This window comes from Cajanus cajan, chromosome 1 (genome assembly GCF_000230855.2).
Source record: "Cajanus cajan strain Asha chromosome 1, NIPB_CcT2T_4, whole genome shotgun sequence".
In the NCBI taxonomy this organism is placed as follows: Eukaryota; Viridiplantae; Streptophyta; class Magnoliopsida; order Fabales; family Fabaceae; genus Cajanus; species Cajanus cajan.
Window position 1 is genome coordinate 554,631 of NC_138517.1, and position 64,721 is coordinate 619,351.

Sequence of the window (64,721 nt, forward strand, 5' to 3'; positions counted from 1 at the left end):
TTATAGTATAATATTATTTTATTTATTATTAATTTGTTTTTAAAATATTAAAATTTAATTATAATAATTATGAGAAATAAAAATTAAATTAGATAAAAAAATTAAAAAATTATTAAAAATTTTCTCATTAAAAAAAATCTTAAAAATACTCTTGTGAAAAAAAAATATACATATTTAATATATAAAAATTAATTATAAATTTTAAATATTCAAATAAAAAACTCATAAATATCTTTAATAAAATTGTATTAACATTTCGATTCATGCAATGAGTTATTTTTTATGTGATTACTTTATAAAGTACATTAGTGAATATATTTTTTATGACAAAATATAAATGTTTTTTTTTAATTACATATTAATATTTTTTGTATATATATATATATATGTGTGTGTTTTTTTGGAATTGCATATTCATATTTTGTATATATTCATTATATTGATGTTCTTGTCACATTTGAGTAATTTTATATTTTTTTATTAACTTAACATGAAATTATAATTATATATTGTAATAACTCGTCATATTCCTTACATTAAACAGTATAAGTACTAATAATAAAAAATAATTAATTTAAGATTATATACTTATAAATACTATAATAGGTACAATATCACATGCATATAAATATGAAACGACTACTCTAATATATACAATATACATATAGTAATCTTGCATATGTAAATATATAACTAAGTTGTCAATCAAACAATTATAACTATATATAGAAATCTACCATTAATAGGTAGTCATAAAAAATATCAAGCTCCAACACCACTATATGACCTCTACTACAACACTCCAACCCTATCCCTACCTACTCACATATCACGTATGATCATCACAATCTAAATCACATGGAAATATGCAAGGATAAGCTAAGAAAACAAGGAAACAACACACACACATATACACACACACAACATAGGAACATCACATCATCATCTCATATTTGACAACATAGCAACGAAGTATTACAACATACAACACAGATCAACATAATCCAACTTTGATTCAACATAGCAACACATCTCATCAATTCAACACAACATATGAACAATGCAATCAACTCAACACATTATATGTTTAACACAACAACTATGTGTGTTGTCACGCATTTCAAATATGATACAACATAAGGTAAGTAGTTTAAGTGATTTGATCCTATCGAACCGATAACACAGGGTAATCTTTTCAGACTTGCTAAATCAACAACAAATTAAATATAAATCCGCAACACAACAACTTAGTTTATCGGATGTCGCCACTTAAACGAGGAAATATAGTACTAATGTTAAGAGACTCAGTTAAGCTACCACAACATTAGCTAGCTTAACTAAATCTCTTATGGGATTAGCCCACCGACTATCCTCCAAATACTACAACTTTTTGATACTCAGTTATGAACTAAGTTTTCGACTTTGTATTTTACTCAGTTGGTCACTTGTAATCAATATATCTTAACTTGACCTATATATTGCGGTCGCTTCATACATGTGTACCTTGACCTTGCTCATACACAATACCAGCAAAGTCCTACAGGAGAAATAATACAATATTCACTTCAAGGGTCAATTTTTCAATAAGTGATTTTAACAAATTAGGTTCTTAAAGCACCACAATACAATATCCACATAATCGAATATGCAACTTTAAAAAATATCTTGAGAAAACAATATCATAAATCAACTTAAACAACTATAACAATTTACAACTTAATTAAATCATTTATTGTGCAATGACAACCTTTACACAACAACGGATAGGAAGTTCTACTACTCCTATCATGTTCATCCTTATCTCATATGAAAGACAATAAGATTTTATACAACTTTATGTAGAACTCAAGTTCTAATTTCATTGTCTAACATGTTAAAAATTGAAAAACTGAAACAATTTGCCTAAATATTAACAGTTTGACCTTTACTCACTAAGAAGGTCATAATTGAAGTTATAGATCTTATTTTTAGATGATTCTAAAGCCATTGGAAAGCTAAGATTCCAGGCTACAACTCAATTTATGGTAACTCAATTTTTCTCTAAGGTTGCAACGCTCAACTCAGTGCTTCAGCTTTGGATTTATACCAACTCAATTTTTCTCATAGCAATAGAACTCAACCACGACTACAACATTGAGTGCAGAAATTTCCTGCATTTTCATGGTTTCCCCTTCGTTCCTCACCTTCACTTCACCAATATTCCTCCTAAACACTATCTACCACTCACTATCTCTACTAGATTCATTCATGCAACCCATAAATCACAATAAATACAACATGCATGTACTAAAACTCAAAGAAATCATCAAGAACATCAAAATTTTAGTTTCAACATGCAACTAACTTTGAATCCATCCCCACAGTTACAAATTTTCAGAAATTCTACTGATTTTAAGTTTTTAATTCATTTAACAACCCAACATTTGAACAAAATCCAAGATTTGCAGTTTTCTTTACCTCGAAATGGAGTCAAACAAAGGAAAGCTCCAAACCACTTCGAGGTGGAAGAAAGGAAGAGAACAAAGGTGGAAATGAGCTCTAAGGTCCAACAATTCGAGATTCGTACCTACTTTACGAGATTCTCAACTCCCAATTGCTTTAAATTATCACCGGTTACAAAGTCTCCGAGCATAAATTTTCTCTTAAGAATCTAAGAAGAGGAAGAAGAAGAAGAAGAAACATTTAGGTTCTTAGAGTTCCTCTCTCTTCTAAGTCATATCTTACATATATTGTTTTAATTATTTATATGATTTTTTTTAAATAACAATATAACACAAATAAAACTTCATAGCTTATATATTTTTAAAAATAGAATTAAATATTTTTTTATCTGACGAGTAAAGTTATGTTTGGTTTTAGTTTTTTAATAAATAAATCGTTTGCCACTATAAGAAAATTTCTATGTAGTGATACACACCCTATAGTAACACTATACATGTCACTAAAAATTACTTTTACTTACACAATAATTACAATATATGTTGGTATATTATTAAAAAGTGTGAGTATAGGTTATAGTAACACACAAAATATGTTGTTAAATCTCATTCAAAATCAACACTAAAATTGTGTATAACTATATGTCAAATAGACATATACCTACATATATTATACCTATAGTGACACTTTTTGTATGTCACTATATGTAACATTTCTTGTAGTGTGCTCTTGATCTTTGTCCTTCACAAAGATGATCATATTTTGGTCTTTTATAAATAAAATAATAAAATAGGAATTACTTATTACACATTTAAATGAAAGGATAATTTATTTTTAGAGATTAAAAGTTATATTATTTATGTGCAGGAAATAAAAATATATTTAACAATATTTTAGTCAAAAAACTTGAAAGAAACGAACAAAAAAAAATTAGCAAGATGATAAGCTAATATCAAAGATGTGTTTGTCATAAAGTTTAAGGAGCATTAAAATATGCATCCTTCTTGGCAAGCTAGTCTATAGAATTATTTTTCTCTTAAAAAATGTGTAGAAAAGAAAGAATCAAATTAACTATAGAATGCTTATTGAATCAAATTTACAAATAATAAATTTATGATCAACTGTTATTTTAAGTGTATTACATGAAAATTTGAAAATAATTAAACATTTAAGTTTGTTGTAAAATTATAATATCCTAAATAGACAGTTATTCATTAATCAAATTATTCCCTAATCATGAAAAGAGTTTTCAATCAATGTTGATCTTAACGATATTTTTCCTGTGAAAAAATTGAAGAACTTTCAAAGATTTATATTGAAAATAAGGTAATTGTTCTTACCTTTGTTTTTGTATGATGAACAATTTTTTGAGTTACAAGTATATTGTCACAAGTCACTCTTATTTAGATGAAACTACTTTGAAATGAACTAATGAAAGTGTTCAAATCATGTCTAATAAGATTCAACAAAACCTTAAAGATAAGCTTGAAATAGTGTTGCACAAACTTGTTGGTTGAAACTCTTTTAGAAAGGATGATTGTGATGTTTTAGAATTGGAACAACAAGGGTTTCATAAGAGAGAATATTATTCTCAATGGAAAAAGTGTTTGCAACAATCTTCCAAACATGTGTACCTACAACCTCCCAATAATTACAAAAGAATACTAGTTGAAATTCATATAAGCTCAAACATTTGTAAGGACTTATGGAGGACACAAGTTTGAATTGCACAATCTTTCTTAATCTTATCCAGTATCACAAGTTTTCAATAAGTAATCACAACCTTAATCTTAGGTTGTTTGAATTGCATGCGAAAATGATATTTGAAAAAAAATTGCACTTCCCACTTTAAATTGAATTTTAAGCACCAAATACCATCAATCAACAAACTAGTAATCTTATTATTCGTTCTTTGAATCATTGTTTAAAGTATAAAGAAATTTATTCTTTATCTAATTCAATTTATGCTTAACCTTTGTAGTGCATTCAAATTGTTGAAACATTTTATCCTGGTATTTAGAATAACATTATTAAGTATGAAAAATTTATTAACTTTTACACTAAGTATTTATATATAGTAAGTATAAAATATATAAAATTTAATTAGTTGGTAATGTATTTTTTTTTTAATAATGTATGGAAACATTAAACCCTTTTAATTTTTTTTAAAAATATATATTTTATATTATAAATAACAAAAAATGATAGTAAATATCCAAATAAAATAATTTCATAAAAGTTTCAATGAAAGTTATTGAATGATACACTTGTAAAATATATTTCATAAAAAATGTAGAATCTATACCGATAATAAATAATAAATTTATATCTAAAATATATAATCTATCATTCAAATTATTATCTTTTTTTATCATTATTTATTTATTTATTTTAATTTTTAAAATTGCTCAAAATGACCTTTATAATTAAAATTATTCGACGACTACTAATCCTCTAACTATTAAACTTTGTTTTCTTATTTTTTATTTTTATTTTAAAAAATACGCGAAATGACTTTTATATACATGATATGCTAAAGCCAATAGATTTTTTTCACACACATTTTATTTCAAAATTTATCTCTAAAATTTATGCTTTATTTCCAAATACAAACAATCACACCTTTCAAATAATTATTTCCTATTCTATTTTTCATTATTTATTTTTTTTACAATGAAAGAGACACACCTTTTAAATAACTACCTTTTTTTTTATAAAAAAAAATGATAAAATACTAAGTTTTTTTTCCACTAATTTTAATAATAAAGTGATATATTTATCTTGGGTCCATATTTTTTTAAGTCATTTTATGTTTATTATTACTTTTAAACCACACTTTTCTCATTATTTTTATTTTTATTTTATTCATTTGACGATAAACTTTACGGTGAAATAAAATCTCTCTCCCTATTATTTTTTATTTTAAAATTTAAAAGCACATAGATGGCTTTCCACTGGTATGTATAAAGAGAGTATTGATTCTGGTTGGTTCAGCTGAGACGGAGACGATGGAAATTACGACTGCGATATGGAAACAAATTGAGGAATCAGAGAGGTAATGGAAACTTTTGATCCATCCATCCATCCATCCGCTATTACTATTACTATTACTATTGCTATTAGGTTTTCATGATATCATGTGTTGCAGCTACCTTGTTTGTGCTATGTACGAAGACGCCGCATCATTAGCTTCCTCTATTTTGGAACGCTTGCGTGATGCCCATGATAGAGGCCTTGAAACTCAAGATATGTTGGAATCATCTGCCATGGTGCTGCTTCAGGCATTCAACCTTCTTGGCAGGTGTTTTTTTTTCATCATTAGCTTCAGGCATTCTTCAATTGTGATAGTTAATAATAACATCATCATTCTTTAATGCCCTAGGACACCCGAGATTCTTAATCAACTCAGACTATACTTCATTTCAGTTAAAGCTATTCCTCCCCTCGTTCTTCTTACTGGGTATGCTTGCTTTCTTTAACATCTGCTTTCGACTTTTAACAGGAGACTCATGCTCTCTTTTTATCTTTTGGTTCAGAGCTTGTTTTCAAATAGCACAAGGTTCTACGCTTGGCGTTCAAGAATTTCTTGAGGAGTTTCTTAATGGATGGAGTCTTGAAGAAGCACAATATTGTGCTGTCATTACCGAGACAAATGTAGAGGGTGCAAGGAGAGATGTAAGGCGCTTTGTTCTTGGAACTGATGAATATTTGCAAGTTGTTGAGGTCTATACTTTCGCGCTTCTTGCAACAGTTTTGAAAGATGTAGATCTTGCAATTTCCTGGGTTGAGAATGCTTCATTGCCCGAGGAAAATCGACAGGTAAGGATCTTCTCTTCGGGTTAAGTTTTCATGTTATAGTATAAATCAAGGTTAATGGTTTTGTAATTAGGCATTTGAACTAGAAATGGAACACAAAGTTATCGTGTGGTTTGGACTGACTGGAATGCACAATTTACTAGTTGACGTGCACCGTGTATCAACTGAATTTTTTCTGTACAAGTATGACATGTATAACTCAAGTGGTTGTTTGGGCGATGTGGTTCAGTGGCAACTGAGCACTAAGTCATCAATATGCACATCCCCAAATTGATCACAGCATATGTGCTGTGATTTTACACTGATTGCAACAACCAGAATCAAGGATTATTTTTCCTCTTTTTATTCTTTGTGCATGTGTTCATGGAAGGAAAATTGCATTCAGTTGATTAACGAAGTTCTTTTGGGGGGCTTGTAAAGCATTGTAACAGATATTACTCTGGGTATGGTTACTGATTCTGACCACTACCATTATATATATATATATATATATTTTTTTTATATGATCTTTTACTTAAATTTGATCAGCTTTTGTTGGATATGATTTCTTCTCTACCTTACCTCTCAAAGCTTGATAGTGTAAGTTCTGCACGTGAGCAATGCCTCATGTATACTTGTGCAATGTGCTTTTTTGTATGTTTATCTTTCTCTATTAACTGTCGTTTTCATTGGAATAAAACAGTTAACTGCATTCTCTGTTGTCTATATTGGTGAAAGGGAATCAGATGTAAGCTTTTTATCTATACCTTGGATTTGTTAGTCTAAGCTGACATTTGGACTTGTCAGTTTTTCCTCTGATTCTCCTTCTTTTTTGATAAATTATACACTCTGTAAAATGTAACTATCATAATGATAAGAATTGTGCTTTTGATTAACATTAATATGCATCAAAGTAGGAATTTATTTATAGATTATAAAACATAAGGTATTATTTTCAAAGTGATTTTTTTTATAAAAAATGTAGTGTTATTTTTTGTTGTTGTCTATATTAGTTATTTCATTGGTAAAACTTGATATCTAGCTGATTAAAAACTCTAAATATGATTGCCATTCTCTGCAACACAATAACACTCTCTAGTCTCTACAACATAATTACCACTCTATCTGGTCCTTAACTGAAAATTTTTTAAAAAAAATCCTATTTGTGTAAGTATTGGCTTGTTTTTCCTTAGGCAGGGTGATTCCCCCCATTCATTCACTGACTGTTTGTATGCCATTGTATTTGTAGGGACTTCTGAGAAGGTTACACTCCATGCATTCTCGTAAAAGTAGCATTTTGTCTCAAATTTCCTCTCCGCATTCACCCACAAATGGCAATGAAGCTTATTCTTTTAAAGAACAAAATGTGTCTGAAGGATTACTGAAATCCTTGAAAAGCAAACATGTAGACAATGAAAAGAATAGGTCCAAAGAACCTGTTCCAAAACTGTCTGAACGAATAAAAGCATGTTTCTGGTGCTTCCGTGCTATCAATTTGAAGATTGGCTCTGCTAAGTTTGTCATAACTAGTGGGAAGATTCTGCTTGGTTGTTTGATCGTGTTCATCTATTATGTTTTCAGAAAGAAGCAAGCTAGATTACAAAGGTACTCATTTAGATTTATAGCTCCATAGTGTAGTATGTATCTCAAGTATTTGTTTTCTGTATCCTCTCATCTCAGAGGATACAATCATTGTTGCACATTAAAATTATCTTTAGTTTAAGTTAATTGTTTTTGTTTTTACCTTTCTGCTTGCTGTTGTTCTTGTTTTCTTATTTGAGGAAAATATAATTTATTTAGGATGTGTATTATTCTTATTTGTATAGCTGTATTTCCTTGTTTCCTTGGTTACTTTATTTCCTCAAGCAGTTTGATAGATTTCCCATCTGAAAGAGCCATTTTTATTCAAATAGAAGAGAGAGTTACGGGCAAAGGGATCTGCTATCCCCCTTTCTCACTAGCCTAGCTCCAAACAACTTCCTCAGAAAAACTAGAAGAAGATCCCCTAACAGACTCCCCTTACCTTTTCAATATTCCCGCTAACAACTTCATGGAATTTAGGATAAAAGAATAATAAAGAATAACAAACTTCCAAGATAATCAGAGACCTAGAATAACACAGTAATAGTTAACAACTTCCTTGATAGATGACAGATTCCTAAATCCGTTTGTTGTTTCTTATTCCACCTATAGTAGACTTTCCAAACCTTGGGCCTGCTACTCTGCCTTACTAGTTGGGCTCTATCACAATCCAGCCATCTTTTGTTTCTCTTAAGAGTTCTTTTCTGAGACAGGGTGAGTTGGGCTTTTCTAAAAATCTATGGGAAATTGATAGATTTCACTAGGTCCCCTATCAGAAATTTAATTTGAATAGGTGTCGAGGGCTAGTGGACTATCTTATATTAAAGTTATCCTTATTGAATTTATACTAATAACTTGATATGTAGTCTGTATTTACAATAGGAATAGGGCAATATTATGAAGTTAGAACTTGAAATGTAGTGTTTTGGCCGGCCTATACCTGGACTGATGGACAAAGATTATGAATGGGTAGCTTCTAATTTGTTGTTATGATGTTTGACTTCAAACACTTGTGATTCCTGGTGTTATTAGTTACATAATTTGTAGGATATTTTGTAACCTTTTCTGAAGAGTCATGTTATTCCAAATGATTTATCGTATTTTATTTGGCACTGGCTTTGATGTAAAGTATTTCCGTTTCATCGAGTTCAAGGCCCCTTATTGCAATTCAAGGATGGCCCTTCATGTGAATTGTTTTTAGTGTGTATGTGTGTGTATATATATATATATATATATATATATATATATATATATATATTCAACTTTAGGTTTAATTCTTATTTTAATAATTTAAGGTCCGTTGTAATTTCTTGTTTATTATCTTACTATGGCTGAGATTTTCCAATAATTTGTATTTAAGTTCCTAAGGAATCTGTTATCATCATGAGCAAAATCTGTTTCACTTTCTGCCGTGTCTAATGGTGAAAGAAAAGAGTAGATTTTATTTATTCAAATAGGTTTGTGAGCAAGACTGGAGTTGAGGCACCCTCGGTTAACTAGTGGGTCTATTATACTGAATAATAAATTAATAATCAGTTACGTTTGCTGTGGCCAAGCCCCGTTGAATGGATTTGTAAGACTTATGGCAAGCTCTACGGTATTTGCTCTGTTTGCGTCAGGGATTATATGGTTCTGATTCTGAATGACTATTCATGGTTTAGGATTGCAAAAAGACAGGTGATCGCCGTGAAGAGGGCTTTGGTAGATTTGTGGCAGCTTGCGTTTTCGTACCAAGTAAATCCTCTGGTTCAACCACTGTCTGCTGCAGCACGTCAAGGTCAGTGATGCCATGATGGAATTGTTGACCAAGCATGTCCTTATTCAGGAGCCTGTCACAACTAATCCTCAGTGTAACACCACCTACCCGTGCAAGCTTTCTTTAATTTCTCATGCTATTGCATGAAGTGTGACAGGGTAGTATTATGCCAGAAAAAATTGAACTACTGTATATAATTTTATTAAATGTCAAGATGTGTTGGTGTAATTTGTCCAAAAATTTTTTAGGTCATGTGAAAGGTGCACATGAATTCATGTATTTTTTTTTTCTGTACTAGGAATGGTTGAGATTGAGATATTGTCATAGAAAATTGTTAAACAGAGATAACATATCCATTGCAGAATGCAATTGTGGTGGTCAACTAGTTATTATTGCAACAGAATACTTTGCCAAGCATAGAAAAGCGATCAATTTAATAAGTTTTCCGTGCCAAGGAGCCGCTGATTAGTACTGTGTTTCAACTTTTGTTCAAGGTTTGTGTATTTTGAGTGAACTTTTTATTTTTTGTTTTCACAAATATTATAAAACTACGCTATTTTTCACTATGTTTTTAAGATTTGTGCACTTTTTTATAACATTTTTTATTCTAAAAGCAAGAGAGACATACGTTTGTAATTATTTTAAAAGTAAATTTCAATAAATTCATATTAATCAAAAGGAAAAAATATATTGTAACAAATAAATATGCAACATATTGAAAGATTCAAGGCGGAAAAAGATTTAACATCGATGGTACATAATAATTTTTCAATGCTTGGTAGAAGAATACAACACTAATTTATAGATGAAATTTATGAGAACAAGTTGGATCTAGTAGTAGAGTTGAAGTAGTATGTCTTGTTTTTGTCATTATAATTCTTATTGGTAAAAAAAAAATGAAATTTATAATATGCATTTTACTTTTTGATAAATGTATGATGATTTAATATTTGAACTAATAGTTTTAATTTAAATATCTTGATTTATATAATTTTTACCCTCTACAGTCAAGCTTTAGATCCGTTCTTCATCGTTGCATATTGAGACGACTGATGATCAAGTGGAGAGGACGTCGCTGCAGGGAACGTAAAATAGCAAAAAGGATTAAGGCTATGTTTCAACAATTTTTTCTATAAGTAATTCTAAAAAAATAAAATATTAAAAAAATAAAATTATTTTTTTCATAAATTAAAAGTAATTTATATTTAAGTTAAAAAAATATTTTAAAGAATTTAATATACGAAAGTTTTTATAAAATTAGTTTATATATAAATTAATTTTAACTTTTGAATAAATTTACTTCATTTTTTTTTCTAATTTTCTTTTCCTAAAAGTGATCATGGAGAAACAGACATTGTTTTTGTTTTGAGGGCGAGAGGCATGGCGATAGCAGCCTGTGAATTCAATTTTTGAAGTTGTTTTAATTCTGTTTATTTTGTTCCTTTCGATTCATTTTGTATTTGTGTTGGAGCCAAATTTTTTGTTTGTTTGTTTGTTTAAGGTTGGAGTTAAACTAAGCCAAAAATCAAGCGTAATTTGGATAAGAAATGGAAATTGATAAATGACTAACAGTTAATAAATGAGTTTAATGGACAGTTTACGGTGTGATTATATATATATATAGAATATATATATATATATATGTTTGAAACAGACAAAAAACTGTTACTGCAACAAAAGGCGATTAGAGTGATTAAAGTTGGTAGAGAAGACGTTGTAATTGAGTGGCACGATGGCGAAGTTAGAGTGGAGTAGCCTACAAAATAGGTGTCGTGTATTGAGAGGCTGTGCATGTATTTCTGATTATCAAGACATACACATTCCCATGCAACACATAAATACACGACTTGGTCAACCTTAACCTCACTCTCTCTAATTATTTTTTTCGTAAACAAAACCTCTCTACTCTCTATTCTTGGCTCTCTCTCCTTCTCTTTCTCCTTTCCCCTTTCAATGCCATCTAAAGTTGTCGACCCTGCATCACCAACCCTTCCCTTCCTCACCATTTCCAAAGCATGCCCTTCTGGAGGGCGTGCGTGTGCCAACCCTGCCCCTTCACTATGGCACTCCTCACTTCCTTAACTTCATTCACATTCACATCTCTTTTATTCATCCTCTCTTCATCATACGCTTCAGACACAGATTCCATCCTCAAATTCAAGGACTCCCTCGAAGACAACAATGCATTATCCTCATGGAATGCATCCACCCCTCCTTGTTCAGATAGTTCTGCCAATTGGCCTTACATTCAGTGCTATAAGGGAAACATATGGGGGTTGAAGCTCGAGAACATGAGGCTCAAGGGGGATATTGACGTCCACTCCCTCGAGGAGTTACCCTTTCTCAGAACATTAAGCCTCATGAACAATGACTTTGAAATCACGTGGCCTGATCTCAACAAGCTAGTGGGTTTGAAGACCCTTTACCTCTCAAATAACAAGTTCTCCGGGGAGGTTCCTTCTCAGGCTTTTCAGGATATGAAATGGTTGAAGAAAATTCATTTGTCCAACAACCAGTTTATAGGTTCTATTCCAACTTCCCTCTCATCCATACCTAGGCTCATGGAGTTGAGGTTGGATGGAAACCAATTCACCGGCACCATTCCTGATTTTCATCATCAATTGAAATCATTTAGCGTAGCTAATAATCAATTAGAGGGAGAAATACCAGCCATCCTAAGTAACATGCCCGTTTCATCTTTCTCTGGTAAGGACAAAACTCTTAGGTAGTATTTTTGATACCGTTCTCCAATCAAACTGATCTATGTTGACATTTTATATAAACCCTATGTTAATTCCTATATAAATAGCCAACTATTTGTTTGTTCCAAATGGAGCATGCAGGTAATGAAGGGCTATGTGGGGCACCGTTAGATAAATGCCCCACCAAAAAGAAATCAATTACGAGTATTGTTGTGGCTGTGGTTCTTGTTATTTTGGCACTGATTGTGATTGGAGCAGTAATATTGCTTGTCCTCCGAAGAAGAAAACAAATGCCAGAAGTGCCTTCAGAGAATCCACCAACATCCGAAAAGAAATCAGGAAGTAGGGAACTGTCGGATGAAGGAAGTCACAGGTCGTGTGTCTCTAGCCGCAGCAGCAGAAAAGTAGACAGCATGAGGTTATCGTTTGTGAGGGATGACAGAGAGCAGTTTGATTTGCAAGAACTGCTTCGAGCCTCTGCTGAGATATTGGGCAGTGGTGTTTACAGCTCTTCCTACAAGGCTGCTCTCTTAAATGGGCCAGTCATGGTGGTCAAGAGATTCAAGCAAATGAACAATGTAGGGAGGCAAGAGTTTCAGGAGCACATGCGACGGATAGGAAGGTTGAATCACCCTAATCTGCTTCCTCTCGTCGCCTTCTACTACAGAAAGGAGGAGAAACTCTTGGTTACCGACTACGTTTACAATGGCAGCTTGGCTGTTCGCCTTCACGGTATATACTTTTATACTATGAGTTTGTTTAGATAAATTTCTTCATAAATACTTATAAGAAAAGAAAATAGAAAGGAAAACAATAAAATTATCTTACAAAGCACTAGTTTAATTACTTGTGTTCTCAACTGCTCATCATTTTATAATATAAGGTACACAAGATGATCTATCTATATATATATATATATATTTTAATTTCTTCGTAGTCTTTACTGTTTATCAGTCAAAAATCATAGTAAATATAATTTTTAAAATAATTATTGTAAAAGTTAATAGACATATCATATATGATATCATTAGTGATTGAATGCTAGTATAAAAGTTGTATCAACGTTTGCTTGGATATAAATATAAAAAAGTTTTTGAGAGTTTCCCTTAAAAAAAGTAAAGAACTTTTTCTAGTAAATAACTTTCAAAAGCAATTCTAGCTAACTTGTATTCAAATAATTAAGTTCTTATTCGTGTATATATGTTACACACACACTTTTATATATATATATAAAATTGAAATATGGATATTGGTGCAAGTGGTTGATTAATTGTATTAGGATATGGTTACTTGTTTCAGGATACCAAGCTCTAGGGCAACCAAGCCTTGATTGGGGAAGCCGGTTGAAGATAGTGAAAGGCGTAGCAAAAGGGCTTGATTATCTGTACAAGGAGATGCCAAGACTAATTGCACCCCATGGACATCTCAAGTCCTCCAACGTTCTTCTGAGTGAATCTTTGGATCCCATCCTCACAGACTACGGGTTGGTACCAGTCATAAACCAGGATCTTGCTCCTGACATCATGGTGATCTACAAATCCCCTGAGTATTTGCAGCATGGCCGTGTTACAAAGAAGACTGATGTGTGGGGTTTTGGAATACTCATTTTGGAGATTCTCACTGGCAACTTCCCTGCTAACTTGCAACAAGGGAGGGGAAGTGAGTTGAGTTTGGCAAATTGGGTGAATTCGGTTGTCCCTGAAGAGTGGAGTAGTGAGGTGTTTGATAGGGACATGGAAGCAACCAAAAGCAGTGAAGGGCAGAAGGTGAAGCTTTTGAAGATTGCATTGGCTTGTTGTGAGACTGATGTGGACAAGAGATGTGACATTAAAGAAGCTGTAGAAAGAACTCTAGAGGTAAAGGAAATAGATAACGAGGAGGAAGATTCATATTCTTCTAATGCTAGTGAAGCTGACAACAAGTCTTCAAAGGCTTCGTCAGGTGAAGTCAGTTTCTCCATAGATGGTTGAATGAGACATCATGGTTGCTGCTTGGATTTCGTTACTCTCTCCCCTCAAACAAATGCTATACGGCACGAAAGAAGGGAATGGAATACATGCATGGCTCGTCCTCCATGCACGTTCCATTATGGGGCTTCTATGTTTTCACCTCAAATTTTCCCACTACTGCAAGGTGCTGCTAATGGAAATTTGAGGGCAACAACAACCTAATGCCAATTATGCATGTGATGAGATGGATTTTGAGGTTGAATCAACTCCTTTTTTAGCTGATTAAAATGTATCTTGGCATTTGCATTGCCATCCATATCTCTATCTAGCTTAGTACTTGATAGCTATCCTAATTTTCAGTGTAATTCCAACTTAACAAGGTCATCGGTTTTGAAGCTTCTAATTTGAAGGTACGTAGGTTCAATATTATCTTTTAATTTTTCTTTTAAAAGAACATGTACATTTAGGAAGGAAAATAGAATAGATTTGTTAAATTTTAGTCAGCCTTTTGTTGCATAGGCTAGGGAGTGCATTAGTTGCCATTATCATATATATGTACAGCGGGTTCACTATGAATGTCATTGTATGTTCAAATATGGATGATTCATTAAAAATGATTCTCAAATAATAATGATAAGTGTTTTAAGTAAACATTGCCAAAATGAACGAGAAAATTGAGCATATTACTTGTACATTAAAAAAGAAATAATATGATAAATTGGCGAAGTGGTTATTTACTATATGTTCACATATTGTAGAAATAATTTATTTAGTAGAAAATTTGTGTTTGATTGTCTGTATGAAAATTTGTTGAGTAAACAACAATTACAATGCCAAGTAACCGGTGTGTTAATTTGGACAAATTGCTAAAAAATAAATAATAATTAATATAAATAATACTGTGAATATAAATATTTGACCTCCTTTCTAAATATAGTAATAATAAAAAAATGGATATGTAAAAACAGTTAAAATTCTGTCGGTATTTATTTCCTAAAAATTTTTAACTCTCTAAATTAAGCTAATTTGCATGACATTGTTACTTTTGTGTCAAAAATAATACGAGGATGATGTTATAGTTAGTTCCTGATTAGGTTTTACTTGAATCACGCTTTCGGTTTCTAAAATTGGATTTCATTTCATATATGTAAAAATAGTTAAATTTAACTATTTAAAAAAATGTGTGTATATATATATATATTTATTTATTTATTTTAAAAATTTAAGAAATAGTATCAATTACTATTTACTGGTAATAATAACAATGGAAAAGGTTATTTTTAAGGGATTACAATTTATAAAAATGAAGATCAATAAAATCAGTTCTAGAAAACTAAAATTAAACTTAATCACATCCATAGCAACTAGAAAAATACACTATACTACAATAATTTAAGTTGTTTAGCAAACATTTCAAATTGAAGTTATATATATATATATATATATATATATATATATATATATATATATATATATATATTTATATATATAAAATCTCGCATAAATGAAGACAGGAGTTGAAACTAAACTTTATTAACAATATCTATTTATAATATAATAATTGAGTTACGAAGCCATACGTTCAACATATTTTTATTTGTCATATCAATTAATTTGCTTATGTATTGATGTTTAAAGAAGTTTATATATCCTATTACATCTTTTTTATTGAACTAATCAACTACACATTAATTATTTAAAGAGTAATTTATACTAAAATTAACCACTTAATATTGACACATATTCCTCCTTACTTCTACCTTTCCACTATTTATTGATATTCAATTTATATATATATATATATTTTGCAATAATTCTCGCGGATATTACTTATTTAGAACAAATCAATATTGCTGATATTTCTTATTTTTATTCTCTTAAAAGACAAAGTTTTATAAGAAAAATAAATAAATTATATATATATATATATATATATATATATATATATATATATATATATGCTTTTCCATCTTTCATTTTATGATTTCACATAAATATATACACGAGATTATCATAGGACCATTTACAAGCAGTTATAATTAGTATTACTCCCCAATATATGCCTAACATTATTCCTAAGAAATTAATAATAACTTGACAGATATTATTCCTATCAATCCAAAAATTAAGCTAATTACATGACAAATTTTACACTTAATTGATAGCGAATCAAAACTGATCAAATCTAACTAATTTCAAATATAATTAATTGATAACTTGATTGTTAATTGATACCCCTCAAGTTTGATACATGGGGATTATGAATGCTCAACTTGCTAAGGCAGTAATCAAATTGTGGTTTACCTAATGTTTTTGTAAAGATGTCTGCAAGCTGTGAACGAGTACAGACTTAGGTTGTTTTAATAGTTCCTTTGACCAACTCAACATGAACAAAATGACAATCTATTTCAATTTGTTTTGTTCTTTCGTGAAAGATGGAGTTCTTGGCAATATGCAAAGTGACTAGACTATCACAGTACAATTGCATAGGTTGAGACTGCATAATCCAAAGATTGGACAAAATACCTTTCAACCATTTTAGCTCACATGTTGTAGCTGCCATAGAATGATACTCTCCAACTGACAAGATCTGGATATAGTGTGTTGCTTCTTAGTTTCCCATGAAATGGGGGAGTTGCCCAAAAATACCAACCACCCTATTAAAAAATGCCTTGTCAATGGACAATTAACCCAATTTGAATCACACCATCCAGTGTCACGGCACAACAAAATCCCTTGACCAAGATTACCCTTTAAGTAATGAACAATTCGTAAGGCAGTTTCCTAATGATCCACTCTAGGTTGTTGCATTAATTGTGAGAGTATGAATATAATAATTAGATAACTTTGGTCTAGTGAAACAGAGGTAAATAAGTCAACCTACCAAGCATTTATATCGTTCAGGTTGGTCAAGCAAAGGACATTGGGCTAAGGCAAGCTTTTGATTCAGCTCCACAGGCACGTGAGCAGGTTTTGCACCTAGAAGCCCAGTCTTAGAAATGATGTCAAGAATATATTTGTGTTGGCAAACAAAGATGCCAGTAGCATTCCTAGCTACTTCGACACCTAAAAAATACTTCAAGATACCCAAGTCCTTCATATGAAAACATGTCCCCAAGTATTAATAGATATTATTTTGATTGAATAATATTTTTAGCAACTAAAACACGAAAAAATAATTAAGGAATATTCTATATAAAATAATAATTAAAAGTATTAATAGAAGATTAAACAAATTAAATACAAGAGCTATGATTACTCCCCAATATATATGCCTAATATTATTCCTAAGAAATAATAACTCGACAGATATTAATCCAAAAATTAAGCTAATTACATGATAGCTTTTACACTCAATTGATAGCAAATCAAAACTGACGTGACATAGTTCTTCTTGGCTTTAAAGGATGCGGTATTGTAGTGGTGCCAATAATAGGATGGTGATCACTCTTGCGACGCATAAGCTCTTACAGGATGGGAGAGTAATTGAGGGTCAAGTCAAATTCTTTCATGGTGAGGTGGCACGCGAAGGCAGTGGTCGTTGAGTAACTAACTTGACATCATAGTCTACATTGTGGATTGTGAGAAACATTCCTCGTTGAGAAAATTGGAGTTTGGATTAGGAGGTGAGGTGAAATATAATAAATATAACAATGGTAAAGTGAAATATAACAAATATAATATGTATTCTATTTATTACGTAGAATTTTTTTTAATTGATAGTAATGAATATTTTTTAAATGATAAAATATTAGGATGAAATAATAACAAAAAAAAATTATAGACTAAAAGTGAAAAAGTGATAAATTATAGGACAAAAATTATATTTAAACTATAAAAAAATATCTAATATTATAATATAAAATCTTAACTTAAAATATTAATTACAGTATTTAATTTGTTTAATCTTCTATCAATACTTTTAATTATTATTTTATATAAAATATTCCTTAATTATTTTTTTGTGTTTTAGTTGCTAAAAATATTATTCAATCAAAATAATATCTAAGGCATCTCTAATGGAAGCAACTCATTTGAGTTGCTTCATGCATTGAAAAATAAAAAAAGTGGTCTCTAGTATGTCATGTCAGCATTAAGCAACTCAAATACAAATTTATTTAAATGGTAAGAAACTTTAAGAAATTTAACTTTTAGAATTTCTTTTCTAATCATTTATGAACCAAATTTAAATTTTTTATTAAAAAGGATAATTGTACTAAAATGAAAGAAAATAAATTACGAGAAAAAATACACAATAAGTAGATATTAAAAATAAAATAGATATTAAAAATAAAATAAAGCAATAGTAAATACATAAACATTATACGAAATTAATTTTTATCATTATTATTTCTAGAACGTTCTCAAATATGTTCAATAAGATCTGCTTGAAATCTGGTAAGAAACGATTTACTTAAGGAAGCAACTCCCTCTCTTCTTTAAGCAACTCATGTTGCCACATCAGAGTCCTTCAATGACAATAAATCGGAACTTGAGTTGCTTCATGAGACAAGCAACTCTCATTAGAGTTGCTTTAAACTTGATAGATTGATAACCACTATATAATTATGGAGAATTTATATAGTAGTCTTAAGATAGATAGAGGAGTAGTCACCTAACTTACTCCAAGTAAAACTAGGATTAAACACTTAAGTGTAAGATTGATGATTATTTTAATTAAAAAATTATATTAATTTGAAGTATATAGTAATTAATCACACAAATTATTTTCTATAGAGTTGTTTAACTTATTTTTAGTTGTGGTAAGTTAATTAGACAAAACTTCAAAATATGAGTGCGTATATATTCTGTCATAGTTTAACCATTTCAAGGAAAAGAAATAATAAAAGGATACTAATTCAAAAACCACTTACAAAAAAGTTATAAATATTTATATCAAAAGCAATCATATTTTTAAAATTAATATCATATAAAGTTACATTTATCATAGTTAACCACTCACTAAAAGCAAATAATCAGTCAACTAATTAAAGGTTATAATATATAACCATTCAAAATCTCCTTATTAACATGATGATTTTAACATGTAACTTTATTTATAGCCATTAGCCTCTCAAACAACTTCCCAAGAGAAGTAATTCGGAATTCTTAAAGTTATTATATTTATATTTATATATATATATATATATATATATATATATATATATGACTTATTTTATAGTATATAATTGTTAATCACTAAATGTGAACAGATTTAATAAAAAATAACAATAACTATTTACTAACTTAATCATATAGTATTTTTGTCTATAGGGGGAAATCGACGATCATAACTATATACCCCTCAATAACTAGCATAAAGAATTTGGTTTTGGTCAGCTATGAGAGAAGACACCCAAGCCAAATTGTATATTCCCAAAATGAGTTACTAGCTACTAGATCTATTGCCAGGCTGGAAAATCACTAATTTTGGAACGCTACAACAAAGTGCAAACTAATCTGCAACAGCATTTACAGTTTCAACAAACTGCTAAAAATGCATGACATGACATGTTATTGTTATATTTATTTAATAAACACAGTACTGTAACATTTGTATCTGGATTCAAGCCACGACAAAACATCCAAAAATTAAGGATGTCGAGGCTGAATTCAGAGAAGAAGTTGGGTGCAGGACGTGTGGTGGCTGTGGCCATTGAGAATAACAAGACAAGCCAACATGCTGCCAAGTGGGCAGTGGACAATCTTCTTCCAAAGGATCAATGTCTTTTACTAATCCATGTTAGACAAAGAGCATGTAATTAATCTCTATCTATTTCCAATATATGCATGCATATTTCACTTTTATGCACGCCATTCAAATATTGAATAGTTCTAGGGCTTATAATTAATTTAGCATATTCTTGCCTTGAATATCATTTTCTCAACTTCCCATATTCCTGACTCGATAATGGCTATAATTGCAGCGGATTCAAGCGAAACTGTGGGCGACAGCGAAACCAAGGAACTTTTTGATTCATTTCGAGTCTTCTGCAACAGAAAAAATGTTAGTTTCTAACGCATTTCCTTTCAACAATATAATTAAGGGTTTAGTAATAATTAAATAAAGGAAACCTTTAATATCTTCAAAATCATACAAAATGCAGTCATGAAACAGGATCCTATCTAAATCTAAAAGTGTTTGTGTTTATTTGGAACAGATACAATGCAGAGAAGTGTTGTTGGACGACATGGATATATCTAAGGCATTAGTAGAAAGCATTTCCACGAATTCCATCGAGCTTCTTGTACTTGGGGCGCCATCAAGGGGTGGCCTTGTTAGGTAAACCACCTTTTTTTCCAAAGTATTATGATAAGATATAATATGCTTAACAATGCATATCTTGTTGACGATAGAATGGTTTCTGACTATGACAGAAGATTTAGGACAACGGATGTTCCTAGCAATGTGTCCAAAGGCGCACCACCATTCTGCACAGTTTATATAATCTCCAAAGGAAAAATCTCAAGTGTGAGATCTGCTACTGCTCCATTGGCTCTTAAACCCTCACCACCACCGCGTAACCCACCACCCCCACAACAACAACCACAACCACAACCACAACCATTCCCTGAAAGATTAATTGACGCTCAACCAACCCGCAATAATTACCCTCCACGACGTATGCATGCATGTCAATTAATTTATCTCTTTAATATATGATCATGTTCATGCCATTCGATCTCATTCTAATTCATTTCCATTACTATATATGTATCATAGCTTCATCAGAGAGGGCCTTTGCGAGTACCGGGACACGCCACATGAAGTTGGATGATGATGATATCATGTAACTTACAAATAACATTTTATTTTGATTTCCATATTTCATGTCTCTTAGTTGTATAAATAACATTTGTCTATGCTATATGGTTACGCAGATCACCATTCACAAGGTTTGGAAGAACATACGAGTCTTCTAAACTTCCGGATTCTGATATATCATTCGTGAGCAGCGGAAGGCCAAGCATTGATCGAATGTTCCCAACATTGTACGATGATCTGGATAGTGCGAGTGCGAGTGGAAGTATTGCCCCGGGTAGGTTTTCTATCGGCTCAGATTACGAAGCCCGAAGCATCGTTTCATCCCTCTCCTCACGAGGAGTCAATAACATGGATGACTTCTCCTTCTCCTCGCAATCAAGGTCATCCGATTGCTCGGTACGTAATCAACATTGCATGCACGCATGTATCAATGTGTAAGGAAATTTATAAGGATACAATAACATGCTTATAATACTATTATCAGAATTGAAGTTTTATCACCATAATACACATTAATATCTAATGAGATTCTTTATGATATATATTACAATGATGAAACTCAAATTCTAATTAAAGAAGAACACCAACAACATTTTTGATTTATAGGATGATGTGGAATGGGAGATGAGGAGGCTGAAGCTAGAACTGAAGCAGACAATGGAAATGTACAGCTCAGCTTGCAAGGAAGCTAAGACGGCAAAGCAGAAGGCAATGGAGCTTCAACGTTGGAAAGCGGAAGAAGAGAAGAAATTATCTGATGAGTCGCGAACAACGGATGAAGTATCAGCCATGGAGGAGGAGCAGGAAAAGATTAGATCAGAAGCACTCGGAAATATTGCGGCGTTGGAAGCACAAAAGAAAATAAGCGCCGAGAGGAAGAAGCCGGGTGATAGCTTTGCCTCTGGCATGTACAGAAGATACAGCATTGAGGAAATTGAAGAGGCAACAAACATGTTTTCGGACAACCTCAAGATCGGCGAAGGAGGCTATGGTCCAGTTTACAGATGTGAATTAGATTGCACCCAGGTTGCAATCAAGGTTTTGAAGCCTGATGCAGCTCAAGGACGCGAGCAGTTTCAGCAGGAAGTAAGATTTCTTCAACACTCTAACACACTAATTTTTATATTATTCTTGATCATTACGTGTCAAATGAAGATTGATGAGCTGACTCCTGAACTGAACCATGTAGTAAGTTTGCATAATGAATATGAGTTTGATTTATGCAGGTTGAAGTGCTGAGTTGCATAAGGCATCCAAACATGGTTCTGCTGCTGGGAGCGTGTCCAGAATATGGTTGCCTAGTGTACGAATACATGGCGAATGGAAGCTTGGATGATTGCTTGTTCAGGAGTGGGTCACGTCCACCTCTTCCATGGCAGCTAAGGTTCCAAATTGCAGCAGAGATAGCCACAGGCCTTCTCTTCCTTCACCAGACAAAGCCAGAGCCACTTGTCCACCGTGACTTGAAACCCGGCAACATTCTCCTCGACAGAAACTACGTGAGCAAGATCAGCGACGTGGGGTTGGCCAGGCTGGTTCCTCCTTCAGTTGCTGACACTGTCACACAGTATCGCATGACTTCCACTGCTGGAACATTCTGCTACATTGACCCCGAGTATCAGCAAACTGGCATGCTTGGAATCAAATCTGATATTTACTCCCTAGGGATCATGCTTCTTCAAATCATCACTGCCAAGCCTCCTATGGGTTTGACTCATCATGTTGGAAGGGCCATTGAGAAAGGAACTTTTTCTGAGATGCTTGACCCTGCTGTTCAGGACTGGCCAATTGAACACGCCTTGCATTTCGCCAAGCTTTCGCTGCAGTGTGCTGAAATGAGGAAAAAAGATAGGCCTGATCTTGGAAAAGTTGTATTACCTGAACTCAATAAGCTTAGGGCGTTTGCAGAACAAAGCATGTCGCCTATGATGATGTTTGGACTTGGAAGCTGTGGAGCTGGTAATGCATATGCTTCCAGAAACAGTAACTCTTCCATAAATTCCACTTTTTCTTCCTCAACTCAAGTGAGTCACTTCTTTTCTTTTCAACTAAACTTGGAAAATGATCATATATTATTCTTTTATCATATTAACCCCATCAAATGAATGTGTGTTGTAGGACACGAGTGAATCTAACTCACTGTCTGGCTTGTCGGGATATGAAAGCCGCTCAAGCACATCATCACTGGGGAGAATGTAAAGTGTGGAGTAATATATTGATCCATCTTTTACCTTTCTGGGAGTGAATATGAGGCGGGGGCAGAAAACTCAACAATGTGATAACATCAGAAGGCCTAATCTAAGTAAAGAGTATCATGCACATCTTTAAAGAAATCAAGAACTCTAATCCTTGAACATTGTATTTCACAACGTCCATAGGGATACCTACTGCGATGAATTTTGTCATTCAAGGCTTAGCTCACAACTTGATGTGCAGAACCAACACAAGAGCTCTGGCACATAACCTTGTATTCGGATGGTCATATGTTTTGACTGAAGGAAATAACAAGATACTACAACTCTCTCTCAATTGTTGATTTCTTGACTTACATGCAAACGCACTAGTACTTTAATACTTTCAGATGCATTAGACTCCGGATACGTGTGTGATGCAGTAGACTTGTGCAGAGAGTAATGCAAATTTAAAAACTAATTATATAAATAACTTCTTGAAACTATGAGTTCCATGCATATATTAAGATTGTATTTGATTTCTATTTTCAAAATCATTTCAAGTTTTCATTAAATAATCATGAAGGATGATGCAAGGTTTAAAGTAAACTAGTTAGAGTGATGTTTTTGTCTGGTTTTTATTAATTTCCGAGTAAATAGATCATGAAGGAAGAGGTGAGAGCTTGAGGGTTTGAGTTTGTAGATAACCAAGGTAATTAATTAGACAAGAGAATATGAACGTCATTTGCTTATTTCTTCCTTTGAAACATGTCTTTTTGTGACCAAAATTGTTTCGTCGCAAATAATTGACCAGCAGTTGATTCAGTAATAGAGATAAAAATTAAAAAATGTTTGATGATAGAATCATTTATATATATCACAAATATCAGTTGTTAAATTTATTTGGAATCAATTTATATTGATGACTGCTAAATAGTCAACTCGATTAACTGTCCTCTTAAACGTTTAACAACCTATATATATTTAAGTAATTAAGAAAAAAATCGTTATTCATATATGATGGATTTATCAATGGCAAATTCAGTCGCAAATAGCGATCAGTAGTTAGCTTCTAATTTCAATAGCTAATTTAGTTTTGATAGTTTCGTAAAAGAGTTTAACAACCGATATATAAACGAGTTAAATTTGATTCGTTAGTGTATAAAATTATAAAAAAAAATGAATAATATTATTCACTGATCACTAACTTCAAATTAAATTATTTATACACAAATATTGTTTTGTTTTTGCCTGTTTATAGAAAGATAGATAATGGCGTAGAAAACACAAATATTTCAGAAATATCGTCTGTCTTAATCGATTCATATATTAACAGGTTTCAGTCAGTAGGTTTGATATTTTTTGAAATATGTAGAGATGTGACAAGGGCAAGTATCATCATCATACATTCAATTTTGAATAATGCTCTCCCACAACAGTTTTATTACACAATAAATGTTAATTATAATTTAATTAAAAGAAAAATATGAAAATTATATATTTTATTATATAAAGCTGATTATAGTATAAAAGTATATGATGAGCCTTTTAGTCTATAGAACAATAACATCGTTATTATATATATATATATATATAATATATATATATCCGAATTCCAAAATTGTGGCAATGGTGTGCATGAGTTAGATTTTTATGAAGAGATATTCCCTCTTCTCTGGAAATCCAAATGCAAATGCTCCTTCCACACATTCTTAATTTCTTTGTGAGAGACTAGCTGGGCAAGAACACATCCAATACTTACATTTCAATGTTATTGAGGATGGAGAATTATAACTCTAATTCAAGGAATAGGATGATTTTGGAGAGAGGTGTCGTTGGGCTTGGAATAGTAGCAGCCATGAGCATGAGCAAGACCAATGTTGTCTCCTCAGCTAAACCTGCTGCTAACTTTCGTGGCATTTTCTATGCTTCCCCTCTCACTCCTCATTTTCTCACTTCCTGCAATCTTTGCGACAAACATCTTCATGGGGTAGACATCTTCATTTACAGGTCAGCTCCTAACACATACATCACTATATATATACATATTTAATTTCTTTTTCTCATCCATCAACTATATATATTCTTTTCTTGCTAACTTATGTCATGTCTCACTTTTGTATAAAATTTTATAATCGTTATTTGAATGAAATCACGGAACCTTATTCGGTTGGAGTTATTAGTGTAAAAGCAAGAATTAGTGATGTGTGTAGAATTATGATAGAGGTGAATTTAGCCTTGGCCCTTGCATGTTGGAAGCTGCAGGAAAAAGTTTAGTCTTTAACCAATTTGTCTAGATCTCCAAAATTAACTTCTTGTTGCCATATTCTTTTCGTTTGGGAATATATCTGCAAAAGTTAATCATATACTTATGATATTTATTCCAAGTTTTTCATCCATTGTGACTAGTTCTTTTGCCCCTGTTGATGTTCACATTTGCAATTACTTTTAGAGAAGCACACTTTCCGTGTGATATCAACAATGATATCTGTACCAACCCTTTTCTTCTATTACACTTTTGATTCTAACAGTAGTTTAGCTGGATAAAATTAATAGTTATTTTCAACAAATGAGTTGAATAAGATTACGTCTACTCGTGATTAATTCTAATTAATAAGTCTTACCAACCACCTTGTGGAAAAAAAGATGAAAAGAGAAATCCTTATTGATGTTGGGTGATAGGCATTGAGTTGTCCTAAGTTGTTGGTAGCAGTTAAAGGTATAAACAGTTGGGTTGCGTGTGATCCAATCCAAGGCCAAGGGTGAGATAGTATGGTCCCCCCTTGCATCGCATGTGGTTCTGTTCCGATCTGACAAAGGAATATTACCCATCTGCATGTGCATCTTCCCTGTTCATTTCAATTACTTTATGTATGGTCCATGTCAATTATGCAGAGGCGAGAAAGCGTTTTGTAGTGCACAATGCCGTGAGACTCACATTAGAAACGATGGTGATCACCAACACAAGTACAGGAGCAGGTCTCGTGTCATGAAACCACTTGTGCACAATGCCGTCAGACTCACATCTCCTCATCCTATTCTTGCAGCATGAACAAAATAATATCACACTTTCATTTTATTACATACTATTAATTGAAGCGCCATCAATCTCAATAAAGATGGGAAACCCCATGCCTTGTTTCTAAATTTCTTCTGTTGTTATCTTGCGATCCATGTATTCGTTTGGTGAAGGAGAGATTGTTAGAAAATAGGACAAATAGATAAGAAATAAAAACAAGGAAACAATTATTTCTCTCCAAAACAGGGAAGAAATGCAACATGGCAAGGAGAATTGAGTATTTAATCATTATTATTGTTGACAATCGATTGTCAAATGTATATAACAACAACAAATAATTAATTTTGAAAAAGCAACAAGTGGAATATCCTTGGGGGTTTCTTGACAAAGTATCAGAGTATCCTCTACCGAACAATTAGGAAATCCGTTCTTCTAAATACAAATTAAATTTAAGTAAGCAGATTATAAGCTTGCTGTATTTAGTTTAACCAGTCCCTATAAACTTATGGAATTTTATAGCGTATACAGTAGTTATAAATTCATGACACTTTGAGAATTTCTCTCTAGTCATAAACATTAGAAAAACTCTTTTTCACCTATCAGCTTATCTTTTGTAAGAGCTGTTCTTGACGGAATTAATTACCAAATTCTCCAATTTGCCAAACTCCAACGCATTGTTTTCTTCTACGCACTGTAAATATAACTAGAAAAGAAAGCAGCAAGGTGCTTCAACACGATTGGAAAAGAAGAAAAAAAATTGAAGCAAAAATGGCATGATACATACTTTATTCTTAAATGAAGCCAATTCTAAATTATAGAACTTTTTGGAGTATGGAATCATAATTTGTTCATTATTAATCTAATTTTGTTCGCCAAATCGCTAGTTTGCCATTTTCAAGGATCAAGAGATATTTACATTTTATGTAGGAAATTGAATAATACTATCTAATATTACAAATCTCACATTATTTAAAGATAAGTAGCATATATAAATATGAGATAATTATCATCTAATATGCTAGTTTTATAAGATTAAATTAAGTTTTTTCTTAACAATCTTATAAGGATGCGAAATACGCTGGTTGGTAACATATACAAACCAACCATAAATGTTGTCCAAAGCAACTTGGTTACGTGTTCCTTCATTACTTTATGGAAGATAGGCCCCAGATAACTAAACTCTGGAAATTTGTTTCATTCCATACTCTTTTGTAGTACTCTTCCACAGATAATGATTCAGGGTATAACAATTTTAAAGTCGCCGAGTGAAAAAGACTATCGTGGCACTGAAGACATTAGACCTGATTCCTGACTCATTAAGGGCTGAGTAGCTGACAGTTGTAGTACCAAATGTGCCTTGTCATAAGAAGGCGCATAAGTGCAAGCACGTATGGAATGTGCCAAAAAGCTGAAATTTTCTTCAAATAAAGACGAAATAGAGAAGAGTAACTGAATAAGGGAAACCAATATCATTAGACACCCTCGTGACAACTTCAGTGCCCTGTTATGTTACAATAATTGATGTCATGCCACGCGAGCTATTGAAAGGGGATCCAAAACAAAAGCTTCGTTAATAGCCAAGTGCAACATTGTCAATGGTTCACCCAATTCATGAATGAGCCAGATTCTGTCACCTTCATAGGTTGCACCGAGAGCCCCACCCGCAAGTGTAGCATTTTGTCCATTGAGGCTGCCCTAAAAACCAAAGCAGCACTGCAATTTGCAAATGGGAAATTTCGCAGCTCCCCGAAAACAAATTCAATATACGCATTTTAAGTGACATTATTCTATTTCCACGCTACACTTCTCTTGCACAATCTGCCCCTACGTTTCCTTTTTTATGTGTCGAGCACAAACTACGTGCGTGTTTACTATTACGTTTGAAACGTGAAAAATCACGTTTAACGTGAAGTTTCAAACGTTAAAGCAAACACATGCTACGATTTTCAAATAACCACAACGCAGAAGCCCATCAAAATACGTCCCTTCATACTATTTTATAAGCTAAAAGCAAAGCGCAATCAGTTGTAATTCATTTAACTCCTTTTCAGTCAAATAAGTCTGCACCATTTTTCATACTAACGCATCAAGCAAGCAATGCAACAGTATACCTTACAACATTTGAAGTTTCTCTACTTCGCAGTCCTCTTGGCTAGTACTAAGGTGCCTCGAAGGATGGAAGATCGTGAAAGCTTCCGCAAAATCTAGCTGCCTAGCGTTTACAAAGCAATTCCTCTAAAAGGGAGAATAAACCTACAACTTTATACATTCAAAATTATCGCGTTATATTAAACCTTTCTTTCTACAAAACAGAATTAAATATTTCTGACCATGCCAAGAATTTTTTTTTCTTCTTCAATATTACAACATATTTATGGCTTGAAACACCTCTAGTTTTGTCCATGTGCTCCAAACATTCGATTGAAATTGTAGAACTATCAGCAGTTCGTTTCTCCACCTTCGTTTGGCTCTTCACATTTGCATGTTCAGAACAGAGCAAAAATTTCTCCTTTCGAACTGCAAAAGATCGCTTTCAAGTCCTGATGCAGGACACAAACGTCCCCCAGCGGCATAATAACCGCCTTTGGGAATTAGGACAATAATGTATCTCACATAAATAACCTAAGTTACCAATAAGGAAGAATAGTTAGCGCATTGCTGAGTTCCACTCAAGTATTCCCACCGTCAGAGCTGCTACAGGCTTGATTTGGAAGGCCACCATTGGCAAAATCTCCATCCAAGCTCATCTGTTGCACTTCTTGAGGAGAGAGTATTTTTATACAGCGGACACAGTTCACAAACTCCCTAAAATACCCATAAAAAACAATTAAGATATCAAATCAATCAATCAGAAAATTTTAGGGTTTTAGGAATTTGTCTAAATTTAAACATAAATCCCAACCAATCTATATTTGTTCATAAATTTATTGGCATTCAGGAATAACTACTAATAATTCAGGATGCAGTAACTCTTGAATAATTTAACTTTCGTCTTACTTCCCATCATTTTAATGCCTCAAAAAATACAGGAACCAGAGACGTAATATTCGCAAATTGCTAGGCACTCACGATGAAATTGATAGCACAAGTTGACACATGGAATGGGACGTGGGACACTTCAAGCCTACCAACTTGAACAATGGGACATTATTGGTTATTTTGTCCGATGGAGAATGTATCAACTCTGGAGGAAAACTTTCTAGTCGGTAGGCTACCAATGTCAACAAAATGCCTATTGAACTACGGAGCATATATGTCTTGCCAGGAAGAAATATACAAATGCCAAAAAGACAGCCAATGATGAGAAAAGGGAACGGTCAGACTTACTCCCAAGGGTCATCTCCCACTAGTAGAACATCATTCTCATGATCTACATAGACAAGTTTCCAGCCTATCCTTTGCCGATCCTCCAGCTGTCCCTCTATGCCAAACCTACGAGCTAAATCCTGTTTAAGCTCCTCATAACCTGAATACCGTGCTATGTCTATGGACCTTCCCACAGCTCCACGTTTATATACCTAAAAAAGCCAAAAGAATAAAAAAAAAAAAAAGGGAGTCTGGAACTATCAACATCTACTATCAACATTCAAGACACATTTATTACTCTGATAACAATAACATCAATAAACCTTGGTATATGTCCTCATCCGCTGAAACTGTGCTGGTGGCAGAGGTGGTGGTGGCGGTGCTGGTGGTGGAGCCCAAGCACCTCTATTCAAGAAGTTACTATGGTCTATTGTGGAATCAATTGAATTGAAGGTCATATCAGGGACTCCAAATGTCTGTGAAACCATTGAAGACGAAAGTTCCTGCTGAGTATCTCTGTTATTTTCATAATTACCAAGCATGTCTTCTGAAGAGAAATTATTAGACAAATCTTTCCCCAACCCCAATGTGCTTTTGGTTAAAAGGGAGTCTGGATTCAGTGGCATTCCCATTTGGCTATCAATGTTATTGGCATATGGAATATTGCTCCTAGGATCAGCCTGAACTTCCCCATCTTGACTATTGTCTCTAAACAACATTGTCTGCGGATTGTAAGATAATGGGTTGTTATTCTGATGCATATGAGCATCACTCTGAGAAAGGCAAACTGATGTCGTAGAAGATGATGTATCCAAACAATCTGTATGGGCAGCACTAACATTCAAGTATGTCTGAGGACCAAAATGCCCTTGATTCTGGATTTTAGAAATATTCAGCGAAGGCTTAACTTCTGACTTGGGCTGTAAATCTTTCAACAGGTTTGCATTTGATGAAATAGTCTCTAAGGCACTAGAACTCAAGAGTGTGGCAGTGGACTGAGCCATGTCATCCCCTACTATTGTGCTTCTCTGGAATCGGGAATTTATCAATGGTTGAAGTGCAGTGGCACAGTTATTTGTAGAAGGTGAGGTGGAGCAAGATGGAACATCATCAGTAATTACAGATTGACCTGCACCAGCTGCTCCAGTCAGTATACTACTGCCAGCAGTAGAAAGTTGGTTAGTTGTAGGGGTAGGGAGAAGAGCCACGTGGCCAGACATTTCAGAAAGCAAGCCAGGCTGCTGCTGTTGAAGCTTGGGCTGCTGAGAGTATTGAATATTGTTCTGACAATTAGCCTTGGTCATCTGATTTGAGATAGAATTAGCCTCAGGGAGTGAATTCTGAAGTATAGTAGGGATTTCCAGTACTTGACCAGGTGCTAGTGCTCTAGACAAGTTATGTGTTTTATCTAAAATCTGTCTCTGCTGATCCTGGATTTGACTAAATTGAGCAGGCTGCTGCAGTGCAGTTTGCTGTGCCAAGAGTGTTTGCTTTTGTTGTTGAAGCTTCTGTAACAACTGCAGCTGAATCTGATTGTCGGACATTTGTAATTGTTGAACATGATCAGGTACAGGGGACTGGATCAAATTTTGTTGTTGATTCTGACCTATAATTGTCTGTTGCTGCTGCTGTGATGGGTTCTGAGAGAGGCTTCTATGGAGTTGATGGTTTTGAATGGATGGTTGCGGCTGTTGAAGAATATTGTTGCTTTGTACAATGTTCTGGGGATGCAAGAGTTGGGCCTGAACTTGACTCTGGGGGATAGTTTGATTTGCCGACTTCTGCCTCGGTTGTTGAGTGATATCACCCAACTGTTGCTGCGGCGGCATGACTGTTCCCAACGCGCTGGAAGTAGATGGTAGCTTCTGAAGGTGATCCAGTTGTTGAGCAGTCTGAAGTAGCCTCTGAGTATTGAAGGCTACATTGTTTGACTGAGAAATCTGAGGAGCAGAAAATCCCAGTTGACGAGAAATATCAGCTCCAGGGATATTTTGCAAAATAGATCCCGTTAAGGAAGGTACATAATTTGGCTGCAACGAGCTGGCCATTGCAGGATTGTGCTGCATGTTCATCCATTGAGCTAAGCTCAGGCCAGGGAGACCTTGGGAATCCTTCATGCACATATCATCCCCAATCCAAGGAATTGTCCGCTTGAAAATATTATCAAAATCAGATAATTCATCATCTGCGAAAAGTAAATAAAAAATGAGCCAAAGATAACATCAGATTTCCAATCATCAAACCAAATTCAAATTTTCCTCCTTACGGAAATTTGATAAAATGAAAGGTCCACCAGCAAACAACTAAGAAACTCAAGAATAAAAGAATCTAGAAGAGGTGGTGGTTTAGAAAAAAAACAATATATTCATTTTTTGCATCTAAAATGCATGTAGTAGAATTATATACCAGGCATTCCAGGCTGTCTTGGCCTCTTGGATCTAAAGAATGGAGGTGGACAGATGAAAAATGGAGCAGTCACTGGTTCGATTTCCCAGATTGAGACCCTGCTACGCTTCTCTCCAGCAGTTGACTCATCCCAGCCAACCTGGAAATGGTATCTATAACTTAACAACTACTGCTTATGCAGATTAAAGAAGACAAAGACATAAATTCTGAAAACATAATCTCCTGGACTCAACTACTTACAGATAGGGGGAAATTACATTCAGAAAATGCTAAAAGGATGTTACCAATGGTACCTGCAAACTACGCCATTGAGAGTTTTTCCATCGCACAGGATCCAGGTCACTGATACCTGTAATTGTACCCATATACCTGCAATACAATTGAACAGATTAATTTAATTTCTATCGTCAACCATTTTCAAGATTAATTTAATGCTGCATAAAATATCGATTCTAATTAATCTGGATTGAGAAATAAACAATGATTCAAGAACCAACTAAACTACAAGAAAACTAATTACATCTTCCAATAATGGCATTCAACCACCCATGTTTACTCGGTGAAGGCATTGGTTTCAACTTAGTCGTCCAATTTTTTTACAAAACATATATCCAATACATGGGAATTAAAAGTGAGGCACCTTCTTGTTCCGGAGTCCTCAGTTTCAAACATCATTCGGAATCGCATGCCAAGTGACGGCTGGTGGCTGTACACAGACTTGTAGTACTTGGCTAAAGGAATAACAAATTCCGATGGACTAGACCTGCAAGCAAAAGAAAGACACAAGTTCAAAACTTAACAATATATTTGACAAAAAAGCTGCCCCATATATATGCCTTGGCAATCCAACAGAGCAAATTAATATCAACAGTCTGAAATAAAAAAGAAAGGATGTGAAAAAAATAGCGGACCTAGGATTATAAAAGACGGTGAAGGGGCTATTGTTTGCAGCTGCATGAGCCGCTGCAGCAAGAACTCCAATGTGCATACTATCACTTGATAGCACCGACGATGATATGTTGGCGGGTTGCCTGTTAGCTCGTCTGATACCCAAAAGAAGCTGCTGCTTTTCATCTCTGCGAGACAGAAACATTAAAAATCACGAAACAAGTTGCTTGCTGAAAAGGTTATTGTATACATAAAAGCTTGTAAAAGTAGTGGAAGGCGTGAATTTAGTAGTCTGATTCTGACCTAATAAATAAAACAGAGTCTCCAGCAAAAAGCCTCTTTCCACTGACAAAGAGACTCCATCCAGTGGTCAGCAAGTGACGCTTTGGTTGTCCTAGAAAGCGAGAATCATGAGATTTTATTTTTCTAATTAAGAAACGGGATACAGAAATTAAATAAAATGTTGAAACATACCACGGTATATGTGGCGGAATGTCCAAACGGTGTCGTGCAAATCCCTAGCGACGAGTTCTTGAGCAGGAGGTTGCATAGAATAATCCTGCAGAGAAGAGAAGAGATAAAAGAGGTAAGAAGGTGCAACGGAGTGGTGGGAATTGGGAATTGGGAAAGGGGGAAAAGACTCACGAGAGGAGGGAAAATCTTCTCGGCGGCGCGACGGGGGACGGAGAAGCCGCCGTGAGTGCTGGTGTCGCTGGCGGTGAGTTGCTTGCAGAAGAAGTCGGGTTGGGGCTTGGTGGACTTGAGAGCGAGATCTGATCTCAAAAGAGCGTCCTTGTCAACCTGCAATGAGGGGGGAGTTGGTGGAAACGATGCATTTAGAAACGTAAGTAAGAGTAGGAGAGGTTGTGAATTAGTGATGCTCACGGAAGGCACAGGTTGAAGAGTCATCTGCGCGTATACTTGATCGGTTTCGGGATCAGCCTGGGGAGAGAAAAGGGAGAAATTAGAAAGAGAGTGTTGAGATTGTTGAAGAAAGAAGAAGGGAAAGAGTGATGGTGATGGCAAGTTACATGCAAAGTGAGACCGTGAAGGAGGCATAGCAGCTTGGAGGGGAGATTGGGATAGTTGGGGATTTGAGCGTCCACGTCTTTCTTGAGAGACGCTGCGACTTGCTCGGTGTGGCCCTGCGGGAAGTAGATGACGTGCGTGCCTGAGGGAGGAAGGTTGACCAGAGGACCCGCGCATGCTTGCCACAGCTCTGGGTTTATGCTCTTCTTCTCTGCAACTACAACAAACTCCTTCTTTCTTAGGAAAGCAAACCTTAAACCTTAAACCTTAAACCTTAAACCTAATCAAATCGAATACCTCAAAAGAGAGAGAGAGATGACCTTGGCATGGATTAGAAGCGGCAGGCTCCGGCGTTGGCGTCTTCATTCTGTTGTATGTCTCAGGGATTGTTGGATTATGGTTGCCCCCAAACTTCCCCTGCAATGCCCACACAACACACATTTGCCATTCGCAATTGCCTGACTAATGGAATACGCGATTAGACACCTCTATCTTCCAGTTGACCTCCGGAGATATTCACCACTCTCATTTTCTTTTTCTTTCTTTATTACTACTTTCTTTAATCATTTATACACTCTTAATATAAAAAATATATTTACACGTGATTAACTCTAAATTTATACACTCGCAATTGCCTGACTAATGGAAAATTCATGTGGCATTCTATTATTGGATTGATCGCAAATGCGCACATGGCCACTGCACAGCCAGTTCATTTATTCTTTTGTTTATTCGTAGATAAGTAGCAATGTGTTGTTCCTAAGTCCTAACACAAATTCTATCTCCCTAATCTTCAAGGAACCCCTTCCTTGGGCTTATCAAAGTTCATAAGCCACTTCATATCATAACAATAATAATTGTGTCAAACTAATATCTGATGTCTTCAAATAATAATTAACTAATCCATAAATTATTTATTGGTTTAAAATGAAAAAAATACATATTTTAATGTAAAAAATAATAATAATTTGTGTGTAATTTTATTTTTCATCTTCAATTAAGTTCAACTCTACTGTTTTTAAATACACAAAAACTATTTGATTGAGAAAAATAGTTTAATTAATTTTGTGTACTTTTTTATTTTCAAAATTTAAATTTGATAGCTTTCATTTAATTTTTATTTTTATTTTATGTGAATTTAGTTCTCTAATATTTTAATTGTGTATTAATTTAAATTTCATATAGATGAAATTTGAAATCTTGTTGTCAATGTAGGATTTGTTATTTTTTTACATAAATTTGTGTGTGATTGAGTTGAGTGGATAAAGACAAATTAACATCAATTATCTTTTTATATTTGGAAGTGTAGACGGATATAGATATCTTTGAACTTAAAGATACCTACTCAAATAATTTAATTTGAGTTTTTAAAGTGCTAAAGTAAAATTTAACTTGCCTCAAATAAACTTTTTCGTTTTTTAAACTAAATATTAAGTTTTAGTGTTGAAAATTCAATTAATCCAACCTAACCCATAAAAAAATAGAAAATGAGGACAGAGATAATGATAAAATTAAATATGATACTACGTACACTTTGGCACTCCAATTGCTAATTAAAAAGAATATTTACAATAATTTGTATAACAAAGAAAAAAATTATGTGAACCTAGATAGATTCTGTGACAGAAGAAGATGAAAACTTAAATGGGAAAAAAATTGAAATGCAAAGTTGAAACAGCATTATTTATTAAACAATGAGAAATTTTTTGTTCCGAGTTGAATTAATTCCTATTTCCTTAAATAAAGTCTTCAATTTAATTTTTCAGTAAAATCTTAAATTTAATTTTTTAAAATTAAAAAATTATAATTAAGAAAAAAAAATCTTATCATGAATTAGTCATTGCTAAAAATAATAAATATTTGTATTAATAATGTAACGTCTCAAAAATGAGATGGAATTTGTTTGCGATAGTGTTATGCAAGCAGAACTCTGTTGAGTGGGTCCCGCGCGAATTTGCGATTGTGACGACTCTTAGTTTTGCTTTATTCTATGTTGTTTACGTCTTGCGCTGACAAACATGTTCAGACCTAAATTTGACATTTTCCAATTTTGTTTTGTACATTTGTCCACTTCTTTTCTTTTATTTTTATTCAAAGACAGACAAGGGAATTATTATTTGCCTTTTCTCTTTTTAGATTAAAAACAAGAGAGAGAAAATAAAAATAAAAGTAAAAAATTAAATAAATATAATAAGTTGTCTATATGAATAGAAATAAGAATAAAATAAAGACAGAAAAAATTGTAAAAAAAATATTTTGATAAAAATAATTACTGACAAAAATTGTTTAATATATTAATTTTTCTAAAATATAAAATTATTTATTATTTTAACTTTTTACATTAAATTATTATTTTTTAAGAAACTAAAATAATTTAAACAAACGAGGATAAAACAACTCGTTTCTTCTTATTTAATGTCAATTTGGAAGGTGAGGAGATTTTTTTTTCCATAGATTTTACTAAATAATAATGTATAATTAAGTTGTAGGGTATGAGAAATGTAAAATAAATTATATTTATATAAATAAATAATATCATTATAACATAATATTATATTATATAAAATATTATCAATTAAATCAAATATTTTCTTTATTAATATATACATTTCAAAATATACTAAAATATGAACACTTTGATTACCTTCAAGTTGTTGTTCAATTTTAACAAAATTTGACATATATGATCTAAGAGATATAAACTTTCAATCCAACGGTTGGATTTTCAAAATTCACATTTAATATAAAGTTATTGAGTGGTGTAACACTTAGTTAAAGTTGCACCGGTGTCGTTTGAACCTTCCTCTAAACTAAATTAGATACAAAATATAATCTAAAGCCAAACCGAAATAAATCGCATCTAATTTCAAAATCATAATCATCAAAATCAAAATTCAAATATTAGCCATCTATTGTTCTAAGTGATTGAAACTCCTAACTACATTCTCCTCATATTTAGTACTATTTGATTTGGTACGTGGATAAATGTATAGTGGATTTAGCCTAACTCAATCTTACAAAATTAACTTAAAAGGTGAGGGTTGTTTTCTACTTATATACTATTTAATTATCTAATCTCTAGTCGATATGAGACTTTGATTTTTCCCAATAGGAATAGCAAAGAGACAGATGGAGAAGAGGAAGCGATGATAACATTATATAAGTTAGGGAGAAAAAAAATGTGGTGAATTCGCCTCTTTTTATTTACACATGGTGACAAATGATCAAGAAACGTCAAATACTTTACGTTGGTAATTGTCACTTCTCTTAATTGATTATCACCTTTTCTATATGTGAAATTGTTTTAAATTGATTATTTTATTTAAAAAATATTTTAAAACCTTTTATTTATTTTATTCTTATTTTTTTATACCAAATAATTTTTTTTCTATTTCTATTAACTTTTTTAATTTTATCAATTTCTTTCAACTTTTATTTTTCATTTATTTCTTTAGATCTTTACAAACATTAGTGCATCAAATGGAATTTATTGACTTTGATTTAATTTTATTTTTTTTTAAAGAAAACGTGGTTCTAGTCACAGTTTATATAAAAATTGTGCATCTCTTGCTTCATTGATTGAATAAAGTCCTTAGTCATCTTCATTACTACTTATAACTTTAATCATATTTCTCTGTTGACTTTGCTATTGTATGTTGGTTAATTGTTTATCATTTTTCAGTGAATGTCACGCATGAATTATTTTTGTTCCCTCGATCGAAAATTTATATTTTCACTAAATAGTATTGTCTTTTTAAAATTATTCATCCTTTTTTATTTTTTTTAGAAAAAAAATAATATCTCAGTCCAAGATGAAAAATAATATATATATCTTTAAATTTCAGAGTATTTTTATAGAACTTGTATATACCCCTCCTTCAAAAAGATAGCTAGAATTCAAATTTATTACTTTTCGAATGTAAGATATTTCCATATTTCACTCTATCAATCTCTTGAAATCATTAATCATTCTAAATGCATCACTCATTTTATATTTTTATCTATAAAAGTCTTTAAATAAATGGTGAGTATTGACTATTGACTTTATTTGTCTAATTTTTATAGAAAACCTTACAGCACTTAATACGATTATATATATATATATATATATATATATATATATATATATATATATATAAAGTGATATAATTAAGTCTTTAATTATCACAAATTATGCGTCTTTTAAGCCCTCCACTGAAAAAGCAGTTCAGGTATTAGTTACTACTGTACTCAATTATTGTTTTTATAAAGATTTATTTTGATCACTCGAAAAAATCATTAAATTCATTGTTTATATATATAAAAAAAAATACTAAACAGTCTCTGAAAGTTGCATTTCAGTTTCTCTGAAAATTAATAGTAATTTATGCACTTAAAAAATCAAATTAAGAATTTATAAAAATTAAAGGATACAAATTAATTTTAATGCATAAAAAACATTTTTTATAGACCCTACAGTGGAATAAGAAACAAAACTTAAACATCATAAAATAACGTACTTACTTTTTTTTTATCGACAAAAAATTTATAATGATGACACTAAAATTTAAAATTAATTTTTTGTATTTATTACTTTATTCTCTTATTACTATGTTAATCTTAATAGTTCTAATATTTTCCAATGATTATTAGATAATATAGAATTATCAAATGTATATGTAGTTTATTAACTCTTATATTGTGTATATTAAGTTTTTTTAATTTTTTGAAAAAAATTATTACTTCCTTTAATCTTTATTATAAGACACTGTTTATAAGAAATTGATGGTTAAGAATGAGTATATAGATTAGTACAATTTATTCCTTTAATCTTTATTATAAGACACCGTTTATAAGAAATTGATGGTTAAGAATGAGTATATAGATTAGTACAATTTATTTAAGGTCTGACTTGTGAAATTTATATTTTCAAAAAATTAGATAAGTTCAGCTCATAAAATAAATAGTAAAAATTTTTAGGTCCATATCCAACTAGCTAAGTCCATGGATAAATAAATATAAAAATTTCAAAAAAAATAAATAAATTTTAAAAAAATCAAATTGAAGGACTTTTCTTCTTTCTTTTCTTATGTTGGGGAAACATGAGAAAGAAATATATATATATACGTTTACAATAAAATTAAACATTTTAAGTAAAAAAATTAAAGTCTTAACACATCAATATTTACATATTTTAACAAAATATCAAAGTTTTAATGTCTTAAAAGTTTAAAAATTCAAATACATTCATCTAAAGACCAAAATCTTAATGTCTTAAACAAATAAAATAAAATATATTATTGTTAAACAGGTTAACCCATAAGCTTCATGGATTAAGCTCTCAAAGTCCACAAATTTCACAAATCAAATCTAAAATTTTATATGGTTGAACAATTTTAAAAAAATGGACCTATATTTGCCTAGACTAGGGCATAATGGTCGATATGTGCACCTTGACTCATATACTCATCCTTATTGATGATCCATTTTATTAGACATTTTACAATTTTTATAAAATATTTAATTTTAATTTTACTTTTACACAAAACTTAGATATAATTTCTTAGGTGCAGTTGATGATATTTTTTTATTAGAGCTAGAGTTTAACTAAAAATAGTATGCGTAAAACTATAATGAGGTCTACGTTAAATATAAGAGCATAATATCAACATAAAATTTTAACTCTAATCAGAAAACAACACTAATCACACCTAAGAAATTATACTTAAATTTTGTCCTTCATTTTATATCCCTTTTAAAAATTATAAAAATATGTGTTTCTCTCTCACTTCTTAAATTTTTTAATTATCATTATCATTTTTATTAGTATTAATAATTTTTTCATCTCTCATAAAATTTTAATAACATATAAAAAAAGTAAAATTGATAAATCATAATTCTATTTTATAAATTTAATAAAATTAATTAACATAACTATATAAGTACATATAATTTGACTACAAATGTTTTATAAGAAAGAGAGAGTAACATTTAGTTATATGTCGACTAAAACTCTGGTAAGTACGTGGTTGAGTGTGTTGTCGGAAAGGATGAGCACGGTGGTTCCACGTGGGTAGTGATGGAGAATTTGGTAGGTTTTGTTTGTTGCAGGAAAGATGAGTGTGTTACTGATGGGTTAAAATAAGTTATGCCCTTGTTTGTTGATTATTGCTTTCTAAAGGTAGATTGCGTGAAGGACCAATGTACTATATGGGTCTATGACTATGGAGGGGTCGCGAACGTGTTTGTGTTAGTTTCTTGAGATACAATGTAATGTAGTGTACAACCTGCTTTTTTGGCATCATAAACATAGAGAAGGCCGAGATACTGCATGCAATGGACCAAGGGAGATTGTCCATGTTGAGGGAGAAGCTATATGGCAATCAAGTGTGGTTGTAGTAATATTTTGTAACTAATGATAGTGAATGTAGTTTAAGGGTGTGTTTGGTGGGGGTGAAAGTGAAGGAAAAAGCGTAGAAGAAATTAAATTGATTTAAAATGGAGTGATTTGACGTTAGTTGGTGTTGGAACACGAAAAGAAGAGAGGGTCCCAATTCCAAAGGCCATGTTCCCTGGACAGGTGAGTTGTAGGTCCCAATGCTTTGACCGGCAACTTTCAACTTTCAAATGTCTGCGTAATTCCAATAATTTTCCTTTTTTTTTTCATTTATGTCAATGTCACTCACTCCTCTCCACACCTCACAATCACATGCTCAAATTTATACACAAATTAATCCAAAATCTACGCCCTCTCTTTATTAAAAAGATTAATCCCTGAAAATTTCTCTTAACTAATTCATTCAAGTTAAACAAATTATAATTTGTTCTTTTTAAGAGTATAGCTCATTTTTAATGAATCAATTTTTATAAAATAAAATAGTACTACTTAATAACTTTAAATATTTTAATAATTTATTATAAGATCTTTCTATCTTGTATAACTTTACATAAGTTAATAAGCATTAAACATTTATTTTTAAAATATTTTTCTTCAAAAACACAATTATGACACTAATATTTATTTAACCTCTTTCTTCTAAAGAAAATAGTATATTTTATTCATTTACGTTTTATTAATTAAAATCAAAATAATTATTTTTTGATAATTTTTTATTATTTATGTTTGATTGAAGCATGACATTGATTCACTACAAAAAAATTTATTATTAACGACAATTATTTAATGGCAATAATTTAATTACCGTCATATATAAAAATATTAATGGCTAATATATAATAACCACTGAAAATGTATTTATATTACACTAAAATTTATTATTAGTGACAATTATTTATTAGAAAAAAACTTAAGTTCCACATCGATTAGAGATAAGATAATTAAATAGTATATAAGTGAGTAATAATTATTACCTTACAGGTTCATTTTATAGGGTTGACTCCTAATTCACTATTCTAAATTGGTATCAAATCACCCATTATTACCAAATTTAATAGTGTTATAAAATAATTAGAGAGCAACTTTCACTTTATAAATCTCACATTTCTTAAGAGATAAGATAATTAAAAAAATAAAATTAAAAATATATAAATAAAAGACAACCCTCATCTTACAAATTATAAGTTATGAATTTAGAAAAGGGAATTATAGGAATAAATTATTTAAAGTAAATGAGACACTTGAAAAAAATAACTTTTAATAGCCTTTAAAATGACTACTAGAATTTAGTAGATCTTTACCAACATTTTATATAAATGCCGGTAATATTATTAACGACACTGGATACACCAATCTTTATTTAAATGCTAGTAAAAAAAATAATAGTCATTTATATGGCCGTTAAATAATAAATTAATTGCCACAAAAAATTAATTTTAGTGTAGTGAATATATTTTTTTTAATCTAATTGTCTATTTATGTTTGACAATTTTCTATAATTTTCGTATAGCATCGTAACAATATGATATTTGTAGTTAAATTAATTTATATTCAATATATACATATATTAAAAAATAATTAGCATGTAGTTGTATTATTATTTTTTATGTGTAAATAAGATCCATGATTATCACATGTATCTAATTCAAGACAAAAATATAATAAAAAGATAAAAATAAGTAGTTAAAAAAATCGTGAAAGGGCATATGAGACATGCATAATATATAGTTTGGTATGGTAACTCTTATTGGAAGACCTAACCGTTGTTTTGGTTAATTTAGAACATTCATTGAGTGTAAATTTATTTTTTTTTTCTTCTGAGATTTAGGAGTCTTTATATATAAATTGGGGGTGATTTTATAAACATGAATCTTTTATTTCTTGTCATAATCTCATAAATCATATTGTATTTTTATTAACATTAATAAATTTATAAATATTGATATTTATGAATATTATCATGTCTATTTCATAAATCATAATGTCTTGTCCCTAGTTAAATTGTGAGGGAACGATTCAAAAGTGAAACTAGTCTTGTCATGTGACACATTTGACGAGTTGGTCAGTCATTAATCATAGAACTTATTTGATTTGCTTGGTTGGAAAAAGATCAGTATGGTAAACAACTTTCTTGGCTCAAATACTAAAGGAGTGAAGAGTCTCAGTGATTGGACTACTTGGTCGTTGGAAGATTGATACAATACACAACTCTTTAGGTTCGAGTGCCAAAGGTGCAAAGAGTTTAAGTAGACCTACTCATTCATTAGGAGATCGGTACAGTACATAGTCCTCTAGACTCAAATGTCGTGGTCGTAAAGAGTCTTAATGGTCGGGGACAAACACCATGTTGTCTTGTCTTTTTGGTTTGTAATAGTTTCAACTTGTTGTTTGCCCTTACATTTGTTAATTACTTGCACATTTTATTTTATTAAAGCATTTTTGTTTACTCAATCATATACATTTAAATATTGTTGATCAATTATTACTTGATTATTAGGCCATGATACTGGTTTAAATATTGCGTTAGTCATTTAATGATGTGTTTTGTTGAGCCAATCGTAATTTCAACTAACACTCGTTTAGTGACAATTGGAATTTTACCAATTTATTTAATGTGTTTGATAGCAATTGATCGTTGATCAATTCATTTGCTGATATTGCATGATTTTATATTAATATTAATATTCCTTTACGAGTGGTTACATGATTACTATCTTATGACATGGTTGGTATCTCAATGCATATATACTTAAAACACTTTTCACATGCTAGTATTTTATTTTGTTTTATGACTTTTAAAAGGCGTCTTTAACATTAAGGATATTTTTAGGAAAAAAAATCTTAAAACACTCTTCATGCTAAGGATTTTTTTTTTCTTGTCGCAGACTATCAGATGGTCTTCACGTTTAGAATTTTTCTTCTTATTATCGACAAAACACTCTTCACATCAAATATTTTACTTCTTGTCATTGACCTTAAAACCCTCTCCATGTCAAAGCTTTTTCTTCTTGTCACCCACCTTAAGACACTTTTGACGTCAAGAATTTTTTCTTATCGTTGACCTTAAAATACTCTTCACTTCAAAGTTTTTTTTCTTGTCACCGACCTTAAGACGCTCTCTGCGACAATGATTTTTCTTTTTATCATCGACCTTGAGACGAAGTTTTTTTTTTCTTTTCTTGTTATTAATCTTAAGATGCTCTTCACGTCAATGATTTTTCTTCTTATCGTTAATCTTAAGATGCTCTTCATATAAAAGATTTTTCTTATTGTTGCCAACCGTAAGATGTTCTTCACAATTCTTAAGTCAGAGCCTCTATTTTTATTTAAGATACAAGTTGAATTTGTATTAGTATGTAGCACTACTTAACTTAACAAAGAATGTTGTTCAGATAAATTCAATGTTACTAGTTGATAAAGACTATAATTTTAAGCATATTGTTCAGACTCAAGTGCATGAAAGAGAATATGTCAATACATAAAGGATAATATAACTTTAGATATGTAAAAAAAATGTTAGTTAAGGAGGATATTAAAGTTAATTATTTATATAGACAATTATTTGCCAAAAAAATAGAAAAATTTGTAGTAGTTTTACTTTTCTTTATTATTTATATTATATTTTTTTATTAAATTTTATAATATTACAAATCCATGTTTTCCTGTGAAATTCATAAAATCCTTTAAAATCTTATAATATAAACCCATTGAAATCCATTAAAATCTGAATTACAAATTTTTTTATTAAAATCCAAGTTTTAAAAGTCTTTTAATTTTTTTAAAAATTTATTACATTCCTACAAATTTTTTTAAAATTCATTAAAATATATAAGACTATTTCATGCTAAAACTATTTTTCGAAATATCAATCCAATACACTCCCTTAATTACTTGATTTATAAGGATATATATATATATATATATATATATATATATATATATAAATTTAGCTAATAATATTAAATTTGTCTAATTTTTTTTTCAGAATATCCTAACATTAATTCAAAAAAATAAATGATATATTATACCTTACTACGATGAACTTGATTATTTAAATATATATGTAAAATAATGAAAACATTATTTGATTGTCGTGTCATGCTAGAATAGACAAATAAGTAAATAAATCCTTCCCTTCAAAAAAAATATGTAAATAAATCCTACGTTAAGCAACAACATCAAATAATCTAAATTGGAGTTGATCTAGTAATATTTTTTTTAATCATACACAAAGTAATTATTAATTTTATGGGTGGTTATCTATGTTAAAAATTTGATCGATGTATCTCAAATCTGTCATGGTTTTCCCATTTAAAATACTGAAACCTAAAACCTTGATGTAGTTGAATTTTAGTGAGAGAAAAGATTTGTTTAGAAGATTGTAAATTGAGAAATTCTATGGTACCCATCTTATTTGAGAGGGTACCGGTACAGTTTTTAATATTTTATATTTTTAATAATTTATTTAAATAATATTTATAATATTTTATTCTTTCAATTTTTAAATTATTTAGTTATTTTATTTTTTATTTTATATATTCTAATTTATTTGCAATAATATTATTATATATTTAAATAATTTAATTTTAATAATTTTTTAAGTTTATTTTTATTTTTTCACTTAAATTTTTTGAATTTCTATATTTTAATTTTAATAATTTTTTAAGTATTTTTTTTTTGTCTTTTTGTCATAAATTTTTGAATTTCTATATTGTAATTTTAATAATTTTTTATTTTTACTATTTATTAATTTTTCTTTTTTTTAATATTTTATAATATTATTGAAATCTTATAATTTTAATTTTTATAATTTTATCTTACTTTTTATTTTATAAATATAATTTAGATTATTCATTTTATAATTAAATTAATTTTTTTAAAAAAATTTATGAGTTTACATAGAAAAATGTATTGGAACCCCTCGATCTTTGAGGGTACCGTAGCAACTCCCAATAAGGCTGGTTTAACGGAGTTGCACGCTACGTCACGCATGCAGTAGGTGACTCGTATTTCATATTCAATTATTTATGTATTTTAAGTTTTAATTTGTCTATTTTCTTAAATAAATATATAAATTAAATTTGGATTCGTTCACAGCACAACACCTGAGACTGAGACATTTGATCCCATTCCCACCACCATGCAGGAATCAGATTCAGATATATACGTCGTTCTTCATTTAACCATGTCCTCAAGATCAGTTTTAATTTAGCTAGCTAGGTCAAATGGTTTGAAAAGAGAACACGTGCGCATTGCATATAATAAGTGTCTTATTTCTTTCTTGTGTTATGGTCGATCACAACATATATTCCATCCATACTTGCGTATATATAGTATATAAACGTGGTCACAGTGTGAAATGTGAAATTTGTTTTTTCAAACAACGACAATTCTGAAAATTTGCATGTCTAATGTTAAGACGTGTCAGCTTATGATCAATAAAAAACACTGTCGACCTATTGTTAAAGTTGGATTAATTAATAATTGTATCATTAAGCCAACTCTTAACGCCAATAACCCATACAATATATTCTATTTCTTCTGTTTAAAAACAATTTTTGCTTTTAACGAAAAAACTAGGTGTTAGGATTATCTCATTAGTGTGATAGAAATGGGATTATTGATTAATTAATATAGTCATTGTGAATATATGAACAATGTATTCCTGATTTAGCGGGGAACCGGTGTGTCCCCTGAATATTGTATTTGTGTGTGCATGTGCATATTAATTGGTATGACGTGCTACCTACTCTTTAATTTAAAAGAGTATGAACTGGTGTTGGTGCAGTTTAGGTTTGACCTGTTCTTACTTTCCTTGCTTGCGCCTTTCATATTGAAGGTCAAGTCTTCACTTTAATTTATGGATACATTCATTAGCTTATTTTGGAGTAAGTTTTGTCTAACGTTTTGCTATAAATATTACATTACATTTTATTAATTCAATCACTAAAGTTTTATAATTAAGTCGACACATTTTCGTATAATTATTAAAAATAATTGAAAAAAGAAAACAAGTGTTGGCGTTGCGAGGGGCGAGGGCTGATGGACATTGGTCATGACTCATGACGAAACAGCATTTGCATTGATAAGATTCATTGGCTCCGGACATTCTCTGTCGTTCATTCGACCCCATTTGTTGTTAGGTTCCGTTTTCCATCACATTCACATATCCTTTTCTTCTTCATCCATTCCAATGAATCACAATTTTCGGAAAAACCCTCTCTCTTCTCTCCCTTTATGTCTTTATCGGCTATATGCCTTTCTATTCTTACAACATTATTCATCTTCTTCCATTAACATTCTCATTATTATCATTTTTCAAATACAAAATATATTTTAACTACTATAAATACGATTTTATTTTTATTTTTTTAAAGTTATATATATATATATATATATATATATATATATATGTGTGTGTGTGTGGATGTGTATGTATGTATATACATGTAAACTACAATTTCTTATTAATTGCTGATTTTATTAAATTATGGGTTTTAATTATTAGGGAACTTTAGGAATTAAGGAATTCCTAATGGGTTTAGTCATTTATGAGTTTCTCTAAGTAAAAGTCAAGTTTAACTTGTAGGAAAAAGTATATAAAGTTTTTCTTAAGAAGTGGATCTTATAAATTTATTTTTTAAGAATGCTTATGGAGAAAAGCTCTAGAGTTGTGAGATTTCTTTCCCTTACTAACTGTTTTAAGCATATAGATTCTTCTCTTGGAGCATAGTTGAGTTATGTTAGGATTCAAAGCATGGAAAATTGAGAATCAAGTTGCGATGACCATGGTGTGGTAGCGCGAAGTTCTTCTTTTTTCCTCTGATTTTGAGTAATTTAGGGGGTAAGAGAAGTTAAAACTCAACTATTTGTTGATCTATGAAGTTGTGTGTTGTACTTTTCCTATGATTCTTGACCAAATTGAATCATGAGAGAAAATTGGTGTTGTTGAATTTTGCATGTTTTACCACTCTTGAAAAATATGATGAGCATTGTGTTTGATTATAGTTGCATGTTGATTTTGAATGGAAATGAATTGTCTTTATCACTTAAAGAATTGAGATTTTTCTTAAACAAAATATAATTTATCAGTTAAAAAATTAAGGTTTAAATACATGTATGACTGTTGAATTAATTATTTAATTATAAATTAAATAAAAAATTTATAAAATTTTTCATTAAAAAGTTAAAGAATCAATCCTTTGACTACTTTTATTATGTATTAATTTTGTTTGATTTATTGTTTTCTTCAAATTTCTACAATTAATTATTTCTGTACGTAATTCAATTTAATCAATTTTTAATTTATCTATTTAATATCATAATAATTACATTAAAAACAATTATAAACACAATTTCATGTAGATCGATAATTTTGTCTTCTTTACAATTACGTTAATTGGTATGTACAATGAATTTTCATCATAAAAACAATAAAGAGATGAGAGATATGTGAGACCTTCTTGGAAGAGATTGTTGTACTCACATCTCTCATGTTAACCGAGACGCCAACATGGTGGCTGATAAACTCGCACACTGCTCCACTGAGAACGACTCATGGAATTGTGTCAATGGGCATACCCTCCAAATTATGTTCTTGAGCTTTAATAATGTTTTTAAAAAAAAATAGCACCTATTTGAACAGAAGAAGATAATTAATAAGAATATGATATTAAATCTGTCAATCAAAATGCAATGCATGTACCAAACCAAACCAAGGTGACATAAAAGCAAGATAAAAACAAGTGCGCCACAAGCCCCCACCATAAGCATAGAAACTTACAATTATTAAAATTTTAATTATTTCATAAAACATTATAACTTTATCAAATTTTAAATACGCCTTTATAACTCAATTTTTTTTTAATAAAATATTCATTCTTTTAAATAAACTTTTATATACTATCGGTTATTAATTTTCACTAAACTATAGATATTTATACCAACGCTTGTTGAGTATATAAATAATATGGAACTTCATTTTATTTAAGCAAAATTTCGAGTTGAAATTTATAAATTAAAAAGTAAGCATCGCGACAATTTGTTAACAAAAATTCTAATAGGGCTTCTAAATATCTAATATTTTGGACAAAAAATAATAATATGGAAGCCTGCTGAAAAAAAACTCAAACAAAACAGATATTCATTTAATAATATATTTTCTATCATTTACCTATAGTTTATTTTGTTTTTAATATTTTCCTGTGGTTTAACAAAAATTAATAAAGTCTTAAAGGATGTTAGCGAGCTGTGAATTTGTTTCAAAATTTAATAAAATTATATAATAATTTAACCATGGAAAATAACATAAAGTAAGATTGGAAATAATTTAAAATATTCATTCAGTTTTTTAACTAAATTTTTTGAATGCTTGTTAAAAAAAATATATACTTTTTTCTTGTTCAAGATCTCCTAATTTAGATTTTCCCATATACAAAGCTTGATTGCAATTTTATTTAAGTAAAATAATTGTTTTGTATTCATCTCAATTTGACATTAAGAATTTACAGCAACTAACATATTCTGTTAAACACCTTAATAAGTAAAATGAAATATGTGCTACTTAAACCAAACCAACCACCCATTAATTAAAAAACACTTAAAATGATTATTTAATATATACCAAACAAATTCTTTTATTAAAAGCTGTCCTCTACCATATGCAAATGCAGTATCCTACGGGAGGAGATAAGTGCCAAAGATCATTTAATAGAGTGCACATGGTATGTATGAATGAGTATGAGTATGACAATGGAATTTGTTCCCACAACCACAAAGACAGGCTAGGGCATATCCATGAACACCCAATAATTGATGCCGAAAGTGACCCCAAAATAAGGTTACTACCAAATTCTCACCATCATTGTATCCGTCATCCATGACTACTAAATGCAAACCAACCAACTACTATGCTAAACATCAAAACTTATCAATATTTGTATTTTTTAATAAAAATTAAGATTCGATTAATTTGAATATGAAACCGTAACTAAAAATATTAATTTACTCTAGTTTGAAGGAAAGGAATTATACCTCCATAATAGATTAAAAAAAAAAAAGGACTGCCATATAAACAATGAACATATGGAGCCAAATATTTTGGGCCTTGTTGCACTTTCAAATGCCCACAAAGGTCAGCTGGCAATGGCATTTCCTTGTTATAGTCCAATAGTCACCCAATTAACTGTAGGATCATGATATATACACCTTTTTTTTTTTTTTATAAGTCTACCCCCCTTTTCTAAAAAAAAATTAAAATTTTAAAATATTCTTAATTTTTATTATTTTTAATTTTTTAATTTTACATTCCTAATATTTAATTTAACACTTTTTTTTACATACCTTTTATCCTTATTTTCACATGCACTTCCTTAATTTTTCTTTACCCCCACTTATTTTGATAGGTAATTTTAATTTTTTTAGTTTTACACTATTCTTTTTCCCTTCTTTTTTTTTTATAATTTTTTCACTGATTTCACTATCCTCATAGTACTCTAGAATAGTGAAAATATTTTTTTTATCACACTAAACTTAATGTTAAGATTTTTGGAGGGGTGAAAGGAAAGGAAGTGTTAGAAAAAAAATGTGTGTCTAGTTTGATAGAAATTGTCAAGGAAACTACACATACCTACAATGTTATTGCCTACCATTTCTATGATTTTGGTGCATGTGAAAAAGATAAAGATGTGAGAAAATAAGAGAGTAATATAAAAATTAAGAAAACTAAAATTACCCACTAAAATAGGTGAGAAATTAGAAAAAGACATGATTGTGCATGTGAAAACCGAAAAAGAGAAGAAATGAGGTATGTTAAAAAAAATAGTAAATTAAAAATTAGAGATATAAAATTAAAAAAAAAAAAATTTAAAAAAAATATAAATATTTTAAGATTTTAAAAAAAAAATAAAAGAGGTATACTTATTAAAAAAAAAAGGAGATATATATCATTAAATCCGTGTCATGCAAACCCATAACTTGAATCCTAAATTTACCTTCACAAAACTTTACTTAACACAATGTATGTGCAATATTTTCCAAATGCAATTGCAAATGAGGGTACTTCTTCTCGGTCCATAATGGTACGATTAGATGATAGGAAGGAGAAAAATAGCAAAGAATGAAAAATAATTGATTTTTAGAAATAAAAATTCAAAGTGACTTAAATAGAAATCTTCCTTCTCTATACCCATTTGTTTTATATATAGAAATGTCGTTATTTTATTTAGGAGACATGGAAATGATTGAAATGTCGCTTTTTATTTTATTGAAGAGGCATGGAAAGAGACACCAAGGGAATAAGTGATTTGCATTCAAATGACTATGCGTACTTTGTTCCTAGGTAGTTGTATCATTGTATGTAATTGTTTTTAAGACTAGAACAGATTACACAGAAAGCAGGGACTCTTTTACAATTTTTAATAAAAAACCATATTTACTTTCATGTCCTGCAGAATCCAAGAGACATTATCAATTGAGTAAGATATCACCATCTAAATTAATTAGTATTATCACTATTACTAAGTATGTTTCAAATATTACCACACAAAAAGGTTTCGAAAATGAAATGGCCCTTTAAAAAACTAAACAACAAAAGTGACCCGTTGATCATTATGGGTTGAAAAGGATAGCCAGATTTACGGCCCTGGATTCAATTTTATATTTATGTGTGAAAAGATATTAGCAAAATTTCCAATTTTAATGTTTGATTATATGATTTGTACACGATAGATTAGTTTTTTTCTCTTCTTTTAAATAAAAGACATCTACAGAAAAATGATAACGGATAAAGATGTTAAGCATATATGTAAAGGGTGACTTAAAAAATTAGTTGATGTTCATCTACTCAGTTAGATTTCATGTGTACAAACATATAAAATTTGTCTTAAGTTCCGACTGATTGCAAATGGCACTATTACTCTAAATGTTGCTTTTTATTAGAAGTTGACATGGATGTTCTTAAAATTGTGTTAAGATTGTAATTATTGTTTAGGAGTGTTTATAAGTCAATCTAATAAAATAAATCACAAAAACCAAACCAAAAACTTGAAAAATAAAAAAAAAACTGCAGAAGTTAATTTTTATTGTCGATTTGGATCAAATTTGAATTCTAATTTTAAAATGCATTTGATCCAATTCAAGCCAAACTTGTATGTGCATAGAGAAATTTTAAAAAATTATATTCTCAATCATACTTATACAATTATGTTTTTATGAAATAGTAATATTTGATTATTTTTCATGATTTTATTTTCAAAACACATTCTTTATTTTTAGAGGGAAACATCTTAATAATTTAATATATTTTTAACTTTATTAGTTTTGGATTAATTTAATTTTTTTTTTGTGTCTCATTTTTTCATATACTATAAAAATGTGTTTATATGAAAAATAGGTTTTAGTGAGCCTAGCTACAAGTTTACAAATTACAAATGTTCCCAACCTCAAAACATTAGGCTTTAACATAGCACCAACCACCGAGAATAGTCCATTTCTCCTATGTACTATTTTTTTTTTTATCAATCACTTCCAAGGTTGGGTCAACATGCTTAGATTTTCTATCTAAAGCAGCACCATGTGACCATACAATCATTTTGTCTGTCATTGATGTTAAAGACGTGAGGACACCATTTAGGAGGGATGTTCCAAGTAATTTAATTAAAGCCACTATCAGCTATGTTATCAACATGTTTGAATACAAGATAAAAATATTTTTAAATTTTTTATAAAAAAAAATTGTATTATCGATAGTCTTTTAACTTTGTATTTAAATAGAATCTATATCTAATAATGGTACACTACACGCAATAGTCTTCAAAGGAAGACAGAATAGAACAATAGTGTGGTAGACGAGAAAGTTCCTTATTAGATTGTACCAACCCCATTCAACATGTTTGACAAATTCATGTGATAAAACCATCCATACTAAACTTGTGATGTAGCAACAATAAATGATGGAAAGCCAAAAATAAGTCATTTGGCAATTGGTGAGTACTAAAAGTTTAACTTATGGCTCCAGACTGACACCATCGTTAGTTCACTGATCCTCACCAATTCTAACATAGATCAAACACAAATAAAATGCACTGTTTATAGGGGATAAATTAGCAATATCGCTATACTTATTAGTATTAACTGGTTTTACAGGTTAAAACAAGTAATAACTTCATCCTAACCATTCATTCAAATCCAGCGGATCATATTGAAACCATCATGGACCACAAATTGCCTAACCAAAATATATGACATTCCCTTTGTTTGGCAATATACGAGATACGAGAGTCTACAGAACCCTTGTTCTCCTAAGTGTGATGCTTGGTCCTCAAAATTATCATCATCACATGCCCACCTTGTTATCATCATTATTATTGCCATCCTTTTTCACGACAGCTAATGCATCACCGTTATAATTGTAATCGTTATAAAAAAAAAATTTTAAAAAAAAAACTCTTTTTTCCTTCTTGCGTAAGATCTCAATCAAACAATAGTGAAAAAAAAACAAAAACAAAAAGCGTAAAAGAAGCCCAAATTACGAACAAACACCATCAACTTACAAACTAATAAGCCTCTTGGGGGCATATTACATAAGTCCATAACACGATCTCATGGGGCAAGCACCCTTTTTTTGTATAAAAGTTTCTCCCAACTTAAAGAAAATTCCACTGATGCAAAATACAATTTTACTAGGAATACCAAGAAGATGTTAATCTCCTCAATAACTAATTCTAGGAGACTTGAAACGCTAGGACAAGTGAGCCAAGAATGCAATATACAAATCAATTGCTTTCCGAATCTGATATGTCATGACACCTTCTCTAAACTGTTTTCCGATAATACACATCAAATGTCCTATCAAGAGGTATAATTTTCATCTTCTTTAGCAGTTCCTTTTCGACAGTTCGCTTTTCTGACCCCAAAAGGATAAACTCTATTTGTAAGAAAGATGCAAACGACTACACAAAAGTAACATAAAAGAGGTTGACTGACCAAAAAGGACATTAAGAGATTTGATCAGGGTCTTTCTGCTTTAACAGAGGACCATTCTGAAAGGAGCTCTGAGTTGCTTGCTTCTTTGCAGGACGGCTCATACTGATAGGGTCAAGCTCGTGTGATCCCATGTATGGAGCAGGAAGCCCCAGTCTTCCTGCATATGGATAGGCACGGCCTTCTGGACCTGTCCATGCTAGAGGACTCACTGCATCATGCATATCATCGTTATAACAATGCACCAAAATCCATAGTATTTACATGCTTCATTCAAAAATAGGTTGCTAGGTTGAAAGACTTCTTGTGCTGCATTCTAAACCATTTGAGAAGTCCATGTCTTTCAGATCATTAGCAGCACAAGAATCATACTTCATCTAAAAAAATACAGAACAAATTGCAAAATACGATACTTGCTCACATGAGGGCCTAACAACACCAGAGGAACTGAAAAATTAGAAATAGGAACATGTAGAAAAAGACATGAAAGTTCTATAAAAATTTAAGCATTTATCTCTACAATAATATTTTGAAGGATAAATTACACCTTTTCACCTTAATGCAAAATATCTATATCAATCAATTTTGGTGCATCAAGTTTAAAACCTAGCATTTGAATCCCTGCTTCTAATTTCTTATAAAATATATGTACCTTGTGCAGGTTCAATAGGTCCACTGACTTCATATGAAGATGTAAGTCTAGCGGTGCGCTTCCTCACATAGTTTTCTTGTAATGGCTTTGGTATTTGAAATGAGAACTGTTTCATTGTTACCCCATCTCTTGTATACTCAGGATGATCCGTCAAGAACCTTAAAACACACAGGCACCACGAGCAAATTATAAGAATAATGGAAGCCAATGTTAAATAATAATAATAATAATAATAATAACAACAACAAATTAACAATAATTTAGAAAAGGCAAGGTAACATTGCAAAGATACTGAAACTAAAGCTGCAGGAACATACTTCTGGATCTCTACCATTGAGCGCAATCTCTTGCCTGATGGTGCTACATAATATCTGAAATGTTAAAATATCAGAATAACAACAAATTAATTATTGATTCCTAACCCAAAAATTTCATCAATGGATGGGGGAGCATAAGTATTGTATCATTGCACAAGGGTGATTCTATTCCAATAACAAATAAAAACAAAGGACAAATAATAGATGCATACATATCTGCAAATTTGGAGCATCCTTCACCTCTGATCCGTAGCAGTCGCTGCCATCCAGCCGGAGGCTGTGCAATGTTTGGCTTATCAATAGCCCAAATCCTGCTGCCATCCTGAGAAATATCCTCTGGATCATCACAAGATACATCAGGTCGCCACTCACGAGCTGTTTGACAAAAAAAAGGCTGTTCAAGGATATGTTCACGAATTTCTTCATATTTTTCCTTTGTTGGAATCAACCTCCATTTAAAGCAGGATGCACATTGAACAGTGAAAGCACCAACTGATGGCAAAACACTAGAAACTGAATGTGAAGGTTTTCTTCTTGGAAGCAATGGAGGTACACACCGAAGAGGATCAGGCACAAGTTCGACTGCATTGTTTCCATTTGCCACAGAATCATAAAGGACTAACTGATTAGACACATCAGCATTAGGAAAGTCATTTTCATCATCGGAAGATGAAGAAACGTCTATGGGATCCAGAAGACTGCTATGTTTGTAACTGGGAAGACTTGAACTTGTTAAGTCCTTTACTTCATTCTTGGGTGTAAGGGAAAATTTACCAGAATGCATCTGATTTTCCTAGAAGTCTAGCACCTGAAATATTAGAAAATCAACAACAAAAAAATCTTAATGTTGCTACAGAACAAGCGTTATGAAATTCTTAATCAAGCAGAAAACCACTCTTGAATAAATTCAATACAGGAAGGGACTTCTCATTGTCATATTCATTTCTTGAGAGTTGGATTTATTATACTAATTCCCCCTAAGAGCTATGCATTTCATATTGTATATTTTCATTGCATAAGCACAACATCCAAGGCCATATTAGATGGAGGATGAATAGTTTAAGATAGAGATTAGGAAACCCAATATGACCATGGCAAACGGGGTGGAAAGTTTAAAACAAGCTAAAAGCTAGACTAATGTCAAACAAGACTCTATGTATCTGAAAGTATCCAAAAAATTTGTCTTAAGCTTTTTGTACAATCATGTTTTTTTCCATATTGTAAAAGGAATTGGGGTACATACTCCTTTATTCATTCTTTGAAGGAAAAACAAAATGAATCCAAAAGGGTAGAAGATTGGTTTATGTGCATTTCAACTTTCAACTTTTGTCTATGAAAGATGAAGGATATAGAAAGGAGAGCCTAGGTTGTGGGACATTGGTAGAGATATACATCATCCACTTGACAATGGTGTTACACTTCTTAAATTGGTAACAAATTTTGAAACTATGTTTTTTTTCTAGATGATGATAACAAGGAAGAAGAGAGTGATAAATTATCATTAGACATTAATTTTGTAATGATGATTTTAAGTCATAGGCTATTGTATAGAGCCAATATTAGTTTTAAAATCTACCAAAAATGCTTTTATTAATATTGTTTACTTGACATGAACAAAAATTATATTTATTATTGTTATGATCACAAATATCTTTTATGTAAATTATAATCATCATAGTTGTAAATTAATGGGGAAAAATTAATGTCTCTTTTTTTTTACCAATATTCTACATTTATATAAATTTTTCTATAGAATTTTATTACCGTATCCAAAACATATTGTATTCTAAATGTAAAAAAAAAAATTGTCTTATCCTTGCATTCATTTCGTGTCATACTAAATATCTAGACTTCATAGTTATTAGATAAGTTTCATCTGGATACCACTAAAAAAAAATGGACCCACTCTTTACCTGGGATTCATGAAATTCACTCACCCAACAATAAAAAGTGTGTCAAAGAGTATATCTCAATTAGCTAAAATTCAGGTACTGTTTTGGAATGTAAATTTTAATGTTTTTAGTACGCTGGCTAAATTTGAAGAGGCAGAAATCCCAACGATCTCAGAACCATTGATTAATAACAAAGAATTTGGTATCAAATTTTGTTTTTAATTTGATTCATACATGGCTCAAGTGTAAAGGGACCAAGCATCTAACTATAATAAAAGTGAAAATCATGAAGTCCATAGCTAACGCATAACGTGGATAGGATAAAGGACATCAGAAAATAACTACTGGCTTGATTCATGTTTAACCCTTTAATTCCGATACTGATCACAAAACTCAAAGTTAGACACAGTTGAGGTCATTATCTTGTCACATCCCCTTTAACCCACAACAATAACAAAGTCACCTTGTTTCAACCAAATAAAGTTGGAAAATTCATTTGTCTCAACTATAGAAGTTATAATCAAAGCAAGTATATAGAAATAAAAAAATTTCATAAGCTGAGGGATTTGGATAAGGATGAGAGTATGCACAGCACAGGGGTGAAGTGGGATATGGATATAATACCAAAAGGATCAAAATTGTGCTGACCGATTTATAATTTTCCCAATTTGTAGGCTCAAAAGTAAATCACAACAGCAGAAAAGCTTGTTTGTCTACTATTCCCAATTAAATTACAGTGGTTGAAAGATAATGATGCCTTGAATTTCTATAAGAAAGGTAACAAGAAAAAAAAAAAAAAAAAAAGAGGTAGTGTTATTTTGAAATTAAATAAAAAATACAGAAATGATAAATGTTAAAAGCTGAACCTGTTTAAAAGAGGAATGACACAATTGTTTGGTCCGGACTTCGGTGTAAGAAACGTAAGAAGATGATTCAAGAATCTCTGCAAAGTAAATTCAAGATAAGATCGACAAGGTGATAAAACAAAACAAACACATTTTGTTATCTATGTTTTTGATCTGAAACGATCTAGCCAGATTTCTAATTTATTTATTTTTTATAAGAAAGAAAAAAGAAAAACATACATATTGGTAGGAAGAATGGAAGGTCCTGGAAAGAGTGAAAGCTAAGATAAAGGCAAAGGTTGTTTGGTTTGATGTCGGAGCAACAACAAAAACAATGAATGAACAACCTTCCGCAATCAAGTCACCTTCTCTTCTTCTCCCTTCCATCCACTATTTTCTTCATCGCTTCTCTCATTATATTTTATTTTCAGAAATGTGTACGATAATTCATACTTTTATTTTATATTTATTTTTTCTGTCATTAATAAATGTAAAAGTATCATTAATAATAATACTGTATAAATTATTATGTGTATTATTATCTTTTATTTTAAAATAAATAATTTTAGACATCTAATTCTTTTTAAAAATTATATATATTTTTTACTGGACTTAATTATATTTAGATAGTAATATTATATAGAACAAAATACTTTGAACAAGTATTGAATATAGTTAAATATATAATATTTAAATTCAAGATTATTAATTAAATTGAAATCATATATATCAATTAATTTACGAGTTTGTCAGTAAAAATGGTATTGTTTAGTAAAAAAATTGTGAAGAATTAAGTAAAAATAAAAGTAGGTTTTACATATTAAATTTTTTCTTCTACAAGTGTTATACTATTAATTAGTATTTTAGTCTATACAATGTACATGGTTACACAAATTTAATGTTTATTATAATAAATTATATATATAATAAATGTTATATTTAAATGTATAAATTACATTTTTTAAATTTTGTATAAGTAAATAATTTTAAATATATAAATTATATTTTATATTTATAATAATTAATTTATTTTGTGGCATAAAATTATTATTAATTGTTAAAAATTTATTTTTAGATAAATATAATAAATAAAAATTAAAATAGATAAAAAGTTAAAAGAATCTCTAATAATTTTCTCATTGAATTTATTTTGAAAATATTAAAATTTAATTCATAAAAAATATAATAAATAAAAATTACTAAAAACATTTCTTCTAAAAAAAATTTTAAAAATATTTTCGTTCTTATGTTTAATATATACAAATTGATCAAAGAAATTACTCATTTGATATACATATTTTTTTTTATAACTTTGATTGTGTTACCACTTTTCAAAGTATGCATTTTAAACTACTCTTTCTCTCCATCATATTTCCAAAAATTACCTTAGACTATACATATTTAAGAATTTATTATTAGTTTCTTATTTTATTTTGAAAAATACATGACATCTTATTTTTTTTACTTTAGTGTATATGAACATGATTGATTATATATAATAAAAAAAATGAGTTAGGGTTTATTGACACCAATGTAAATCTAAATATTTATACAAAATCTTATATCTTTAATTTTTTTGTATAATACAAATTTAATTAATCCAACCGTTAAATCATGTAATATTATACTTAAGATCATGTATATCAATTATCAAATTTCATGTTTTTAACTTTTCTATATATGTTTTCTAAAAATGGATATTTACACATTTTAAATATGATATTATAAAATAAAATAATGTGATAAACTATTAAATAATTTTGCAATCATGTGAAATTTAATATAAATGATTTTGACTATAATATAACATAATTTAATGGTTAAATAAATTAAATTTGCATTAAATAAAAAAATATTAAAGATATAAGAATTGATGTAAGTATTTACACTTATATCCAGTGATAACAAATCTTGACTCATACATACATACATACATATATATATATATATATATATATATATATATATATATATATATATATATATACACACACACATATGAGGAGAGTTCAAACGATATTGATATGACTTTTACTAAGTATTACACATTTCAATAACTTTATATTAAATGTAAATTTTATAAGTCCAATTACACATTTCAATAACTTTATATTAAATGTAAATTTTATAAATCCAATCGTTAGATTGAAAATTCTTTACTCTTAGATCATATATATATATATATATATATATATATATATAATTTTATATTAATACAATGTGATTTGATACTTCATTCTTATAAAACAAAATTAATGTAATATGTAGATTTCAAAATATAATAAAATATGAACAATTTGATTACCTTCAAGTTGTTGTTCAATTTTAATAAAATTTGATATAAACATATAAAGTGACATGAACTTTCAATCTAATGGATAAAATTTCAATATTTTTTTATATGTAAATGTTAATATGTTGTTTTATTTAATAAATTATTTCTCGTGTGTTTTTTATTGTACAAAATTTATATATTCACAAGGAGTAGGAAATGGCATTTTGCAGAAGATACCACATCTGACATGTTTATTTACCAACAAGGCATGTGTAACTTATTGTCCAACTTATGTGACATACTTTAAATCGATCAACTAAATTATTCTTTTGAAGGTAAGAAGGTAATTGATGAACAACAATATTATCAATATTGTGGGTTGATTGTTAGCAATCGAGTTAGGAGTCATGTTGGTTTCGATAAATATTCTACAAGTGACTTTGATGCACACGAGGATGTAGCTGTATTGTTGATTTAATGATTGTTAAGCAAATGTCAAAAGAAAATTCGTGATTTCAATTACTATAATGTTCAATTATTGGAACAACAACTTCAACAAGTCATGAATGAAAAATTAGGGCTTGAGATATAGTTGACAATCATAACAAATGAACTGGAGGAAATGAAAATCGTGCTGGAAAGGCAAACAAGTGAAGCAACAACAATCTTCGTAGTTGTTCATGTAGTCGAGTCTATTTAGAAATTAGGCAACCCTTGTTTTAGATGTTTAATTTTTAAGTGTAAGTGTTGTTTTGTTAAGTAACATTTGATTACCCTTTTAGATGCACTAACATTAATGTTATGTTAATTAATGTCAATATAATACTATTTTATGAGTTTTAAAATATGTTTCCAATTCATATTCATATCAGCATAACATACATATCAACATAAAATAAATGCTTGTTTAATAATAATAATAATAAATTAAAATTAGTTTCTCAATAAATTTCTAAATAATCAAAGTAACTTAGTGTGTATAAAACAAATAAATAATTAATACACACAAATATATTTTAAATTAATTAATTAATTTTAAAAAATACTAACCTAATTAGAAGTACAAAAATATCCAAATCATTTAAATTTAAATAGTTAATAATGTGTAGTTTATTACCTTATATTTTAGTATAATTATAAATAACTTTTAGAAACTGTTACTTTTATAAATTTGATAAATACTTTTGTCATTTTTAATGTGAGTGTATGATGATTTGGGTTTAATTTTCATTATTAAATTTTTTTTCTTATCAATTACATCTTCTAAAGTTGTTACTTATATAAATTTCATAAACACTTTTTGTCAAATATCATGATAGAAATATATCACAATTTGAATTTAATTTTCATTGTTAAAATCTTTTTTACCTATCGATATAAATAATTATCAGGTTTATAGATGGTCATAATAAAGTATTAGGTCTCTTCCTCTAGATGAGATGAAAAATTATCGTCAAAAGGTTGGAAGTTTGGAGCTTAAAAAGAGTTGAGTTGGGAGTTATGACTTTTGAATTCAATCACACCATTGCATAGCCATAAACATATCATGTATTAAGCTTTTCAACATTATTGATAGGACAACATGGCATAAAGGAAGGTTAAGTTGGGTAAAAGAATAGTAAAATGAAACTTACACAATCCTTAATGGTAGATGTAGGCCAAATATCACGATCCTCTCATCACTAGAAGCATGGAAGTATGAATATTAGTATCACGAAACATCAAATCAATATATATATAATCTATTGAATAGGGTTTAGGGTCAAAATATAGCACATATTCCATACAAGCTGTTACCACTACACGCAATAAATTCTTGAGTGACTAAATGTCAAATATTCAATCAACTATTAATGTTATTTCATTATTAACTATAAGTCTGAAAAATTTTATATTAAAAATAATTTTGAAATGCAAAAGCTTAACACAATTACTCGTTTTCAATGGACACAAATAAACTACACTGTTTAACACTTGGTATGACTTTTCCGAATGGCAAGGCCATCAACACATAACCACTTAAAATTGAAATGGCAGGGCCATCAACAAACAAGCGTCCCACCCCTGCCTCATCATTGAATGCTGAAGCCTTTGAAACCATTTTGAGTTCTTTTGGGTTAGTTTAACAATGCATTTATTGTAAATCAGTTGTATTGATTCATGCATGTTTGATGGTTAGTAAAAAAATAGTTTGTTTACAAGGCTATAGAAGTTAATGTTGTAATGCTGGCATAAGAAACCAACATGAAACTAATTCCAAGATAATACTTTTTTTTGCTACATGTAAAAAAAATGGTTGTCATTACGTAGATACATATATAAATGATTTTATGGTTGATTTTGTAGGATGCAAATAAACTATTACTATTTCAAAAAACTATTCAAGCCATATACTCAGTAACAAAAGTCATTTATAACATGACTTAGGTTTGCCATGAAACATTTTATAATTTCTTATTTATTGAGCAACCTAAATCATATATATCATGATTTTTTTTGTTACATCCTTTATTTATAGGGTGTTAATGATCGTCTGGATAAAGTGGAGAAAAAACAAAATGAAATAGATAAAAAGCTTACAAAGATTAAGTCTCAAATTAACATTAGAAGAGACATAACTATGAGTGCAATTTCTTGCTCAATGAATGTTCAACCAAATTGTCCAATATTATCAAGTACAAACCCAAATAGTGGAGTAAACACCACACCTAAGCGAGTATACAGAATTCATCTCCAATGACAAACCAATCCCAACGGAAGTTTGTGAATCCCTCACACATTCTCAATCAAGTTGATACAAGACCAAGTAAACGTAAGATCATTGGTAAAAATATTTTGAGCAATAACAATATAGCTGGATATTCATCTTCAAACAAAAGGAATGCAATTGAAGTGGAAGTTGATCATCGTCAGTCAAACCAACCAACCAACTTCAATGAAAATGGTAGTTTTTCCATTCAACTGAAATGAAAAGTCGTATACACTTTACTTTACATTTAATTTATACTACATTCAATTAGTTGTGAATGAAATTAGTTTTTCCATTTCATTGAAACTACAATTTTTTTTATATATTTTGGCCAACAATTAATGAAGCGTCAATGGAATCACCTTTGCCATCAAATGTGTATAAAAACTTAACATTTAGTAAGTCACCTACACCAAGGAGTGTTAAAATACCAAACATATCAACTGAGTTAGCATAAAATGCAAAAAAGGTAGTTCAACAACCAAATAACACAAATGTGCAAGATAATCCATCAAGTGATGATGAGTTAGATGACATCATTGCTATAGGCCATATTTTGCCACAATTAACCATTTAAACATTTTTACTTATTTATTGTTTAAACACCTCTAACACATGTCTATTGTAGAAAATAGACTCAATTTTTAGGCCTACCCAAGACATGGCATTAACACAAGATCAATTATTACTATGCACATATATATTTTACCTTGACTATAAACTCAGGTGAGCATATTGGAAACGCCTTGATACTATATTAAATGACTACAACTTAAATTTATGAAATTTTAATTTTTACTTAACGTTTGTTTTTTTTAGTGAGGTACTACTAAAAATGATATACATAGAGGCAACAAGACAAAAACTAAAATATTTAAGTCCTGAAAATAAAATCAAACGTTAGGTATATGTGACATTTATATATTTAACAATGTTTAATCATCTACAATAATACTCATTACACTTTATACTCTCTAACATGATTAGGTTGTTAGTTAGATGTCAATCAAGATCATTGATATGCAAGACAAGATTAGTGAGCAAACCATTTGGTCTTTTCCTCCAAAATTTGTGGTAATTTCTTAAGAATATGCTTAAGAATATGATGAAACATTTTTTTCATCATAGTATATGTGTGAAGTATTTGAAAATTTATTAATGATTAAAATTTGTTAAATAAATCTTAAATCCGTTTATTTATTATGACTTTGTCATTTTTTTTATCTTTCTATTTAACTAACCTACATTATTATTATTTTTCTAGCATTTTTTTTACGTCGACAATCCAATAACGTTAAGTTTTGTTCTCTCACTAACAATATTCCTAATTTGTAAGTATTAGCATAGAACTTTTAGACCAAAATAGTGTAATTTAAATTAAAAACTATTAAAATAGTGCAATTATAAAAATGAGATAACATGTATTATCAACATTTTATTTATTAGTTGTTCTTGTTTACTACACGTTATAACATGTATCAAAATGGTCATATTTACATTAAGCTATCATTGTAGGAGCCACAATTGAAGATCTATTGGAAATAATGCCAAACAGTGAATGAAACCATATAAAAATTAAAACATGTATACTATATTCCATACTTGTTTCACATAAAATACTAAATTGTTAATTTAAACTAGTTTTGTTTTACACCTTTAATAAAATGTTGTGCTTCTCATAAATATATGTGCCAATTGAGGAGTATAACGGACATTGATATTTAATGGTTCTTAGCTTAGAAGACAATTTAATATAGCATTTTTGGATTCTTATCTGAAGGAGGAAAAAACTTGCCATAAACGTGACAACATGATGCAAATTATATGTCACAATTAACTCCAACTATATCAACCATGCCAAGTTCACTATGAATTTGTTACATACTTTTTTCTCTTTCAGTCCAATGTCATAATATAAATGATGGAATCAAGTTTTTATCCTGATGATTTTCTTAAAGAATTAGTACATCGAAAAAGCTGAAATATTTTGCAAGGAAGAGGAGTTCCAAATTGTGGTGATAGGTAACAAATAATATTTTTTTTGTTTTAATTTATGTATTGATAATCAATTTTATATTGACTAAAATATTTTTTAATGGTGATAACAGTAATAACTCTATTATTGGGGTTTTACAAGGAATGGATATGGAATATACATTTCAACAAAACTTAACCAAAGTGGTGAGCAAATAATGTAATCCATTTCAAATTAGATTATATTTTACTTTTATATATTAATTTATGTGAAACAATGTCACATTCACACCCTTGATGAAGAAACTGTTCAAATGAAAATTGCATTAGATTTGATTTCCAATGATCATAATGAATATAAACAAGTCATCTAGATTAGAGCTACAAAATTTTGTCAAAATATTAGACTTTCATAATTTCAATTAAGACAAACAAGTTGATGAATGCACCTACAGGTTTAAGATCAATATAATGGGCTAGACATTTTTTTATCCTTATTTTGGATACAAAAATTACAATGAGTTGGGCTGAATATGTTTTGCTTCTTTATTTTGAATATTTTTTGCTTCCTTATACAATCATAATACTTTAAAGATCAAATTTGCACAATTAATTTTATCTTTATTTATTTATTTATATTTTTAAAATTTTATCATATTAAAAATTATTAAAATATTTATAAATAATGAGAATGAAAAAAGATTATTTTGACAAAATTAAAAAATAAGATAAAAAATAATGAAAGAGATTTAATATGTGACACCCTAATTTTTTTGGATAAATAAAAAGATTTAATAATTTTGTGTTATGAACTTAAAAACTTTTATATTTTCAACTAATTAAAAATATATGT

The 64,721-nt window shown here is 30.3% G+C and overlaps 6 protein-coding genes across 10 annotated transcripts; 4 read left to right on the forward strand and 2 right to left on the reverse strand.

The window, feature by feature from the left end:
• Positions 1 to 5,347: 5,347 nt before the first annotated feature.
• On the forward strand, positions 5,348 to 9,940 carry APEM9 (3-phosphoinositide-dependent protein kinase-1). Its single transcript, XM_020366207.3, has 6 exons — positions 5,348 to 5,494; positions 5,588 to 5,740; positions 5,822 to 5,899; positions 5,976 to 6,258; positions 7,484 to 7,839; positions 9,477 to 9,940. The coding sequence occupies exons 1-6, from the start codon at positions 5,448 to 5,450 to the stop codon at positions 9,598 to 9,600; spliced, it is 1,041 nt and encodes a 346-aa protein (XP_020221796.1). The 5' UTR covers positions 5,348 to 5,447; the 3' UTR covers positions 9,601 to 9,940.
• A 1,499-nt stretch (positions 9,941 to 11,439) lies between these two features.
• On the forward strand, positions 11,440 to 14,738 carry PRK2A (Leucine-rich repeat protein kinase family protein). The gene is made up of 3 exons (XM_020364831.3): positions 11,440 to 12,277; positions 12,415 to 13,005; positions 13,573 to 14,738. Exons 1-3 carry the CDS (start codon positions 11,587 to 11,589, stop codon positions 14,241 to 14,243), a joined length of 1,953 nt encoding a protein of 650 aa, XP_020220420.3. The 5' UTR covers positions 11,440 to 11,586; the 3' UTR covers positions 14,244 to 14,738.
• A 5,016-nt stretch (positions 14,739 to 19,754) lies between these two features.
• On the forward strand, positions 19,755 to 23,517 carry LOC109803311 (kinase with adenine nucleotide alpha hydrolases-like domain-containing protein). Its single transcript, XM_083072038.1, has 9 exons — positions 19,755 to 19,980; positions 20,150 to 20,229; positions 20,384 to 20,505; positions 20,601 to 20,845; positions 20,947 to 21,013; positions 21,105 to 21,384; positions 21,595 to 22,074; positions 22,215 to 23,012; positions 23,107 to 23,517. Exons 1-9 carry the CDS (start codon positions 19,821 to 19,823, stop codon positions 23,185 to 23,187), a joined length of 2,313 nt encoding a protein of 770 aa, XP_082928164.1. The 5' UTR covers positions 19,755 to 19,820; the 3' UTR covers positions 23,188 to 23,517.
• A 1,422-nt stretch (positions 23,518 to 24,939) lies between these two features.
• LOC109803140 (FCS-Like Zinc finger 2) lies at positions 24,940 to 26,211 on the forward strand. Its single transcript, XM_020364591.3, has 2 exons — positions 24,940 to 25,169; positions 26,055 to 26,211. The coding sequence occupies exons 1-2, from the start codon at positions 24,940 to 24,942 to the stop codon at positions 26,209 to 26,211; spliced, it is 387 nt and encodes a 128-aa protein (XP_020220180.2).
• Positions 26,212 to 28,222: 2,011 nt separating this feature from the next.
• On the reverse strand, positions 28,223 to 34,397 carry LOC109803454 (auxin response factor 19). Of its 4 annotated transcripts, none has more exons than XM_020365038.3 (13): positions 34,128 to 34,397; positions 33,810 to 34,018; positions 33,664 to 33,720; positions 33,424 to 33,579; positions 33,253 to 33,337; positions 33,082 to 33,172; positions 32,802 to 32,966; positions 32,531 to 32,653; positions 32,184 to 32,259; positions 31,891 to 32,029; positions 29,808 to 31,669; positions 29,506 to 29,696; positions 28,223 to 28,983 (listed from the first exon to the last, which is right to left on the reverse strand). In XM_020365038.3, exons 1-13 carry the CDS (start codon positions 34,246 to 34,248, stop codon positions 28,848 to 28,850), a joined length of 3,411 nt encoding a protein of 1,136 aa, XP_020220627.2. In that variant the 5' UTR covers positions 34,249 to 34,397; the 3' UTR covers positions 28,223 to 28,847. The 4 variants fall into 4 exon arrangements, with proteins under 4 accessions (XP_020220627.2, XP_020220626.2, XP_029128123.2 ...); XM_020365037.3 differs by having other exon boundaries at positions 33,810 to 34,024; XM_029272290.2 differs by having other exon boundaries at positions 34,105 to 34,289.
• An 18,312-nt stretch (positions 34,398 to 52,709) lies between these two features.
• LOC109803161 (methyl-CpG-binding domain-containing protein 2) lies at positions 52,710 to 57,288 on the reverse strand. Of its 2 annotated transcripts, XM_020364613.3 has the most exons (7): positions 57,111 to 57,288; positions 56,892 to 56,968; positions 54,346 to 54,941; positions 54,134 to 54,187; positions 53,817 to 53,974; positions 53,168 to 53,375; positions 52,710 to 53,087 (listed from the first exon to the last, which is right to left on the reverse strand). In XM_020364613.3, exons 3-6 carry the CDS (start codon positions 54,915 to 54,917, stop codon positions 53,179 to 53,181), a joined length of 981 nt encoding a protein of 326 aa, XP_020220202.1. In that variant the 5' UTR covers positions 54,918 to 54,941; positions 56,892 to 56,968; positions 57,111 to 57,288; the 3' UTR covers positions 52,710 to 53,087; positions 53,168 to 53,178. The 2 variants fall into 2 exon arrangements, with proteins under 2 accessions (XP_020220202.1, XP_020220201.1); XM_020364612.3 differs by having other exon boundaries at positions 52,710 to 53,375.
• Positions 57,289 to 64,721: the final 7,433 nt, after the last annotated feature.

Coding starts and splice junctions, on each gene's coding strand:
- LOC109803161 (XM_020364613.3), bottom strand. CDS start 54,917: ATGCATTCTGGTAAATTTTCCCTTACACCCAAGAATGAAGTAAAGGAC. Junction 54,188..54,345: donor TGCTCCAAATTTGCAGATAT/GTATGCATCTAT, acceptor TTAACATTTCAG/ATATTATGTAGCACCATCAG. Junction 53,376..53,816: donor ACCTATTGAACCTGCACAAG/GTACATATATTT, acceptor TGCATGATGCAG/TGAGTCCTCTAGCATGGACA.
- APEM9 (XM_020366207.3), top strand. CDS start 5,448: ATGGAAATTACGACTGCGATATGGAAACAAATTGAGGAATCAGAGAG. Junction 6,259..7,483: donor TGCCCGAGGAAAATCGACAG/GTAAGGATCTTC, acceptor TTGTATTTGTAG/GGACTTCTGAGAAGGTTACA. Junction 7,840..9,476: donor AAGCAAGCTAGATTACAAAG/GTACTCATTTAG, acceptor TTCATGGTTTAG/GATTGCAAAAAGACAGGTGA.
- LOC109803454 (XM_020365037.3), bottom strand. CDS start 34,248: ATGTGTGTTGTGTGGGCATTGCAGGGGAAGTTTGGGGGCAACCATAAT. Junction 33,173..33,252: donor ATTCCGCCACATATACCGTG/GTATGTTTCAAC, acceptor CTCGCTTTCTAG/GACAACCAAAGCGTCACTTG. Junction 29,697..29,807: donor GGATGAGGACATATACCAAG/GTTTATTGATGT, acceptor TGGCTTTTTTAG/GTATATAAACGTGGAGCTGT.
- LOC109803311 (XM_083072038.1), top strand. CDS start 19,821: ATGTCGAGGCTGAATTCAGAGAAGAAGTTGGGTGCAGGACGTGTGGTG. Junction 20,506..20,600: donor TCAAGGGGTGGCCTTGTTAG/GTAAACCACCTT, acceptor TGACTATGACAG/AAGATTTAGGACAACGGATG. Junction 23,013..23,106: donor CTTTTTCTTCCTCAACTCAA/GTGAGTCACTTC, acceptor TGTGTGTTGTAG/GACACGAGTGAATCTAACTC.
- LOC109803140 (XM_020364591.3), top strand. CDS start 24,940: ATGGAGAATTATAACTCTAATTCAAGGAATAGGATGATTTTGGAGAGA. Junction 25,170..26,054: donor GTAGACATCTTCATTTACAG/GTCAGCTCCTAA, acceptor TCAATTATGCAG/AGGCGAGAAAGCGTTTTGTA.
- PRK2A (XM_020364831.3), top strand. CDS start 11,587: ATGCCCTTCTGGAGGGCGTGCGTGTGCCAACCCTGCCCCTTCACTATG. Junction 12,278..12,414: donor GCCCGTTTCATCTTTCTCTG/GTAAGGACAAAA, acceptor TGGAGCATGCAG/GTAATGAAGGGCTATGTGGG. Junction 13,006..13,572: donor CTTGGCTGTTCGCCTTCACG/GTATATACTTTT, acceptor TACTTGTTTCAG/GATACCAAGCTCTAGGGCAA.